At 40.6% G+C, this 72089-nt stretch overlaps 4 protein-coding genes across 4 annotated transcripts in view; all 4 read left to right on the top strand.

The window, feature by feature from the left end:
- The first annotated feature begins 2831 nt into the window (after positions 1 to 2831).
- Positions 2832 to 9643, top strand: pdia2 (protein disulfide isomerase family A, member 2). Its single transcript, XM_049012994.1, has 11 exons — positions 2832 to 3053; positions 4024 to 4230; positions 4728 to 4861; positions 7235 to 7372; positions 7453 to 7563; positions 7653 to 7778; positions 7871 to 8065; positions 8285 to 8405; positions 8929 to 9110; positions 9219 to 9341; positions 9562 to 9643. Exons 1-11 carry the CDS (start codon positions 2834 to 2836, stop codon positions 9625 to 9627), a joined length of 1623 nt encoding a protein of 540 aa, XP_048868951.1. The 5' UTR covers positions 2832 to 2833; the 3' UTR covers positions 9628 to 9643.
- Positions 9644 to 19966: 10323 nt separating this feature from the next.
- Positions 19967 to 41400, top strand: si:dkeyp-75b4.8 (lipopolysaccharide-induced tumor necrosis factor-alpha factor homolog). Its single transcript, XM_049013038.1, has 5 exons — positions 19967 to 19976; positions 37537 to 37632; positions 40206 to 40463; positions 40545 to 40692; positions 41042 to 41400. The coding sequence occupies exons 2-5, from the start codon at positions 37563 to 37565 to the stop codon at positions 41148 to 41150; spliced, it is 585 nt and encodes a 194-aa protein (XP_048868995.1). The 5' UTR covers positions 19967 to 19976; positions 37537 to 37562; the 3' UTR covers positions 41151 to 41400.
- Positions 41401 to 44311: 2911 nt separating this feature from the next.
- zgc:136472 (uncharacterized protein LOC678514 homolog) lies at positions 44312 to 53739 on the top strand. Its single transcript, XM_049014311.1, has 13 exons — positions 44312 to 44318; positions 44454 to 44557; positions 48055 to 48181; positions 49652 to 49858; positions 49972 to 50105; positions 50191 to 50328; positions 50684 to 50791; positions 50899 to 51024; positions 51570 to 51767; positions 51855 to 51975; positions 52486 to 52667; positions 52796 to 52885; positions 53313 to 53739. Exons 1-13 carry the CDS (start codon positions 44312 to 44314, stop codon positions 53379 to 53381), a joined length of 1611 nt encoding a protein of 536 aa, XP_048870268.1. The 3' UTR covers positions 53382 to 53739.
- Positions 53740 to 66163: 12424 nt separating this feature from the next.
- Positions 66164 to 72089, top strand: part of LOC125741738 (telomere attrition and p53 response 1 protein-like) — a 6645-nt gene continuing 719 nt past the window's right edge. The window contains exons 1-5 of the mRNA XM_049013023.1: positions 66164 to 66296; positions 66381 to 66602; positions 67475 to 67555; positions 69894 to 70169; positions 71797 to 72089. The exon at positions 71797 to 72089 is cut by the window's right edge and continues 719 nt beyond it. Coding sequence (XP_048868980.1) covers positions 66407 to 66602; positions 67475 to 67555; positions 69894 to 70169; positions 71797 to 72041 — 798 coding nt within the window. The 5' untranslated portion in view covers positions 66164 to 66296; positions 66381 to 66406 and the 3' untranslated portion in view covers positions 72042 to 72089. The remainder of the gene's footprint in view (positions 66297 to 66380; positions 66603 to 67474; positions 67556 to 69893; positions 70170 to 71796) is intronic.

Raw genomic sequence — 72089 nt, 5'->3', positions numbered from 1 at the left:
ACAGAAAAAAACGCCCAAGAAAATCCAAATATTGTGAAAAAACCATGAAATGTTTAAACTAAAATGATTATGACTCTCTACTCCCACCTGTTGGATTTAGGAAAGGTTTTACTGTGAAGCTATTCACAATATTGTTTTAATAAGCACGTTTGTGGTCTCTTGACAATTTCTATTTGGAAAAGTAACACAGGTAACCGTCCTTCTTCAATCTAATTTGTAACCTCTGTTCTTTTCTCCTATTGTCTATTTCTAATGAAGAGCCCTAAAGCCCGGATCCGTTACTTTATTTACATCTAACATGGTTCTGATAATTCACCATCAACCATGGGCGTCTCCGCAATTAAATCTGAGGGGGACGTCTCCCCCTCACATTTCATAATTATTCGTTTGGACCCCCCACAACTGTGTAATCAACTGTGTATTGATTATATACACTATGGAGAAAAGTATTGGGACACACCTCTTAATCATTGAATTCAAGTGTTTCATTTGGACCAATTACCATGGTTATATAAAATCAAGCACCTAGGCATGTAGTCAGGTTTATCAAAATAAAATATTAGTTTTATGCCAGTGTGTCCCCCCCACATTCAAAATGCTTCTGACGCCCCTGCCGTCAACTATATTCCAGAACAATAAAATTGTACATTGCTTAGTATAATTTTCTTTTCTTTATTGTCAAGTTACAAAATGCCCTGTTCATAGTCAAACTTGCGAGAAATTAGCTTTTTGTCTATAACTGGGATTATAGTTGGCAAGGTACAAGGTATTGTCATCTTTGCTATATACTGTACAGGTACATAGAGAGACGAGATGATGTGGCTCCAGTTTTTTTCAGTGCAGACGAGAGAAAGACATGTAACAAATAGGCACGTGGTAAACAAAGTAAATAAATATAAGGTATACAAAAATATATACTATACTTGGAGATAGAGGTAGAGGAGGTTACAATAGTTATATATGGAAAATGTGCAAATAAGTGGCAGAAGTGCAAAAATGCTTGTAGCAGAGTTTGTGTGTAAAGTGCAGATGTGCAGGAGTCAATTTGTTAGCAGTCCGGGTGTGTGTGGGGGGGTAAGTGTGTTCAGGAGTCTAATGGCTTGTGGGAAAAAGCTATCGAGTCCTGATGCTGCGATAGCGTCTGCCAGATGGGAGAAGTGTGAAGAGTCTGTGTGAAGGATGAGAGGAGTCAAGCACGATGCAGGAGGCCCTCCTGATGCAGCGCTTGTTGAAGATGTCTTGCAGCGATGGGAGAGACGCACCGATGATGTTCCCAGCTGCTTTGACGATCCTTTGAAGCCGTTGGTTATTGGAAACCGTGCTGTTTCCAAACCAGACGGACATGCAGCTGGTCAGGACGCTCTCTATGGTGCCCCTGTAGAACACGGTGAGGGTGGGAGGTGGGAGGTTGGCTCGCTTAAGCCGTCTCAGGAAGTGGAGACGTTGCTGGGCCTTTTTGGTGATGGAGGTGGTGTTGGTCGTCCAGGTGAGGTCGTCTGAGATGTGAACTCCCAGGAACTTGGTGTTTTTTACCATCTCAACCGCGGGACCGTGGATGCTGAGTGGTGTGTGGCTGGGGCGAGTTCTCCTGAAGTCGACAACCATTTCCTTGGTTTTGTCCACATTCAGCGACAGGTTGTTGTCACTGCACCAAGTGGACAGCTGCTGAACCTCGTCTCTATACGCCGACTCATCGTTGTTGCTGATGAGCCCCACCACCGTCGTGTCATCTGCAAATTTGATGATGTGGTTTGAGCTGTGATGGGTCATGGGTCAGGAGTGTGAAAAGAAGTGGACTGAGAGCGCAGCCCTGAGGAGCACCTGTGCTCAGTCTGATGGTGCTGGAGACGCTGTTGCCGATTCGGACAGACTGAGGCCTCTCTGAGAGAAAATCCAGAATCCAGTTGCAGAGTGAGGTGCTCAGTCCCAATCCGCTCAGTTTCACACACAGTCTTTGTGGAATGATGGTGTTGAAGGCTGAACTAAAGTCTATGAACAGTAGTCGCACGTACGAGTCTTTGTTGTCCAGATGAGAGAGGGAAAGGTGAAGTGCGGTGGATATGCTGTCCTCGGTTGACCTATTTGTGCGGCAAACTGTAGCGGGTCCAGTGATCGGGGGAGGTTGCTTTTCACCTGCGACATGACGAGTCTTTCGAAAGCACTTCATGGCGATGGGTGCCAGAGCGATGGGACGGTAGTCATTCAGGCAGGAGACTGAAGACTTCTTTGGCACTGGGATGATGGTGGTGGATTTGAAACATTTGGAACAATATCATGTAAAATAATTCACGTAAAACAGGACTTAAATTTCGTTCTTCATAATAATAATGCAGTAAGACTATTACTCAGTACACTGTACTGAATATCTTCATATTACAAAAAGTGTAACATGCTACTTGAGTAGTAACAATGATTTATAATACCTCTACTACAAATGAAACAATAAAGAAAAATACAATAACCAAAGTCACAAACATTTATTCTGTAACTATATTATTGCAACTATATTGAAAAAAAAATCTGTCTATCAACCTTCCCATGTTTTACCCAGCATGGGGACACAAAGTACACTATGTTTAAAGTAAATGTATTAAAACTATATTAAAATATCAAAAGATGCATTCATGTAGTAATATATTTTAGTAGAGTAAGACATAAGTTCCTTAGTAATTGTATAAGAGAGCTGGACATAATATAGAAAATGAATAAAGACGATAAATCCTTAAAAACCAGTAGAAATTGAACACGCAGAGAGCTGAGTGACTCGTCACAAACGAGGCCGTTTAGAATCCACCTCATCAGCAGCGTGTCACTTGGCTTTACATCTGACACCATGAAGTTGCAGTGGCTTCTCCTCTGCCTGGCTTTGAGCTCAGCAGCCAGCAGCAGCGCTGACGAGGCACAAGGCACAGAGGAAGACTCACCAAAAGACACAGAGGAAGAGAACAAAGAGAAGACGAATGACATTCTGGAGGAAATGGATGTCATGGTCCTTCATGTAAATAATTTTGCAAGAGCACTTAGTGAAAACAAATATCTCCTTGTTGAATTCTGTAAGTAGAAAGTCATGATATTTCAAAGACATTTAACAGAGCAAACTTGCATATCTATGTCTGTAAAGGGTTTTGTATTTGCTGATTTGTTATATAGCAGTATGAAACAAGTAGAGTGAATATGATCTTTTATTACAATATGCACTACAATACCCATTGCACAATACCTACAATACTGAACTTTACAGACATCATTTTATTTGCTTTTACATAATATTAGTAACAATATATAAAAATACATTTTAAAGTGCACGCTTAAAAGCAGGTGGAGTCTGACTGTTTTATCTGGCATACAATGTAAGTGACCTTCGAAGAGAGAACAGATGCAAATGTTCTCATGAGCAATGCCATCTGTATTTGAGAAAGCAATGTGACTGCGGCAGACTCAAAGTTCTGGCGTCACTTACCATACTGAAGCTACTGTAAGAGTCATAGACTATGGGAACCAGAGCCGGTCCTGGCTGTTCTGCTGCCCTGTGTGAGATTCTGCTGAACACTCCTCCCTCAGAGCAGCATAAAACAATGTCTGTCAATTCATTTATATTAAAAACATTCAGTATCAACGGGTAGCTGGCTGCTAACTGGCTAACAGGCGGCTGTTTCATGAGAAAAGTAGTGATATATTAAAACTAGTGTAAATAACTAATGTCATGGGATGCAACCAGATGTATTTCTTATTTTTTCAGGAGCTGTTTGTGCCCCCTAATTAAATGGCATCTTAGGCACCATATTTCTTATTACTTATTTTTATTAGTTTCATATAAACACAGTTATATAATTTATATCGACAAACATGTTTTGCATAGCAGAAAATTTATCCAGAACTAATAGCATAGTGTATTATTTAATAGATCAGGTGATACTTTTTACCTGGCTACATTTAGATTATAAGCTTTGGTGCCCAGCAGATTGGCTTTTAGCGCCGTGGTGATTTCGCTTTTGCTGAAGCTTCACTTTCTGCTCCCTTAAGATGCCCCGTGGTGCAGTCACTGCCGTGCTTTGGAGCCGGAATATTCCCAAGCAGCTAGAATCCTGAAGAATGAGACAAACGAGATTCGACTGGCCAAGGTGGACGCCACGGAGGAGAAGGAGCTGGCCGCGGAGTTTGGAGTCGACAGTTTCCCCATACTGAAACTCTTCGAAGATGGAAGACGGGAAAATGCCACAGACTTTACTGGTATGCCCTTTTGGTCAATGACATTTTCTACACTCTTCTTATTTAACCAAATTGTGGGTTCCTCATTAGTGCTATGATGATTGTTAAGCAGTGAGTTTTAGACATTGACTAACTATATTATATAGAGGTGGACAACTCCCATTCTGAATACTATACTGAAAAATACAATCATAATCATAATTGTATCATTTAAAGTATTGCATGCAAGGATCCAATGTGTGTTGTGTACTGAAAACTGCCTTATGTAGAATGATATATCAGTCACATTACTTTGCAACGTAAAGCGCCACCTTCTGAGGGGGTGCTGACATAGCAAGTCAATTACACTGTCATGGAAGGGGGTTGTGCTGGCGTTGAAGCCGTCCTAGGGCCCTACATGGGCTTTCACAGGTACTGCTTTTACGACAGGGCATCTCCACATTCAGTTGTTCATTGAGAATGATTTTACTTTTCACTTCCACACTTGACATACAGTACTTATTCTTATATCATTCCAGGGAAAAGGAATGCCAAAGGTATCGTTCAGTGGCTGAAGAGGCGAGCCGGCCCTGCGGCTACCTTTCTAGGAACAGAACAGGATGCTCAGGAGCTCATTGATGCACACAGTGTGGTCGTCATTGGCTTTTTCACAGTAAGTACATCCGAACAAGAATCCCGGTTTAAACTTTAAAAGGATATTACCTCTCAAATTAGGACTGCCAAATTTATTAAGAACTAGATTTCATTTGTTCCTTTGTCACATTTTTGTTGCCTGCCTATGTATATGATTAAACTTTGAAGAAATTCCATGACAGAAGATCAGGGGCCGTTCTAGAATATACAGCCAATAGGGGAATTTGAAATATTGAGTTGGTCTTATTTTTCTCAAGTAATATTGACTATGTACACCTCAAACAGTCAATCAGTCAAAGGCTAGGTGACACGAGGTTATCAAAGATATATAATAAAACACCAGGAATGAATACTACACTTTATTCATTTTTATTTTATCAGTGGAAATAAAATGTTTATTAACAAAATTAATCAGCTATACAGAAACTGAGTTAAGCTATAGAACATTTTAACTGTTTTTAAAATAAGCTTCTTGAACAGAATAATTCTCAAAATAATTTTAGAAATAAGACACAACAAATTTCTCTGTTAAAAACTGCATGTGCCTGGAAACACAAACCAGTTACATAAAAACTCAATGATTCTTCAACAGAATCATTCCCTGGAAATTTTCTCGTGAAACAATATATTTTCAGTACCACATGGCATCTGGCTGCTAGCTAACTAGCTTGCGTCTGTTTCACAAGTAAAGTAGTGACTTATAAAAAAATATATAATTTCCAAATTGCACGTGGAATCAAACAAACATTAAAAAAGTAATTCCCACATATTCAAACTATAGACATGTTTGCTATTTCCAGTGCAAAGTGGGGAAAACATCATATCATCAATCACCTGTTTCTTTGCCAATTGCAACAATGAATTTATCCATGTCCAAGGCTACAGATATTGCTTTCTCAGTAGCTAAAATGTCTAACCTGTGGTCCAGTGTGTGGCTCAATGGGCTGAGCCTCTGTGTCCCTGATCGGAAGGTTGTGGTTTTGAGTCCAGCTTCAGCAAATTATCACATTCCTAAGGCTTTTGACCAAGACCCTTAATCATCAGCTTGCTCTCACCACTATAGTGCGCAACATGGGGCAAAGCAAATAAAAGAATGTCCCCATAGGGCTTAATAAATTATTGCTATTCCACTCTAAATTAGTATTTCAGCTACTATATGTAGCACTGCAATCAAAATAAGTGAACATCCTGGACAGTGCTGAGAAGGAACTCTCTCATGATGCCATGGAAATTCCATTTACCTGTCCAGTAGCATTCAATTTATGTAACGCAAGAAATGCTATCTTGTGCTCCTGTAAGAATTTTTACACTGAGACCGGAGCATCACCAGGGAGGGTCTCCAGCAACATAGCTTAAGCAATAACTATGTCATTGATCAGGCTTTCACTGACAGCTCCAGCAAGCAACTGCAGAAGAATCAAACGTGTGTTGTTCAGAAATTCCTCGGAGTTAGAAAACGGGCAAGCTGTTGCCTTCATGCGGTTCATGTTCTTCTTATAAAATTGGTTTTTCCATTTTCACAATTGTCCTGTTAGAAATGTTCAGTCAGGGACTGACTGAGGGAAATGCTGGCACTGTCAGCATCTGTATGCCCCACTGAAGACTAAACAATCTATGAGCCGTCTGATTATGTACTGACCTCTTCCCTTTTGGGCGATTTGAAACCTCAGGACCCCCCAGTTCCTCTGCCCAGAAATGATCATTCTGGATTTCCCTGCACATATCAATGCAGCTCAAAAACTTCTAGCACATGGCTCTCCCTGAAAAGCATGAACTACTGCCAAGTGATTGGCACAGTGCATGAATGGAATTTCTCTGTCAAGTTTTTACTGCAAAAGAGCTTGTACACCACCTTCTAACCTACTCAAGACTATAGCGTCATTGGCTAACATCATTGACTAATAATATTTACCAGGCTGTACCCAAAGAGACTAAGATGTTGTAGAATGTTACATCTAATTTCTCCAAGTCAAGTAGACCAATCATCCATCCATTTCCCAAACCACTTATCTTTCTGGGTCGCGGGAGGTCCGGAGCCTATCCCAGAAGCAATGGGCACAAGACAGAGACCAATGCAGGATGGGGGGCCAGCCCATCGCAGGGCACACTCACACACTATTCACACACACATGCACTCCTACGGGCAATTTAGTAATTCCAATGACCCTTAGCATGTTTCTTTATCACTGGGAGGGGTAAACTTAGGGGAATACAGGGAATGACACTCACACATTGACCAAGCAGGGAAATGACAGACAAAATGGGACAAGGCAGCGATCGATCCTGACAATCTTAGATTTTTGGTTTATAAGAAGCATTTCTTTCAATTTAAATATATTAGAATTAAGGCCAATTTTGCTCATTTACTAATTATGTTGTATTATGTCCACAGCATCTCAGTAATGATGATGTCAAGGTCTTTTATGAAACTGCAATGGAAATAACAGACGTGACATTTGGAGTAACGATACTTCCTGAAGTTTTCAAAAAATACAGCGTGGCAAACACAGCTATTGTACTTTTTAAACAGGTACAGAAGCAAATCATGTGCAAAGCATTAATACATCGCTGGTTAGTGATCTGCAATGCTGACATCCCTCTACATTTCAGTTTGATGAAGGACGCGTAGAGTTTGAGATTTCAAAAAAGCTAGAGAAAGATGAGTTGACTGCTTTCATCATGAACAACAGTTTGGAACTTGTCATTCAGTTTAGCGAGGAGGTATGTACATTAATGGGAATGTTTTCATTTTTCCTAATAAAAATAGACAGCGTGCCAAACTTGCGATTCAAAATACTCTCCTCTATCAGAATGCAGACAAGATCTTTGGCTCAAAGATACACAACCACATCCTGCTGTTCATGAATTCAACTGAGGAGTCACATGCTCAGATCCTGAGCACATTTCGAGGGGGGGCACTGGATTTCAAAGGGAAGGTAAAGTGAAATTATTGACAACTCATGTAATTTATGTAATTCTTACATTTGCAGCAGGGGGCACCGAAACACCTTTTTTTTGTTTTTTTCAGATTCTCTTTGTTGTAATCAATGTGAATGCAGGCGTCTCGCATGTGTTGAAATACTTTGGCTTGACAGAGGATGATGCCCCCACATTTCGACTCATTAACACAGACACACTGAAGAAATATGCACTGGATGGAAAGGGCCTTACAGCAGAGCAGCTTCATGTTTTCTGTCAGGGTGTGCTGGATGGAACAGTTGAGGTAACTGATGGATTTTGGCAAGTTCTCCAACCATGAACATTGCCAGATCTGCGGGAGACAACCAGCTGCTAACCCCCAATTGCTAAACCCCCTTTTTATGGATCGGTCAAATATCATGTGCATCATCTGTATGGAAATGCAAGAATAATATTATGAATAATTGTATGAAGTTCCATATCAATTTATTTATATAATTGTTTTTTTTTTTTTTTTTTCAAGCCTCACATGATGAGCCAGGAGATTCCTGAGGACTGGGATAAAAATCCTGTCAAAGTACTAGTAGGCAAAAACTTTGAAAAAGTGGCCTTTGATGAAACCAGGAATGTCTTCATTGAATTCTGTAAGTTAGGCTCTGTCATGTTTTGCTGCCAGAGGTGCAAATAGAGACATCATAATGCTGTGTAGGTTAGCAAAATGTAAAGCAACTAGTTATATGTGTGTGTGTGTGTGTGTGCGTGTGTGTGTGTGTGTGTGTGTGTGTGTATACTGTATATATATACATACAGACGCCCCTCTACTTACAAATGAGATTTGTTCCGAACGGCCATTCGGAATTTGATTTTGTTCGTAAGTCTTTATTCAACATCATTTTAAGGGTATACGCAAGTTCAAAGAACTAGGATGCTGGGAGTACGCATGCTACACTGCTGTGTGGCGGGAGTAGCAGCCAGAAGTCGTACTAGGTGAAACTGCTGCGCAGAAAAAAAAGTTGATATTATGGACAGGAAACGGGAGCCCAACGAACATAATTTGGACTTAATGTACAATCCTCTTCGTTTGTATGTCTGAAAGTTCGTAAGTTGAAAGTTTGTAAGTAGAGGTGCGTCTATATATATATAATTTTTTTTCCTGTCCTGTGAAAGATGCTCCTTGGTGTGGACACTGTAAAGAACTGGAACCAATCTGGGAAAAACTGGGTGTGAAATATAAAGACCATGAGAGCATAATAATTGCTAAGATGGACTCCACTGCTAATGAAGTGGATTCTTTTGATGTCTCTGGATTTCCCACAATAAAGTACTTTCCAGCTGGATCAGAGAGAAAAGTAAGTATTATGACTGATAAGCAATCATACAAATCATTCTGCTACAGCAACATGAGAAGTTCCCACTTGTAGAAATTCATACAAATTGTGTTGAAACCCATTCTACAGATTGTTGATTATAATGGAAATAGAGATTTAGAAACATTTTCAAGATTCTTGGAGCATGGAGGACAGCTCCCTGAAGAGCCAGATGAAGAAATAGATGAAGAAGATGTAGAAGATGAAGAAAAGGTAAGTTTAATAAATAAAAACATTTAATGATTGTGAATATCGACCCCTATTTGTAAACTGTTATTATATACGTTTATAACATGTGGGTGTCTTACGTTATATAAAATGATATAAATTTTAAAGTTAGAAAAACATTAAGAAAGTTTGTTTGACTATGTTTGTTATTGATACACTGAAATGTTTAGATTTAAGCAAAATTAATTCATTTACTTTACTTTAGGTATCTGAGGAGTCAACTGTGGTAGATCTCCAACAAGATAATGGGACAACTAAGGATGAATTGTGATTTTAATCTGAATAGCTTTTTCTCTAAAAATCTGAAATGCAGATATATTTGCTGAAAATGGGAAAGAAAATGATGTTCGATATTAAAGTTTCGTACTGAAAAACAAAATATGGCATTCATTTTCAATGAAAAAATTGTAAATATTTCTCAGATGATACAGAACTTCAGTGTTCAAATACATTAATAGAAAATACATAAATCTATATGAAAATACAGTTGCAATGTTGTGCTTGTTAGAGTGTAACACTATAGCAGACTGATGCAGATCAAGACCACCCTAAGCATATATAATCCATAATATTTGAAAGAATCATGCATATGCAAATATTTACAGAAAATACAGTGGACTCTGTTCACTGATGGCAAGTGTGCAAACACTGCAACGGTGTCACAGGATCATTCGATTTTTCATTCATATACTCCAGACCCCCAGTCCTTGAGGTCCATAGTGTAGACCACTTTCATCAGTCCACCTGAGGTCTTAATTTGGCTTGATAGAGGATGTACTTGAATGCAACACTGTAATATGGTACAAAAGGACTGTAAATCTTTTTTTAATGTATTAATTAGAAAGAAGCACTTTTTAAATTAACTTATCTAGTATAACCAAAGATAAAAACCATAATTCCATTTTCCAAAAAAGTGATTTAAAAGTATAGAGTGATCTTCTAATTGCTCTGGAGAAATGAACAGCAAAAGACATCCATGTAATAGTGAACACATGTGAAATGCGAAACCTCTTTGACAAATAAAACGGTGAAAAAACATGGCTGCCTAAACCAGGTGTCTGAATCACATGCATCATCTGTGCAGCAAAAATGCACAGGAGTTAAAAGAGCCTAAATCACTCAAAGCTGGTCAGTGGTTAATGCTGAGATCTTAGGACTGCCGGGCAAGCTCTCAGAGGAAGCTGCTTAATGTGATATGCTGCACTACCTGAAACTTCAAGAGGGAAACACCTGAATATTTTATATTACCGACTCAAAGTAAAATCAGGTTCACATTACGGAATGCAGTCCTAGTGTGCCACCGGTGTCTCAGAGGGCTGCAGTTTAAGTAAACAGAACAGCCCTTTCCTGTTTCCTACAAGGACTCCTCCACAAAGAACGCAGCTAGTTTGCGAAATACTCAAATATTCAGCTGAACATTCAAGTCGTACACACCAGACATACAGTCAAACAGGCATGACAACCACTTACTGACATTGAAAGTAAATGTACGGTAACTCCATTGACATTCACGGTCCACGTCAAAACTCATGTGAGACCACAAACCCCACTGCATTCTTAATATTCCATGACCCATTCCTGAGCCTGCTAACATTCATCTCACTGCATGGTGCCAACTCAGATCCTTAAAACTAAGCTTGTCTTGCTTTGAACTTTTAATAAAATTTAACGTGAATATGTCACAGCACAGCCAAGCATGGTTGTAGGGAGACCAGGATGCATATGCGAGTCCATGGGGTATATTGGATACTACATAACGTTGATGGACACAGTTGATAGAACAGAATGGACTACTGCACTGACGCAACATCACCTACAGTACATTGGCAACCACAACACTGACCGCTAACTCGCACAGCTAATGCCTGACTCACCAGCTGACATGTATACCTTCACAAATAATGGGTACAACACAGGGGAAGCACATGAGGGGAGTCGGGGCAGAATAACTGGTAAATATGAGATGCACTACAGTAACACACTAGGTAAGCCTGACAGAATACATCATGCTAATTAAAGAAAAAATATAAAAGTGACAAGCATTTGCAGGTTTTCCTGTCGGGAATTAATTTAGGGGCACAGCATGACCTGAGCCATTCAAACTGTCGGTCTGTATGAAAAATAGCACGTCCATCTTCTATACCCACTTGTTCTATTCAGGATCACAGAGTCCAATGAGCCTCAGCAGGTACTGTACTTGGATTGTATGGGGAAACCCAGAGTACCTGGAGGAAAGCCCATGATGATACAGAGAGAGCATGCAAACTCCACACACGGAACCCTGGCACCAAAGGTGGGGGACAACGGCACTAACCACTAGGCCACCGTGCCCCCTCTGTAGAAATTATGTCTCTGATCATTTTAGGAAATTAAAAACACATCCTTTTCATATAAACAAATAACACCATTAAACTGTACCATGTCCAAAATATGAGCACCTGAAGAACTAGCTGATTGTATGTGCATAATTCACATATTTCTCTCTGAAATGCTCATGAAGTAGAAAAGGGCTGCGGCGTTATTGATCCCTCTTTAACGCTTGATGCTGCTGCTCTCTTTCCTTCATCGGTACTGATAGAGAGTGTTCAAAATCATCCTATCAGAAGGAATAGTCTGCAAGAGGCTGTACTGTAAATATCCACTACATTCTCAAAATGAGTTTTGCAAAAATGGCAGTAAGACTGTAGTTACTGTGTGAAAGAAATGCAGGCAGGCTGGTTTTGTTAGCTTCGTATAGCAAAAAGTCTCATGTATGTACAATTCCTGAACAATGCAAGTGCTGGGGGCAAAAAAAAAAACCGGTTGGTGTTCTTAACTAGAAAATTCTTTTTGTGGTTTGGTTTCTTCTTGTCCTGTACCTTGTGTTTGCCCAGTGGTTCTCAAATTTTTACTGTAATGCCATAATGTCGATGTCAATGCACTAAAGACAGACCTGAAATGTCTTTTTCAAAACCAATAGTTCCAGCCTTTTTGGCTAAAAAATGCGCTATGACAAGCTAAAAAATATTCAACATATCATATAAACCAGTCAGTTACATTTCTTTTAAGTATTTCAAATATTTTCTTGTCGTAAGACTTTAACAAAGCAGTGTACTGTTTATTATTTTTTATTATCTGAGGGTGGGTCCTATAGTGTATATGTTAATGTTTTACTTCATGTTTGTTTCACTGTCTGAAAGAAAAAAGAACCCAAAAGCCCTGCTTGCTATTGCTTCCAATCAACCGCGAAACAACTGTATACTGGGCCCTGGGGCAAAAATGCACCATAGCACCCCCTCCCCCCCTTTCCAAATTGAAACCTAGGATCTGCCTACACTTGTGGTAGGAGCTGCAGATGATGGAATTTAGCAGTGTTGGGGAAGCTACTTTAAAATGGTAGCTTACAAGTTACTAAGCTACAGCCAAGCTACTGTTTTAATAAAGTAGTTATCAGCATTACATGTAGCTAACTACATCGAAGCTATCTGTAATAATATTTCTGCTGTAGGACAATCTTAAAGGAAATTAATTAACAAAGATGTGAAACATGATGTTAAAAGATGTTAAATCACAATAAGGTTTCAAAAACGTTTCTGTATTTGGTGTAAACCAAGAGTATTTCACAATTGCTGGGTGAAAATTAATGTTCATTTGTCAAGAACTACAGTGCTCCTATGCATTTAAATGGAAGTGCCTGCAATTTTGCTTACTGTGAAGTATTTTTCATCCCTTAACATCCATCCCCGGAGTATTCATACAAAAAACACCAATCAGAAACACCTGGTCGCTGAAAATACCCATTTTTGTAAAGAGAGAAAAAAAATACAGGTCATTATTGAAGTATTAATCAGAAGGACATTATAGTTGACAAAAAATTGACTTATGACCGCGATCTTTTGGCCATTTGTTTTATATACAACAATTACCATATGTGTAGTATACTGTATAATAAAATTACATATTCCTGATATTGTTTGGTGTTTTTTTTTTTTACCACTGTCTTCTTAGTTCATTATTGCTACAAACTTTTTATCATTATATGTAAATGCCTTTAGGATTTAGATGCATTACATGGATTTAACATTTAGATACAATATTTAGCATTTATATTTATTTACTGTATATGATTTAGGTACAATGCTAAATGGTACATTTTTAGGTATAACATTTGGGGTGGTGTTGTAATACTATACAGTTAGGTCCATATATATTTGTACACTAACACAAGTTTTACTAATATAGAATTAAATGATTAACTGTCATTGTTGACACACCACAGCAAAATGTGTTCTCTGCATTTAACCCATATGTGACATAGCAGGGGGCAGGTAATTCAGCACCCAGGGAGCAGTGCTTGGGGGTGGTACCTTGCTCAGGGTACCTCAGTGATACCTTCCTGGTTAGGGATTTGAACGTCCAAGAATGACAACAGTGGTGGATGATTGCAGAATCATTTCCATGGAGAAGAGACACCCATTTGTAACAGCCAACCAAGTGAACAACACTCTCCAGGAGGTAGGCGTGTCAATATCCAAGTCTACCATAAAGAGAAGACTGCATGAAAGGATGCAAGCCACTCATAAGCCTTAAGAATAGAAAGGCTAGATTGGACTTTGCAAAAAAACATCTAAATCCAGCCCAGTTCTGGACCAGCATTCTTTGGACAGATGAAACCAAGATCAACCTGTATCAGAATGGAAAGAAAAAAGTGTGGAGAAGAGCTGGAACAGCTTATGATCCAAAGAACATCGTATCATCTGTAAAACATGGTGGAGGCAGTGTGATCGCTTGGGCGTGCATGGCTGCCAGTGGCTCTGGGTCTTTAGTGTTTCTTGATGATGTGACACAGGATGGAAGCAGCTGAATGAATGCTGAGGTGTTCAGAGACATCATGTCTGTAGTCAAATCCAGCTAATCTGACTGGGCGGCGTTTCATAATACAAATAGACAATGACCCAAAACACACAGCAAAAGCAACCCAGGACTTTATTAAAGCAAAGAAGTGGAATATTCTGAAATGGACAAGTCAGTCACCTGATCTCAACCCCATTGCACATGCATCTCACTTGCTAAAGACTAAACTACAGAAAGAAAGACCCTCAAACAAACAGCAACTGAAGGCTGCTGCAGTAAAGGCCTGGCAGAGCATTAAAAAGGAGGAAACCCAGCGTCTGCTCATGTCCATGAGTTCAAGACCTCAGGCAGTCATTGCCTGCAAAGGGTTTTCAACTAAGTATTAGAATTGAACATTTTATTTGCAGTTATATTAATTTGTCCAATTACCTACAAGCCCCTGAAAGGAGGGAATTATGTATAAAAATTACTTTAGTTCCCCACATTTTTATGCAATGTTTTTGTTCTACCTACTGAATTAAAGCTGAAAGTCTGCCATTTAACTACATCTGACTTTTCTGACTGATCTCTTTTAAAAATTATTGTGGTAATATACAGAACTTAAAAATTTAAAAACTTTGTCTCTGTTCAAATATTTATGGTCCTGACTGCAGTTAGCATTACTGCCTCACACCTCTAGGATTGGGGTTTGAGTCTCCATCCCAGCTCAGTGTCTTTGGACTTTACATGCTCTCCCCATATCATCACAGGGTTTCCTCCAGGGACCGTGGTGTCCCCTCCACAGTCCAAAAACATGCCAAGGTCAATTGAAGTTATCAAAATGTTCATAAGAGTGAATGGTTTGTCTGCCCTGTAATGGGGTTTGAGCCACATCCTGGGTTATTCCCTGCCTTGCACCCATAGCTTCCACGATAAGTTCTCTAACCTTGAATAGGATAAGCATGTACAGAAAATAGATAGGAAGCTGCAACATCAGGGAGCAGTGTGGACCTGGAGGAGTACACATCATATATCCTAGACTATATCAGGAAATGCATAGAGGATGTGGCCATTTCAATACAAATGAGCCACAAAGCATGTCGAAGGGCATCAGGTGCATCACTGACGACAGGAAGAGTGATGCACAGTGTCTGGTGGGTCCAGCACTCCCTCACACCTTCAATGCCTTCTACACTCGCTTTGAGGCCTCAGACACCACCACTCCCTCCCGGCTCACCCCTCCCCTAATGAGCCCCCAGTAATCAGCGTACCAACAGCGGAGGTGAGGAGACCGCTGCAGAGAGTCAACCCTAGGAAGGCCTCAGGCCCTGATGGGATCCCAGGCAAGGTTCTGAGGGACTGTGTATACCAGCTGTCTGAGGTCCTGACGGACATAGTCAACATCTCACTGTCCGAGGCCAGAGTCCCATCATGCCTCAAGTCATCCACCATCATCCCTGTGCCAAAGACCCTGCAGCTTTGTGCCTCAATGATTACCGCCCTGTTGCACTCACCCCTATAATCATGAAGTGCTTTGAAAGGCTGGTGATGCAGCACCTGCACCAGACCATCAATGTGGCTGAGGACTCCTACCAGTACTAATACAGGCGGAACTGGTCCACGGCAGACCCCATCTCTGCTGTGATACACCAGGTTCAAGAACAACCTCGTGGTGAAGTTTGCAGATGACACAGCAGTGATAGGATGCATCACCCACGGGTATGAAACAGCATACAGACTGGAGGTGGAGGACCTGATACAGTGGTGCAAGGACAACAACCTCATCCTCAACATCCAGAAGACCAAGGAGATGGTCGTGGATTTCCGCAGAACTGGCACCCGCCCTTCACATACATGGAGCCGCAGTGGAGATGGTCTCCTCCGTCAAGTACCTTGGGGTACAACTCACCAACACCCTCACCAGGTGCACCAACACCACAGCAGTCATTAAGAAGGTCCACCAGCACCTCTTTTTTTTGAGAAAGCTGAAGTGAGCAGGACTGGAGGCTAACATTCTCAGGTCCTTTCACAGCTCTGTGGTGAAGAGTGTCCTGACCTCCTGCCTACTTGTGTGCTATGGCATCTGCACTGTGGCAGGGAAGGAGGCACTACAGATCTGCCCAGAAGACCATTGGGCGCAGCTTCCCACCCATCGGGGATATTTACATCACTAGATGCGGGAAAAAGCCTCCTGCAGACTTCATGACCCCACCCACCCTGCACATGAACTGTTCACCCCCCTGCCGTCGGGAAGGAGGCTGCGCTGCATCCGAGCAAAAACATCCAGACTGAAAAACAGCTTCAATCCAGCTGCAGTCAGACTGTTGAACTGCTCCACCACCCAAGTACATTTTCCACTATAATTACTCGCCTTGCTGTCACTCTGTCACTTACTCTTGCAACTGCACTGATTACTTGAAGCCATATAATTGCCATATAATTGTGCGATATTGTACATTACTTTTTAATTTTTATTTCAGAGGGTCTATCTTAACTCATTTCATTTTCCAGTTCAGATATTTTATTCTAGCATTTTACTATTTATTTAATCTATTTATTTAGTAGCACGCTGCACGCACCGAGACCTGAGAAACTGTGTTTCGTTCTAATCATGTCAAGTGGTTTGAATGACAATAAAGCTGATTCTGATTTACTTCATTAATTAGTGTACAGTACCACGGTGCTAAGTCCAATAAATCATATCAGTGAAAAATTATTTACCCAACCCTCACTTCACAAGACAGTAAAGAGCATTAAACAAGAAAGAGGAGTACAGGACTCATTAATGTGTGTCTTTTAATCAAAACTACTATGGCTGCCTGAACTAAGTAGATATAAACCAAAGTTCTTTCACCATTTGTTGCAGTGATGGAACACTCCTGTGGGTTTCAATTTCCAAACAATATTAGACCCAATTCAAGACAAACGGACGATAGGGCCTGTACTCCAACACAGAAAGCCTGGAAATACACCATAACAGGGTAAATGGATTCAAGCACCCACAATATTCCATAATGCAAAGTGCCATCAGCATTCTTGTAGTATTATGGTGTGTCTATTTGCCAATCCCCTCTTAATACTGTTTTATGAGTATACCTGTACTTTCAGCATGGATGGTCACAAGACTGCCCGACAGAGAAGACTGCACCAGCAACCAGTCTTTATACTCATTTTCATTACATTTGCATTATGCTGGTAAGATTCCATAATATAGGAGCAGTATAGAGAAAATAAACAAGATTATTCTCTATTTGTCAATCCTATTGCCGCACAGCCTAGTCTATCAACTATTATCATCCCCGGAGGAGTAGAAACCACCAGAGAGCCTGTGGGGTCAGGCCTGTTGGGAATGAGACCTGGTGGATGAGTGTAAGGCCACAGGTCTTGCAGGCCCCGTTGGTCTGAGCTCTGACAAGCCTGCAATGTTCCACCCAGTGTTATAAGGCAAAGGTCCACCGGCTCCGACAAGACTGGACCCAAATCACCCGACCACTACATCAAAAAGGACACCTCACCCCTCTCAGGCTCAGAACCTCTCAGCCAAATTCAGGGACAAGGTCTGACTGCCTCAAGACACAGATGCATCCTACACTCGCTCACTCACTCTAACACAGGAGGTATCACCCTAGACTAACATTAGGGACACATACACCCATGTTTGGTCTCGTTTGAATGGTCACAGTACGACGGGCACAATACTCTCAACATTAACGCCGTATGTTCTCACTTAAGGAAATATAGAAAGTAAGAATAAATCCACCAAAGTGGGGGATCTTATCATCTGGTAGAACAAAGGAATTCTCACATTCCTCCTAAAGCGATTCGATTGGCTGAGGGTCTGAGAATTGATAAGATCAGCAGTTCTCCAGGACACACACACACAAGATCAAAACAGTCCCTAAAATAATCAATCACAATATTTGGTACATTCTGTCACTTGGTTTGGAATACTTAAGGAAGAGCTCCAGAGTAGCAAAATGAGACACTCTGTAATCAGACTCCCACATAGTGCTGCGTGAATCGCTAAACAGATATTTTCTGCAGTTACTCTGTGTCCATTCAGCTGAGGTATGTAATTGTTGTATTGTTTTTGATTGGATGGTATAGTTTAGGAATTGTGGCCACATGTTAGAATTATATTATATCCTTTTTCTGCTACTTATCCAGGATTCGGTCACAGTGGCAGCAGTCTAAGCTAGGATGCGTGGACCTCCCTTTCCTCGTCCACCTCCTTCAACTCCTCCAGGGGAATAACAAGGCATTCCCAGGCCAACCGAGTGATGTAATCTCTCCAGTATGCTCTGGGTCTGCCTCGGGGTCTCCTTCCAGTTGAACATGCCTGAAACACCTCCCCAGGGAGCTGTCCAGGAGGCATCGCACATGGATGCCCAGACAACCTCAACTGACTTTGAGGTCCTCGTGAATGTCCGAGCCCTCTAAGGCTGAGCCCAGACTCCCTGCGGCGGAAACTCATTTCTTCCACTTTAATCTGTGATCTCATTCTTTGGTCACTACCCAAATCTCATGACCATAGGTGAAGGTAGGAACAACTTACTGACTCAGCTATCTCCACCATGACAGAACGGCAAAGCATCCACATTACTACTGAGGCTGCACCAATCTGCCTGTCGATCTCCTGCTCTCTTCTTCCCTCACTTGTGAACAAGACCATGAGATACTTCAACTCCTCTGCTTGAGGCAGTAACTCATCCTCCCACCAGGACCGGGCAATCCACCCTTTTCTAGTTGAGAACCATGGCCTCAGACTAGTAATGTTGAAGAGGCGCTAAACAATAAAGCAATTTTTTGTAGACAAAAATAGATGAAGTTTACTTCTTGACCATTAAAGTAATTTAATAGGGTAAGTCTGTCTTTTGGTTTGATTTAACTAACAGGTGTTGCTACAAAATATTGCATTGTTACATGTTTAAGTAATTAATAGTGCATTACAGTGTTTGTGACATCACTCAAAGCCTATCCACTCTTCGTCCATATATAATGATAGTTGTAGTTGGCCTCTCTGCTGTTTACCAGCTCCAGTACCAGTATACAAATTAAGTACTGGTACAAATCAGCATTAAGAAGCAATAAAGCCACCTACTATGTTGGAGTGAATCAGATAGTTACTGGTGATATGTCTTACATTATCATATATGTATTATTAACACAATGTTGATATTTAAATTTTTAAATATCACTGTTTTTGTCAATAGCGGTATTTTCTAACACCCTTAGCTACAAATTGGAATTTATTGAATATTTTATAATCCTACATACAGTAGCTAATCATGGCTAGTGCTTCTGTACTTCATTGCCACATAATTAAATGCTGGTTCTGAACGCTCCACTCCCCCACCAAGAAATTCGTTTTCTGCCGATCGACCCACCCCCACTTCCCCGAGAGGACCCCCAGCCAGCGAAGTCACCTAACCTAAAAAAAACCCGCCACTGTCATCACTCTTCAGGAGAAAGGGGCAGAGGTGCCAAACCACCCCCCAGCCATCCCCTATCTGCAGGTGCTTGCTAAACATGATAACAGCTGTTTCAGACTCATTCATGACTATATATATTTTTAAATAGGTGATGTTCTGCCTTCCAGGCTGATGCTACATACCTGAAATTGCAAAAGAATTAGACAGCTGAAGAAAATCTGACCAAATCCTGTTTACTGTTGGTACGAGAAAACAAAATTATGATCAGCTTGTTATCTATAAAATGTGGTTCAGCTGGATTTTTGCAGGGACAAGAACAGGGTTTGGTGAACGTCTTTCCATTTGTCACTCAGTGTCTTTCACTCCTCCTTAGCAGGTAAGGGTTGTGCCATTACTGTAGCTATAACATTTCAAATTTAGCATTTAAATTCTAAAAAGTAGCATTATCATAAAACAACTGAATTGTTAAACTGAAATACATCTGACTTTGTTAATAAATTTATTATTAAGTTATGATCTATACATTTATTTAATTTCTTTTTTTTACTTATTGAATTTTTTAACAGAAACCTCAAAATCTACACAGGCTTAGTTATGACTAATACTATGAAGTTTGGTATTATTTATGAGTCATGTAGACAGTCATATTCTACCCTGTTGTTCGATACATATTTCTGCAAATAGTCATTTTTGCTTGTTTTAGTAATTTTGCCTATTGACTATTCAGAACTAATACCTGTTAGTATGCTGTCTGGACGTCACTCAGACTATAGTTCAGGGCTCCCATATTATTTTATCATCAATTATTTTTGCTTTTTACAATGCTTTTTCATTTTAAGATGGATTATGAGATTCCAGATACTCCTATGAGTGATGAATATTATACTGAATAACAATAATGTGTCAGCTGAAGTTCTTGCTTTTTGACCTCTCCAAATAAAGGGAACTTCTTACTTTTAACTCTGAAGATGGATATTCCTCCCAGCACATTATCACCATCACCACCACCTTACACAGAGTCAGCTGGCATGCAACCAGGTACGCAGTGTTACCCTTTATGCTATTTCCCAGTCTTCATTATGTCTCTCTGACCAAGTGAACAGTCCCGATACTGTACAAATCCTCAGGAGTTAGTCGTCACAGCAGCAGGTACGTCAAGAGGCTGCACTGAAATTCTGTTCTGGTGGGCAGTATCAGCCAAATATCAATACCAAAAAAAGCATGCATACACATCTCGGAAAACACCAAAGTCAAAGGAAACAGAATAATACAAATCCGGAAGAAAAGGTGGCATGACAAAAAGTGAAATTTAACAAAAAGAGAAAAGAGGCATTGAAGTTAAATACAAAGGACAGAAACAATAGCAATTAGACTGTGAAAACAAAATGTTCACAAAGTCAGATAAATTCCTAAGTAATCTAATCTGGAGCAGGAAATAATGCTATGTAACCATTTAGAGTGACACAAAAGCAGGTGGGTAGGTTACTCAGACTACACTTTAATTAATAAGTTTAATGAGCTACAGGTTTGCCTAGATTTCAGATTAGATGGAGCAGGGACTGACTGCGTGTGGCTGGATGGATGCTCTGCTCAAGGCGGGCAGGACCACACCTGTGGGTGGATTTCATGTTTTTCACATTGAATGTTATCAGATGGGTCAGGCTTAGGCATGAGGAATTTTATCTTCTTGTCATCTTAATTCTGTGCAGATGGTGAAGTCCTTCCGTCTTATGCCTTAATAACTGGGCAGCTCTTATTTACGCAACAGTCAGAGCTTAGTTGAACAGATTACCTTTTTAAAAATATTTGACAAACCGTCATTTTAGAAAAGTATAAAATGATAACAACAAAAAAATACGTAAAATCTTAAATATCACTGTAGGCTTATGACACATTAGACAACAGATCCAGTGAAATTAAATCAGTGTTTATTGAATATGCCTTTACTAATAGCACATGCATTCTGTTTTTGCACATTTCTCCAAGACAGTGCACATTGAGCACTTTTTGGCCACTAGAAGATTTAGTGAAGCAATGGTTTGAGAGCTTTATAGGACCAAAATTGTTACCAACTTGGTTGTTTCAATTTTCTTTCTTTCTCTGAAGCCCCATTTTTGTCATCACTATATTCACCAATAGGTTTCACTAGTGAAAACTGTGATGAATGAGGCTTTGAGTAATGAATCGTTTGGCTGGAAAGCCTTAGTGCTTCACAAAGCTTCATTGTGACATCACTAAGAGCTACTTTATGTAGCAAAAGTACATTATATGGACAAAAGTACTGGGACACACCTCTTAATCATTGAATTCAGGTGTTTCATTCAGACCTATTTCCACAGGTGTATAAATTGAAGCACCTATCCATGCAGTCAGCTTTACAAACATTTCTGAAAGAATGTGTTGTTCTGAAGAGCGTAGTACTATCATAGGATGCCACCTTTGCAATAAATCAGTTTGTGAAATTTCTCTGCTAGATACTGCCAGTGGTATAAAGTGAAAGCACTTAAGAACAACAGAAACTCAGCCAGGAAGTGACAGACCACATAAAGTGACAGAACAGGGTCACCGAGTGCTGAGGCACATGGTGCATAAAAGTCAACAATGCTCTGTTGACTCAATAACTGCAGAGTTTCAATTTACGTCTGGCATTAACCTCAGCACATACACTGTGTGCCGAGAGCTTCATGGAATGAGCTTCCATGTCTGAGCAGCTGCATGCAAGCCTCACTTCACCAAGTGCAATGAAAGGATCAGTTGGAGTGGTGTAAAGCACGCCAGCACTGGAGTCTATAGGAGTAGAAACGTGTTATGTAGAGTGACAAATCACACTTCCTAGATGGATAGACTAGTCTGGGTTTGGCGGATGCCAGGAAAACTGTAAATTTGGCAGAGGAGGGATAATGGTATGGGGTTGTTTTTCAGGGGCTGGGCTAGGCCCCTTAGTTCCATTGAAGGGAACTCTTAATGCTTTAGCATACCAAGACCTTTTGGACAATTCTATGATTCAAGCTTTGAGGAAACAATTTGGGGAGGGTTCTTTCCAGTTACGTCATGATTGTGCCCCAGGTCCTTAAAGTCATGGTTAGATGAATTTGGTGTGGAAGAACTTGCCTGGCCCACACAGTCCTGACCTCAACCCCATTGAACACCTTTGGGATGAATTAGAATGAAGATTGCCTTCATGTGCAATATCAGTGCCTAACCTCACAAATACTCTTTTGGATGAATGGGCAAATATTCCCAGAGGCACTCCAAAATCAAGTGGAACAGTGGCAGCTGTTATAAGGTTCCTGTAGGTGTAAAGGCCAGGTGTCCCAATACTTTTGTCCATACAGTGTATGCAGACACCCATATTACTTAGGAGAATTGCCTGCTTATACCACACCCATTGCAAACACAGGTAAATAATTAAGCACACAGTCATACAATCACTTAGAGTACATTAATTTTATTGATCCCAGAGGAAAATCTCCTGCAATTAAACATTAGTAGCAGAATGGGTGGTTTTACAGAAGAGGTTAGTGACCATCATAGGACACTTTTATGAACACTTCATATTTCAGAACTAAACTACTGATAAAGGTAAATTGGCATAAATTGAGTATTTTGCCATTTTTTGTATATATTATGGCTATTTTCAGATTTTCTTTGGTAAAAATTAAGCTCATCTTGCCCAGATTGCTCTGCCCCCTTCTGCCCTGTGCAGTGGTGGGCACTACTAACCGAAAAGTTAGCTTCAATAGCCACTAATCTGCTAACCCCAAATTTAATTAGATAATGCTAAACTGATAAACCACTGAAAGGTTTAGTGGAAGCTAATGATAACCGCTAACTTTTATCATATGAATTTAATTTCAGTTTGGTGTTATGGGTTCCACTGAAATAAAGGTAGCTGATTATGAGAAAAGCCTCGGTGTGTATGTTTATGCTTCCATGTCCCACTCTCGCCAGTGTGGGGAAGCAATAAAAAGGCCAATAGGATGTTGGGTTACATCTCTAGGTGTGTGGAGTTTAAGACAAGGGAAGTGACTGCACTGTTGCCTCACACCTCTGGGATGTGTGTGGAGTTTGCATGTTCTCCCAATGTTGTCGAGGGGTTTCCTCCGGGTACTCCGGTTTCCCCCCACAGTCCATAGACATGATGAGGCTAATTTGATTTGCTAAATTGTCCATAGGTGTGCATGTCTGAGTGAATGGTGTGTGAGTGTGCCCTGCGGTGGACTGGCCCCCCATCCTGGGTTGTTCCCTGCCTCATGCCTGTAGCTTCCAGGATAGGCTCCGGTTAGAAGCAATGCATTCCAAGTTGTATCTGGTGTGCACTTTTTAAATCAGGGTAATTATATAAAACTTTTATGCCAGTGCACCAAAGCAAGTTCAAACATACCAGTCACATGTGTTGCAGTCTGCATCGTCGGAACATGTAGTTAAATTTTTGGGAAGGTGCACATTAGGCTACAACATAGGGTACGCGGTTATTCCATACCTATGGTGTCGATTTGACGCAGAAGTATAAATCAGCCTTTATGACTGTGATATCATAAGTTAGCTAAACTGCAGAGGGACAGCTGCTAATGCGACTACCAAGCACATTTTGGGTTGACACTTAGTCAGCCAACAGCATGTCAGAGAGAGTGTGGCAGATATGGTCACAACAGACAGGAACAAATATGTATGATTTTAGGATTTACAATACTTTCTGACTATTAAAATATCAGCTGATTTACCGTTAGTGGAACTAAATTTGGCGGAGGCTAATTGCCTCAGTAATAGTTTTCAAAAGTAGAGGAAATGCTAATCTGCTAAATAGCTATTAGCAGAATCCTGCCCACCACTGACCCTGTGCTTCCTGGGACTCCATGCTCGCACCGCCCTGTCAAATAAATGATTGGATGCAGGAAATATTAAGCTTTCATTCCTTTAATGCTGCCCTTTTTCTTGGTACAGATGTGCCTTCACAACAGAACACAGGAAACATCTCTATAAATGTAAACTGTATTCCGAGTCAACAAGAACCTAAGCTCAAATCTGAAAACTTCTCTCAGCCTCAATATATGCCGCAAGTTCAAACCTTCCCTCAAGCTCAAATAAACCAGGTTCCATTCCAACAGCCTCAGTTCCAACAGGTCCAAGTCCAACAGCCTCAATACGTTGTCAGTAAGTTGCTTAATTTTATTAAAAAAATCTATTTTTTTCAGGTGAAATTATTCGATGTATTATTTAAATTCTTTGCTTCCTTCACAGCTCAGCAAGCTGTCATATACAGTGGGAATCTGGGTCCAAATCCATCCATAACAATCTGCACCAATTGTGGGCAGAGAATCACAACGAACGTCGTTTATAAGGCAGGGGCTTTTGCGTGGGTGATATGTTTTGTCTTCATCATATTTGGGTAAGTTATACAAGTTTGCATTTTTTTGCTTGAATCAAAGCTCAGTATATGGAACTTCTATAGTGTGATTAACCTTGTAAAAAATGTACTAAAGTATATATTTAAAAAATACACTTACCACAAAAAATATACTAAAAAGTGCTATTTCTGGGTACTTTTTATGGACATCCCAATTTGTATTTTAGAATTACTGTAATATAATGAATAAAAAATGTACGATACACTCGAAATGTATTTTAAGTCTACTCATAAGTGCATTTTCAATTATGTGTACTTTAGTGCTGTTTTATTTTAGTTAGAGTTGAACTACATTTTCACTTAAATATGTTTGAATTGTAATAAGTACAAAAATATTAAATTGCCAAATTAATGTGCTTCAAGTATACTTATGTATAAAGTTATCTTAATGCAACTTGTGTTTTATTACTATTTAATTGAAAATTCAACTTAAGTTTATTACTATTGAGCACTTTTTAACCAATTAAGTTAGTAATGCTGTTGACTAATGTTTAATATTCTTGAAATATATTAGAATTAGGTGACCAGTGATGACACACCACAACAAAATGTATTTAACCCATATGTAACATAGCAGGGGGCAGCTAATTCAGTGCCCTGGGAGCGATACCTTGTTGGTTGGGGAGTCCATTTAAATGTAAAATATACTTTCTGAATGTACTCTATTGTACACTTAAAGTATATTTGTCCAACGTATACTTTTTAAAAATATACTAAAGTGTATTTGACTACAGATATACTTTTATTCAAGTGTGCTTTAACGTACTTAATTATGTTTAAATGCAAAATATATTTTTTGAAAGCACACAAAAGTATAATGTCAGCGTATTTAAAGAATTTAAAAGAGAATGCATTTTTATTGCACTTCTAGTGATCAAAGCACACTGTTAATACACGCTAGTACACAATTTTTTTCACAAGGGTAAAGCTCAGAACAACAAAGCTTCCAACATTATTAAGAGGTCAGTTTGTGTTTGTTTTCATTCTTGGTTTCTGAGAGTCTAACAAACCAGACTGACTGAAAGATGATACGAAAGAATATTAGGATAGCATATTCACATGCAACAATAAATCCATAGCTAAAACTTTTAAAACACTGAAACTTTGCATCACATACTGAATAGGTCTACAGGGTAAATAATGAAATTTTATTGAGATATGTCTGCTTGCTATGAGTGTTCCAGTCAAATTTGTTTGTACCTTTTATTTGTCAGCCTCATTTGTGGATGCTGCCTGATCCCGTTCTGTATGGACTCCTTCCAGGATGCTTACCACAGCTGCCCACTGTGCCGCGCCAACCTGCATGTTCACAAACAGCTTTAAACTGCCTGTCCAACTGGATATTCCATGCATTTATATGACCACATGGTGTTGATCTAAAGAAACGCACTATTCTGCAATTATAATTCATTTAGTAACCATAATTAATTCAGTGTAAAGTGTAACTGAGAATCATATATGAATATGGAAAAAAAATCCATTTAAATACCAACCATGAACAACAAATGAATTTTCTGTTTTCTTCATTAAGATATTTAGAGCATTTAATGTCCTAGAAACTTAAGGTGCATGGGTAAATATTTTTAGTGAGCTTATTCTGATAAGATAATGCTTCAGACCTAAAAATTCTGCCATATTCAACTAAAAAATGAACTAATCAATCATACAATTTTCTGTAATTAATTGCAATTAATCACACCTAATACTACAATGTATAAACATAAATGTTTATAGAATGTTTATACATTGAATCCCCAAATGTAGAAGGAGAGGAGTATATGGGTCATCCTCACAAACTCATTACTGTATCATATCAGTTTTCTACAATTTTTTTTTTAATTAGAAATTCTCAAATTGTACAACTTCATTATCTAAGTTGTTCATTTTACTTCTGAAGTTTATGAGAACTGCACAAACTTTAATATTTGTTTAATGGTTTAACTTACCCCTGCTTAGACTGCTGCCCCCACGACCCAACCCAAGATTAGTCGCAGAAAATGGATGGATGGATTTACCTTAAACCTCATCTCTAACAAAGATAGTACTTGCAAGCTGAATTTCAATGCTTTTTTTTTTTTAAATGAACACTACATGTTATATGTAGTTTTGTTTTTAGTTAGTTTTTGAATAAGAGTAAAGTTAATCCTTTGAACCCTATCCATTTTGAACCCTATCCATTAGAGTTTCTATGATGTGGGATTGCAAGGTTTTCATTCATTGATTTTGCATCCATTTGGTAACTTTTTGAAATTATCTGACAGATAGCAATGAAGCAATGCACACACTCTCTCTCTCACACACACACATATATATGACATTTTTGGTAACACTTAAAGAAATAGGAATATTAAAGCATTGTTTAGTTTATGGTCCAATCCTAAATCCAATTACACAATTTTGCATTAATATCAAGTACTGTAATTGTCTTCCTAATAAATTGATTGCTGTGTTTTGTTGTTATTTCTAGTGGAACTTCAGCCCATGTTTGAGTGCTTTTCTATCCATTTATTTATAGGCTTATTATAAATAAATGATAAAATAAATAATTGCAGTGCATGGATCATTGCAGAAGTGAATATGCGTCTTGTTTTCCATCTAATTTGAATGTGTTAAGGATTATTAGGGGTGCATTTTGGTGGAAAATGTTTGAAATATATGCCTCATTAAAAACAGGATTACTCTGGAATACTTTAGCGCACAACGTTGCAGCTTGACTTTGGAGGCTGCTAATGGCAGCAGTATTATGACATATGGCACTAGTGTCGAGGTAGTCTGATTTGGTGGCCAGCGGTTCCGGTGGCGTTTTGTGGTGGCGAAGGTGTCCACCCCCCTCCTGGGCGCTGACTTTTTATGTGCTAACAACCTGCTGGTGGACATAAAACACCAGCGTCTGGTTGATGCCAGGACTTTCCATTCGGTGCTGTGCCAGCGGAGCAGGGCTGGTTCATCTCAGCTGTTTAGCACCTTGGGGACAAATGACACTTTCGCCCGCCTGCTGGTGGAGTTCCCAGAGCTCACCCAGCCCAACTTTACATTATTCACGGCCAAGCACGGTGTTGAACAACACATTGTCACGACAAGGCCGCCCGTTCATGCCCGAGCCCGACACCTCGATGCGGGTAAATTGGCCATTGCTAGGGCAGAGTTTGCTGCATAGGAGAGTCTCGGTATTGAAGGACCTCCCCTCTGCATATGGTACCCAAGCCAGGTGGGGGTTGGCGCCCATGTGGCGATTACTGCCGGCTTAATGATGCCACAACCCCAGATTGCTACCCGATCCCACACATCCAGGACTTTTCTTCCCGGTTGGTGCGGGCATCCATTTTTTTGAAGGTTGACCTGGTGCATGGCTACCATCAGGTCCCAGTACATCCAGGGGACATAGCAAAGACTGCAGTCATCATCCCATTTGGGCTTTTCGAGTTTTTTCAGATGCCTTTTGGGCTTAAAATCGCTGCCCAGTCTTTCCAGCGGCTCATGGACAGTGTCCTGAAGGATCTTCCATTCCTGTTCGTCTATCTGGATGACATTTTGGTGACCAGTGACTCCAGGGCTGACCACATACCTCACCTTTGGACCCTGTATGAGCATCTTTGCAGTCATGAGTTAATTATCAACCCACAAAAGTGCCACTTTGGTTTGTCCTCCATTGATTTCCTCAGCCACTGCATCACAGGCAATGGGGCAGTTCCTCTCCCTGCCAAAGTGGAGGCCATCTCTGCATTTCCGCAGCCTGCTACACCCAGGGCCCTGCAGGAGTTCCTGGCCATGGTTACCTTCTATCATCACTTTATCCCACGGGTCGCCCAGCTGATGTGGCCGCTGTATGAGGCTCTCAGGGGTTGGATGGCCAAGCAGGTTCTTGAGTGGACTGCTTAGCAGACCATAGGACATCGGAGACTTGGTCTGCTCATCAGCAGCGGCAACTCTCCTTTTCATTACAGTTCATGACTGAAATCCAACATGTGGCAGGGCAGCATAAGCAAGTTGCAGACTATCTCTCCCATTCGGTGGCACTTGGGAGTGGATTATGCTCGATTGGCAGCCGAACAGCGGGTCGATCCGGAGGGGATTTCCTGCCCAGCACCACAGCCCCTTGGTGTGCTGGACGTCAGCATTCCGCACTGCAGGACTAGGCTGGGGCTTTCATTCCAGTGCCCAAGACTCAACATGGGGTGCCCCAGACACATGTTCCAGAGGGTTTGGCCAAGGCCGCATATGTCTTTGTCCGCCATGATGCTCGCTGTGGCCGCCTTACAATGGGCCCTTTCATGTGCTACAATTTGGGGACAAGTTTTTCACACTGGACATTAGGGGCAAGCCGGACCGGGTTTCGGTGGACTGTCTGAAGCCTGCCCATTTGGACGTGGACACCCCGGCAGCCCCCCCTCCCCCCCCACTGCTGTGCATGTGCAGGAAATGGCTCCGGCGGCGGCTGGGTGCCCAACCTCCCCAGCCTCCCAGCCCATTGTGACTCGTTCCGGTCCAGTGGCCCAGTCTCTCCGCAAGTTCATTCCCCCTTACCTATGCTCATGCATGCAGGGTGTGGTGAAGACGGGTTTTTTCGGGTGTTTAGACACGCTGAAATAAACATACTTTTTTTGTGGCACTCTGCTTGCATTGACTGCCTCTTTCCCTTTTTCTGTTGCACCGCAGCTCCGCAACTTATCCATCATGAATTGTGTTTCATGAACTGGAGGATGACATCAAGTGACATTCAAAAGGAATGGGAATCATTAAGTGGTGTAAAGTACACTGCTAGGACAGTCTGTAATAGGCTCCAAGAAGCAGGATGAAAGCTGCATAAATCAAGGAAGAAGCCCTTCATACATGAGAAACAGAGAGGAGACAGGCTAGAGTTTGCAAAAAATATTTATTTTACACAGATGCATATCCATAAACTGAGAAATGAGTGAAACTGAATGTTCTGGTGTTTCTAGGTTTTTTAATTGTTTAGGCACATGCCTATCTAAATTTATTGGCATAAAACCACTGATTGCATGGCTCGGTAAACTCTTGCCAGAAGTTCAAATTTGTTGAACTTTTATGCACTGTGATCTAATGTATTGTTTGAAAAATTACATTTATTTCCATTGATGTTGCCACCTGCTTGTGCTCCTGATTGTGTCATCTCATCTCATCTTGCCTGCTCCTTGTTTTCCCATTTTGACCCCTTATCTCATCTGTCCTTGCCTGAAACATGCCATACGCCTAACCAAAAGATATAGTGTAAATATTAGTAGCATGAACTGAAAGTTTAGCAGTAAGTTACAGGCAAATTGAGCCCCTAGTAAATTATTTGCAATTTTAGTAAAAGCATAATAGCCTGAATCCATAATCTCTTCATATATGTGACCCATCACCACGAAATAAGTCTTATGGGTGCAGTTCTACCAGTGCAACTTAAGACTCATTTCGTGGCGACGGGTCACATATACACATAGTGATTATTGTGTATGCTTGAAAAAAAACATTCCCATGAATTTATAGCATAGCCTATCACTCCTCATCTGATCTAACTTCTTGCAGGAGCACACTCTCAGAATTTCTCACCCACGATATCACACAATGTATGAAAGTAAGAACGTTTCTCATGCAAAAATTTAGAATGGGTAATGGGGTGTCTTTTATATTTCTGTAAAAGGTGCTGCAGATGTCAGGACCCCGACTGCTCTCTTTGTGAAGCCATGAGTGCCTGGTACAATGTCCAACAGGTCCTTGATCTGCCGGCTTCAGAAGATGGTGCAGTAGGAACAAGAGCACAATGAAATAAAGGAGGAAGAGATTATTAAAGAAGAGGCTGTGGAGGAGTACAACCCAGATCATGAGTTAGTGTTAGATGAGGAAGACCATCAAGCTGAGAGAGAGAAGTTTTTATTGAAGAATAAGCTTGAATGCTCCTTGTCTCCCTGTGATGATCAGGGCAGGATGGCATCGCATAATGTGATAAAAAATTACCCCTACAGAACTAGCCATGCACAATGCAAAAACATTGCCTCAATCTTACACCTCTTCATTAAAACAGCTCAGCATAATTTACCGAACCCCCCCCCCCCCCCCCACCCCACTCAAAATAAGTACTGAACGCGTCAAAATTTATCTCAGTAAATATATTTCTAATGGGGTTATTGTCAGGTATTGCGGGTGAGGACGGGCAGGTAGGCGGGCAGGAGGCAGGGAAGGACGAGGCAGGCAGGCAAAAGATGGGAAAAACTGGGGATTTATTTAGGGGTTATGGCGAGAAGAGTACATTGCAACAATACACAACGTTAGATAACATCAATGACGGACCACAAGCAGGGCAAGACGTGGACTGATATCGACAAGACTGGGCAAAACAACAGGATACAGCTGGGCATGATTAGGGAAGCACACGTGGATAATCGGGGGGCGTGGCACACACGAGGATCGGACGAGCCGAGCGTGACAGTTATTGACATGAAATGAAATTTACACCAGATGTTGGTAACAACCTAAGTAATCCACACATGCAAAGAAATAAAAACAAATAAGTGCACAAATTAAGTTATGGGTAATAAAGTGAAATGACACAGGGAAGAGAGTATTGAACACGAAAGGACGACAAGGAGGTGCAAAAAGGCATGAAACCAAGAAACCAGCTGAAAACTGGCAGTATTTAGAAAGCAATCCTGGTCTCGTTATTAAGAAACATAATACCCTTTATGGAATTATTTAAAAATAAAAGGACACATTGATTATTAAAATATTTATTCATTCATTTATTAATATATTTACTTAATTTTGACTACTACAGTGTTCATTACAGACATCTTTGACAGTTTGCTGAACCTGACATTCGCCAATAGCTTTTGATTTCTTCTTCTCCTATTTTAATGTTCGGCATACATTTTTTTTCTGGATAAAGCACATTTGTTCCAAACAAAAAAAAACCAAAACATTATTTAACATTAGAACATATGAGAATTAAGAGTACCACAATAAAAACTAGCTAAAATTTCTCCTGCTCTCCAAAAAGGGTAATGATATCTAGATGGGTGAACAGATGAACACGATTCAGTCCCCAAACCGCACCTCATCCATGCCATGTATTTATTAAATTTCAGCAGGAGCTCACTTAATTCATTAGTTTAAAAAGTCAATGAGAAATTGATTACCTATGCAAAATGTGTTAGTGGTCCAGTCAAAAATACATGTCTGTATTTTATGATTGCTGAAAATAATGGTGTGATTTTAGTAGAGGTTGGACAAGCATAACAGCATAGTTTTACACCAATATAAAATTCATCTTAGCATCATCTTCTGTGGCTGCCTAAGACTTTTGAGCAGTACTGTATGTGTACAAATGACGTCTCGTATTGGCTCAAAGCTGAGCATTTCATGATCCACCCAGAAACATGCAATGCATTCAGTGTCGGTCAGTTGAAGTACAACTGATGGGCAGGCTGGTTTCGTAGTTGGGGTCGTGGTCCCACAAAGGTCGACAGCTGGGAGGATCAGTCCTACATAGGTACAATCGATGGGAGAGAAACACACGGGGAAAGTACGAGGGCAGCAGAGACAAAGGAGGGCAGGAGCAGAGTACAGTAGGTGAACAGGGAACTGGAGAGACTGAAGACTGAGGAGAATCGCTCAATAAGCACCATGGAAGGAAGCAATACCTCTCAGTGAGTGTGACGGCAGGTGGGAGTATAAAGGGAGAACAGGTGCAGGTGCAAATTAGGGCCATCGGGAGAGTCTATCCTGCAGAGCGTGTCAGCATCCAAAGTAGGCAACTAGTGTGAAATGCACCATGCAAGTTGTTTTAGGGTGTGGCTGTTTCAGTACGAGAGGGGGTTATAGGGTTTTCGAAGGAACAAACAGGCACGCTTAGGTTCGCTCAGAAATATATTATTAAAAGTGATACAAAGTTATGAAATATAATAAGCAATACTAAGTATTCCCAATAATCAATGAAATGCACAAGCAGCTGCAAAACTATTCACACTCGGACGTTCCATCATCATCCACCTTTACACATGGACTGGGGAGCCCCTTTCAGTCCTGGCAGGAGACAAACACGTGAGTCCAGGGAAAATGCCGGGCGACGTGCACTCTATCCCATGACTGAGCTCCGGTCCGTGCTGAGTTCTCCCCCTTCCTTTATACTAAATTGGGAGCGGTACACGTGCGGGCAGGGGGCGAGCTGGCCAGGCTCACCCCTCCCCTCAGGCGATGCATACTTCATTGTCAAATTCCTGTCCAGGTGAGGCTGCTTGCGCTTGCGGTCACAAAGCATTTGGAGTAGTGCTTTCCCCTTCCCCTCTGGGAGACACAAGATAAACGTCCTTTTCCCCAGAGAAAGACAAGACTGGTGTCCTAGCTCTCAAGTTATTCTTGAGAAACAAGTTATATAAGTGGTCAATGAAAAATATGTTTGTAATGGTTATTGTTTTTTCCTGGATTACGCAGCAGATGCTGACAGGTGTTTACTTGCTTCTTCAATGGACTAAAGACAGGCAGACCCAGGAGCCACAGGTAGTGGGAGCAATGGGGGGAATGATAGCATCACAACCCCATTGTCTTTGGCATAGTTCAGCTCGTCAGCCAACAGGTGGGAACTGAGCTTGTCAGGGAACAGGGAACATCGTCTGTCTTTGCTGCACCTTTCTTCGTCTGACACAAAATGCTCCCCCTTTATGCTCCTCTTGGATTTGCCCCTCCGCCACTTCATGTTGGGGCAGAAATTAGAAAATGGTCTTGAAAATTGACCCGGGTGAAAATACAGAAGGGAGGAGTACTGTTCATGGTGGCAGAGAGAGCACAGAAGAGGGTGACCAGGGCTCTGTAGCTCTGCAGACCTGCCTGTAGCCTCCCCTGGCCACCACCTCGTTTGGTTTGTGGACAGTTGTAATACTAGTTTCATCCATATTTCAAATGGACTGCGGCTCAAACTGGTGCCTTGCCATCACTTCCTCCAAGTTGTTGAAGAATAAGCACACTGTGCTTATTAAAGCACTGGCATGTGCAAAGCTAGTGGCTTCCAGGGTCCGGGGACATCATTGTGGACTGAGGAGAGGAGAGAGGGTAAAATAAATGTCGGAGGCAGTGATGATGTATTCCACCAGTTGACTTTCCTGCTCCTCACTGAAAACCAAATGATATGGATAGGGTATGAATATACCCTACTGGTAGGGATGGGAAAATTCCTTCTCCAGCGACCTCTAATGGACTTATTTTATCATAATATCTTGCTAGTGTTCAATAGTTAATCTGAAAGTCTTTAGTAGTTCTTATGACTGATTTGTTGTGTAGCTTCATCCCTCTGACTGCCCTGAGCATACTATCAGAGTATTTTGTCTTGTTTGTCTTCCTGACAAAATTACTGTCCATTTTTCTATCTAAAAAGAAAGGACTAGATGTATCACACCACGCATGTATATGCCAACAAAGGGGTTGGTTGTCATAACAACCAACCCCGAAGAGAATGTGACAAGCATCCCCAGACAAGATCGCTTTTCAGCAGAAGAAACTGACATGCTTGTGCGCAAAGTAAAAAGGCATGAATAAGTCATCTACGGGAGCAACACTGCTCCACCTAAGCTTTTTGGAGTGAAGCAGGCATGGGATGAGGTAGCAGCGACTGTGTCATTTTCTGGCATCACCAGATCATCTGCACAATACCGAAAGAGGCATAGTGATGTCAGACGATGGAGAAAACAGATGCCCACTGCTAAACAAGAGCAGTGGCTGGGAACGGGGACTTAATTATGCTTGTGTGATTTAAATTTTAATTTTGGGTCTGCAGCTTGCAAAATATAAATAAAAGTGCGGCATCTGTACAAACAAAACACAACCAAGAGTTTTTAAGGTGTTTTAAAATGTGGAAATAAAAGGAATTAGTGCTGTTATTTTTCTGTTCTCACAGTTTAGTTTCTTAGCAGGCTACAGACGATTGAGCTCTTCTGCCAGCTGATCCCTCCTCCTTTTGGTTGGTGCACACTCCTTTGTTGGCATCGGCACATGCAATTCAGCATCACACCTTCTAAAGTCTTCTAATGTGTCCTCATTTATGTTCAACAGACGTCACGCAGGGTTATGATACGCAACATACAACATGCCACAAAGAAAGCAGTACCCTTCTGATGACTGTATTGTAATGTTCCACCTGACGTATCTAAATATTTTAAACACATTTTCAGCAATCCAAATGTCCTTTCAATTAAAGTACGTGCTTAATTTTGAGGATGAACTAAAAAGTTTTTTTTTTTATTAAACTGTTTGTTCTATACTTATTGTCAAATAAGCAAAACCAATTTTATGAAAAATACTGCTATGTCATGGCAGATGACCCTAATTCTGAATGTTTCAGTGCCAACAGTTTTTAACAGCTCCCTCTAGGGAGCGAATTCTAAAGAATGTGACAACCAACCCATGTGACATCCAACCCCGTTCTCCCCTACACATCACTCAGTAATACAACTTCGTCACATTGGAAGCTGGACAAAAGCGAATGAAAAGAGCAATTGCACTACATGGATAATGAAAAGACAACCAGGGCCAAAGCCATAATTGCATGCCTTTTCCAAGTCCTAGACTGGTTAAGCAAACTCCCATGAACCCTCCAGTATCCTTGTCAGGGTGAAGAGCTGGTCTAGCTACAGTATCACACCGGCAGCTACGAGCAGTCAAAGACACACCCCTTTTGCCACTTAAACCTCGCACGACGATCACTCCGTGCGAGGTAGTGTTGGTAAAGTACAGCTCCGATCCACCCGACTCTCCCGCTTCCTGAACCTCCGGACCCTTCCTGCTCCCATCTGCCCCAGCCCTGATCTTCCCTTGTGTTTGCTCCCCGCGTGTCCTATCGGACAGACCTCCTAGCTCTTCAATCTCCCGGCACCCGACCTGACTACGATTACGGTTTCCCTCATGGCTTTGGTATCACGGACTGGACGAATTTTGGCTGTGTCTCAGTTTGTTGTCTAGACTTTGCTCTGGTTTGCCCCAATAAAGGCCAGTTGGACCTTTCCCGACTGTTCTGTCATTACACTAGCATTCCACAGCCAGCACGAAAACTGCATTGTTCCTCGTGCATCTGAGGTTGGGCCAATGGCCGGACCCTCCTCTCTGGCACCACGGCATAGACCTTCCCAGGGAGGCTGTGGAGTGTGATCCCCCAAAAGAACACATCCTCTAATCCCTTAAGTATTGAGACCACCACCAATTTGCCAACCCAAAGGTACTGCCCCCATCCTCCACACAATACTGAAGAGGCATAAACAATATGGTTCACTGTTAAACAGCAGATTTTTTAACAGTATGTTTTGCTTATCTTACACACACAGAAGAACCATTTTTTTGGCTACGAAAATAGACGAAGTTTACTTTTTACCATTAAAATTATTTAATAGGGTAAATCTGTCTTTCGGTGGATGGAAAATATTGTGTTGTTACGTGTTTAAATCCACCTACTACGTTGGAGTGTGTTGGAGGTTGCTGGTACTGGATCATTTACGATATTATCATATGTGTATTATTATCACAATATTGATATATGTATGTTTTAAATATCAAGGTTATCGTCAACACTGGTATATTTTGACACCCCTAGACAGAAGTTAGAATCTGTTTAATATCCCTACATAGTTTATCATAGCTTGTGCTTCTGTGCTACATAGCCACGTAATCAACTGATGGTTCTGATTGCACCCTCTCCCCCACTATAGAGGAATCAAGCCACCCCCAGCCATCACAACCACCCCCCACCCCCACCTGCACATGCTTGCTAAGCATGTTACCTGCTGTTCCAGAGCCACTCGTTTGTCATGTTCTGTACTTCATGAAAATTGGACAGCTGAAGAAAATCCGGCCAAATCCTGTTTACTGTAAGTACGAGGAAGTAAAATAATCATCTGGTTATTATCTCTATTATGTGGTTTAGCTGGATTTCTACAGAGACCATTTAGTGAACGTCTTTCCATTTGTCACTTGGTGTCTGTCACTCCTCCTTAGCAGGTAAGAGTTGTGCCGTTACTGTAGACAGAACATTTCAAATTTAGAATTTAAATTCTAAAATGTAGCATTTTGTACATTATAAAACAACTGAACTGTTAAACTGAAATGCATCTGACGTTGTTAATAAATTAACATGTTATGATCTGTACAGTTATTTTTAGAATTATTTTTATACTTATTGAGATTTTTATACCATAAATCTCAAAAAATATGTAGACTTAGTTATGATTATGTTTGGTATTATTTGTGACTATCATGTGCTACCCTGTTGTTAGATACATATTTCTGAAAATGGTCACATTTGCTTGTTTTAGCAATTTTGCCTATTGACTATGCAGAACTAAAACCTGTAAGTATGCTGTCTGGACATCACTCAGACTATAGTTCAGGGCTCCCATAATCTTTTATCATCAATTATTATTGCTTTTTGTAATGCTTTTTCATTTTAACATGTTTGATGAGATTCCAGATACTCCTATGAGTGATGAATATTATACTGAATAACAATAATGTCTCAGCTGAAGTTCTTGCTTTTTGACCTCTCCAAATAAAGGGAACTTCTTACTTTTAACTTTGAAGATGGATATTCCTGCTAGCACATTATCACCATCACCACCGCCTTACACACAGTCAGCTGCCATACAACCAGGTACGCAGTGTTACCCTTTATGCTATTTCCCAGTCTTCATTATGACTCTCTGACCAAGTGAACAGTCCCGATACTGTACAAATCCTCAGGAGTTAATCGTCACAGCAGCAGGTACATCAAGAGGCTGCACTGAAATTCAAATGAAGACAATTTGTATATTTATTCAATGGCTGTTCTGGTGGGCAGAAACAGAAACAGAAACGAAAGCATTTAAACTACGAAAACAAAATGTTCACAAAGCTGTTTAAATTCCTCAGTAATCTAATCTGGAAATCTGATGCTCTGAAAATATTTACAGTGACGCAAAGGCAGGTAGGGATCTTACTCACTGATTATGGTTTAATTAACCTGTTTAATGAGGTTTGCCTAGTATTGAGATTAAATGGAGTAGGGACTGAATGGGCATGGCTGGATGGATACTCTGCTTGGGGCGGGCAGGAACACATCTGTGGGTGGATTTCTGCACATTTGCATATTTTTTTACATCGAATGTTACCTGGTTGGCCAGGCTTAGGTATGAGGGATCATGAAAGTCATGAAGAATTTTGTCTTCCTGTAATCTTATTTCTGTGCAGATGGTAAAGTACTTTAAGTCTTATGCTCTAATAAATGGACAGCACTAGTGGTGGCCAAATGAAGCCTCATGAACCATTTGCTATATCTTCTGACCCCACTAGTTGGCGCTCTTGGTTTACTTTAGGATGTGCTTTGAGCCCTTTTATAAACAGAGAGCACCATCTAGTGAGGTCAGAAAATACAGGAGATGGTTCATGAAGCTTCATTTGGCCACCACTAGACAATGCATATTTATATAAATGTCAGAGTATAGTTAAACAAATTGTTTTTATTAAAAAATATTTGACACACCATCATTTCATAAAAGTATAAAATTATAACAACAATAAAAAATTATGTTGTCAGTGTCACCATAGGCTTATGACATGAGACAATTAAATAACTCAGTGGCATTAAATCTGTGGTTGTTGGATATGCCTTTACTAATAGTACATGCATTCTCTTTTTTATGTTTATCCAAGACAGTGCACATGGAGCACTATTTGGCCACTAGAAGTTTATGTGAAGCAATGTTTTTAAAGATCTGTAGGACCAAATTTTTTTTCAGAGTTGTTGAATTTTCTCTGCAGATAGCAAAGCATAGTACCCTGGAACACAAATGTATTTCGTTCTAGTAGGCTGGTCCAGTTGCGATTTCGTTGAGGTCCAAGTCGAATTTCTCCCAAAAAAATAATGTGAATTAATTTTATTCGGACCAACCCATTCAAGGTATGAATTGGTAGAGTTGAACGGGCCTCAACCCATACAAGTGTTCACAGGAATACATACCATTTATCTACTGTAAACTTGTAGACTCAGTAAACCGATGAAAATATACTTACAATAACATACACTGCCGCTGATACTGTTAAGGCTGATTTAAACTACTGCTGCGAGCCTACACAGAACTTACGATATAGCCTATGAATGACCTACACTGTTGCGAGCATTTATACATGTGCAGTGATTCACCCCAATTGTGAAGCAGTGTGATTTGACACAATGCGATTCAATGCAATATGATTCAATGTAATATGTTGCAATGCTAATTAATAGGATGCTAAAGAATTCAATATGGTACACATAGTTTGATTTTATTTGTTTCTCATCAGACAGCTAAAAAAATTTAATAAAAAGTGCTATTTTTAGTTTAATTATACAGTAAGTTCCTGTAGTTCTGCAAATCAGTATTTTGTTTGTATGTTATATAGTCATAATACTGTAATTTTATATATATATATATATATATATATATATATATATATATATATATATATATATATATATATTAATAAATTGGATTTTACCAATGCAAAGATCTTAGAAACAATGCATCCTGAGATCATACCAAGTTGTTTCCGGTGCACACATTTTAAAATGGGGTAACTGTATAAAACTTTTATGCTAGTGCACCAATGCAAATACAAACAGTCCAATCAGAGGTGTTGCAGTCTGCATGACTGCAACGTGTAGTTACATTTTTGGGAAGGTGCACATTAGGCTACGACATAGGGTACGTGGTTATGCCGTACCTATGGTGTCAATTCGACACAGAAATATAAATCAGCCTTCACGACTGCAACATCAAAAATCAACTAAACTGCAGAGGGACAGCTGCTAATGCGACTACCAAGCACATTTCTGGTTTATACTTAGTCAGCCAACAGCATGTTAGAGAGAGTGTGGCAGATATGGTCACAACATACAGGAACAAATATGTATGATTTTAGGATTTACACGCATTTTTGACTGTTAAAATATTAGCTAATTTAACGTTAGCAAAACTAAATTTAACAGAAGCTAACTGGTCCAATAACGATTTTCAAAAGTAGAGTAAATGCTCATCTGTTAATGAAAAAATTAGCTTAGCTAACTAGCTATTAGCACAATCCTGCCCACCACTGGCCCTGTGCTTCCTGGGACTCCATGCTCGCACTGCCCTGTCAGGTAAATGATTGGATTCAGGAAATATTAAGCTTCTCATTCCTTTTATGCTCTTTTTCTTTTTCTTGGTATAGCAGTTTCCAAAGGTGGTCCCGTGGTTTCACAACAGAACACAGGAAACATCTCTGTAAATGTCAGCTGTGCTCCGAGTCAACAAGAACCTAAGCTCAAATCTGAAAGCATCTCCCAGCCTCAATATGTGCCACAGGTTCAAACCTTCCCTCAACCTCAAATGAACCAGGTTCCATTCCAACAGCCTCAGTTCCAACAGGTTCAAGTCCAACAGCCTCAGTTCCAACAGGTTCAATTCCAACAGCCTCAATACGTTGTCAGTAAGTTGTCTAATTTTATTTTTTAAATTTTTCAGGTGAAATTATTCAATGTATTATTTAAATTTATTGTTTCCTTCACAGATCAGCAACCTGTCATATGCAGTGGGAATCTGGGTCCAGAACCTTGCTTAACAACCTGCACCAATTGTAGGGAGAGAATCACAACTAATGTGATCTATAAGCCTGGGGCTCTTACATGGGTGGTATGTTTGACGCTCATCCTATTTGGGTAAGTTATACAGATCTACGTTTTTTGCTTGGAATTTCGAACTTCTATAGTGCAATTAACCCTCAGATCAACAAAGCTTAAAACATTATCAGCAGGTTAATTTGCATTTGTTTTGGTTTCTTGCTTTCTGATTGTCTAACAAACCAGACTTTGATATTTGGTGAGAAAGAATGAGGAAAGCATATTCACATTAACCAATGAATGCATAACTGAAACTTTTAAAACACTGAAATCAGATATTGGCATACAGATATAGGGTAAATAATAAAAATATCAAACATTTTATTGAGATACAGTATATCTGCTTGCTGGGAGTATTCCAGTCAAGTACGTTTCTATCTTTTGTCAGCTTTGTGTTTGGATGCTGCCTGATCCCGTTCTGTATGGACATCTGCCAGGATGCTTATCACAGCTGCCCAAAATGCCACACCAGCCTGCATGTTCACAAACGGCTTTAAACTGCCTGTCCTGCTGGATACTCCACACATTTACAGTGTGTATATGATCACTACACTGGTGCTGGTCTAATGAAACTCACTGTTCCACAATTATAATGTATTAAGTAACCATAATTAATCCAGTGTTCCACAATTAAAATGCATTTACTAATCATTATTAATCCAGTACAATGTGCAATTGAAAATAATATATGTATTGAAAAATTCCATTCAAATAACAATTGTGACCAATAAATGAACTTTGAATTTTCTTGAGAGTATTTATTTTCCTAGAAACTTTAGGTAAACATGTAAAAACAGCCTAGCTTTAAATTTTTGGAGAGAGGGAAGGAAGTGTTACGATTCGCTGGGAAGCCGGTGAGCGAACGGGCAGGCAAGCGAGCAGGAAGCAGGCAAAGTACGGGGGAAACTGGGGATTTATTGAAGGATCAGGACAGAGCACTAGCACGGACATAAACCAACATAAATGACGGACTAAGAACTAAGGCAAGACAACAGGGTACAGCTGGGTACAGTCAGGGAAGCACACGTGGATAATCAGGGGGGTGTGGCAAACACGAGGGTCGTACGAGCTGGGCATGACAGAACCCCCCCCAAAAGGCGCGGTCTCTGGGCGCGCCTCAGGGGAGGCGACGGCTGAGACGAGGGATACGGGACCTGGAAAACAAAAACCATTAACGGGGCACTGGGAACAGAATGGACAGACAAAACTGACACAAGGGAAGAAACCAGGACAGGACCTGACATAGGACAGTGAAGGCAGACAAACAGATGAACGGGGACACGGAGGGAACAGGCGGGATGAAAGGGCCAGGAGTGAACGGAGGGAACACTGGGGGACGAGGAGCAAACAAAGGAGGGACAAAGACCGGAGACCAGGGAGAGAAGGAGGGGGAATAAAGGGGAGCCCGAGGGAGCCCCAGCGGGCGACGGGCAGCGGCCGGAGGTGCCGCAGGTGGCCGGGAGGCCAGAGCAGGAGGGGACGAGGAGGCAGGGCGAGGGACAGATGGAGGGGCCGAGGAAAGAGAGTCGGAGGGAGCACCAGGGACGAGGGAGCTGGAGGGGACACCGGCGAAGGTAAGGAGAGAAGGGGAGCCGCAGCAGGTGGCGATGTCCCCTGACGCACTGGGGTGGGGGGAACCACAGGCGACCGAGGAGCCGCAGGCAACCAACGAGGAGTCAGAGGCAGGAGTGAGGCCGTGCGACGAGGCTTCAGAGGGGGAGCCGTAGGCGACAGCTGACCCGGAGGCCCAGGACCCGCAGGCGCTTTCCAAGCCCCAGCACAGGAAAGGGAGAGCGAGCCAGGGGGCAGGGCCCCCAGCCCTGCACCTATGTCCTCTCTTCTTTTTGGACACAGATATAGGGACCCTCGGCCGGGGTTGAGCTTGCCGGGGTGAGGGCGGAGGAGTCACTAGGAGGACCCCCGAGGGGTCCCACTCAAGCTCCTCTACCTCCAAGGAGGGAGGAGCGGTGGTGGGGGCATCTGGGACCTCCTCGGGCACTGGAGCTGGAGAGACTGGAGTCACAGGGGTTAAAGTCACGGGTGCGGACGGAGCCTCGGGTGTAGTTGCAGCAGGTGGCAGGACAGACAAAAGCGTCTCGGGCAGATCTGCAGCAGTGGGCGGAGGCGGCTGCTCGGGCGCAGGAGCTGCAGGCAGGGGTGTAGCGGCCGGAGGAGTGGCGCTGAGATGATTTAGGATATTATCTGGAAAAGGAGACTAATGGGACGGAGAGACTGTCATCCTCACTCTTGGGCCCCCATTGACATCATTTGGTCCCAGGTCAAGAAATTATGCACTTCGGCCCAAGACCTATAATTAATTCATCAAGCAAGAAAAGGGGGCCTACATCCTCAGTGATTTTTACAAGCAAAACGTGGAACATTTTTAAATTTGTGTTGTGTAAAATCATATCCACAAAAATATGGAGCTACTTGTACACATGAAATGTGTTTTTCACATTTGTGGATCACATTACGTTTGTGACTTTGATCCTATTTATTTGTGTATTTTTCTGTAGAAAAAAATTGATTTGTAGAAAAATATTCACAAATGCATCAGTATCTGCAAATATGTATTTTTATTCATGTTGTATAAAGTGAAAGAGTGATTTGTATACCTGAAACAGGTTTTGCGCATTTGTGGGTCACTTCCTTTGTATTTGTGGATCATACGACATTTGTGACTCTGCTTCTATTTATTTGTGGATTGTTGTCCAATTCGGACCACGGCTGATCTCCAGAAAAAATCCACAAATATGAGGTACAGTTATTAGCTCCACCAGCAGGTGGCGACATATTGGGAGAAGGCTAAATAAGAGTGGCTAATTAAGCTCCGTGAAACTGGCCCCACTACCATCCATCCATTCATTTTCCAAACTACTTATCCTACTGGGTCGCGGGGGGTCCGGAGCCTATCCCGGAAGCAATGGGCACGAGGCAGGGAACAACCCTGGATAGGGGGCCAGCCCATCGCAGGGCACATTCACACACCATTCACACACACATGCACCCCTACGGGTAATTTAACAACTCCAATTATCCTCAGCAAGCCTTTGGACTGTGGGGGGAAACCGGAGTACCCGGAGGAAACCCCATGACGACATTGGGAGAACATGCAAACTCCGCACACATGTGACCCAGGCGGAGACTCGAACCTGGGTCCCAGAGGTGTGAGGCAACAGTGCTAATCACTGCACCACCATGCTGCCCACCATAAACTAAAAGCACAAATTAAAAATCTGGTGGTTGGTTAGTGCTACATTTGTCCTGTTTTGTGCCACAAAAATTAGGATTTGTGCTCCTTTCCTTTTTAAGAAAATAGTGATTATTTTTCCCAGACGTTGTCACGCAGCTCCTCTACAACAATACACAGCCATACCTGGTAGACCCAAATGCACAGTGACGGGGTGTTGGGAGCATCTGATGGAGGCCTCTGTCAGGGAGAGCTGTAATTCACACCTCCGGCAGAATTTCTCATAAATCCTGACGGAGTCAGGGGACATTGATTGGTGCCTGTCGCAGTGGCAATCCCTGATCCCTGTGTTGGAAACCAGCAGTAAAGGGAGCTGTCAGGCTGAAGAAGTAGGGGTGGAGGAGATTTGCCTTGAGTTTTAGAAAACTTGATGTTGTTGGGCTGTCTTGACTGACACACCTCTTCAACATGGAAGGTGCTAGACTCCAGCAGGGCTGCCTTTTGTCAAGCATTCTGTTCATAGCTTTTATGGACAGAATTTCTTAGCAGAGCCAAGGGGCAGAGGGGATCCAGATCGGGGTCATCAGGATTGCGTCTTTGCTTTTTGCAGATGATGTGGTTCTGTTGGTGTCATCTATCTGTAACCTGCAGCATGCACTGGGGCAGTTTGCAGCTGAGCGTGGGCTGGCCGGGATGAGAGTCAATACCTCCAAAGTTGGGTCTATGGTTCTCAACCAGAAAAGGATGGATGGCCCTCTCCTGGTGGGGGATGAGTTGCCACCTAAGCCGAGGATTTTTAAGTATCTCGGGAATAAAATATCTCGGAAAGAATAAAATAGCAGATGCAAGCAGGGGAAATGAGTTTCCTCTACAGGGCTTCTGGGCTCAATCTTAGAAATAGGGTGAGAAGCTTGGACATTCGGGAGGGGCTCAAAGTAGAGCCGATGCACCTTGGACAAAAGGAGTCAGTTGAGGAGTTTCAGGCATCTATCTATCTGATCGGCAGCAAGCAGCAAAGAGGTGATGGGAGGAGCGGCAGGCACTGGCCACAGAAACCTGGCAGGCAAGTCAGATACTGCCTGGTGCTGGCATCCTGCCCTTCTCCTCCAGCTCTTTCTCTGATTCCTAGTAATGGTCCTCTCTAAAGGAGTAAAAAGGTCAAACTCTGGGGGTAGCAGTTCGGGCAGAAGGTCCTTGAAGTTTTCCGGATCCACAAGACCCAGCCTTCCTGCTATCGAACCAGACTGATTGTAGCTCGGGGCGGGGGGAGTCCCAGGTATCGTCCACCTCATGCAGGTTGCTGTTGCTCAGTGGATTGGTGAGTGAAGGAGCAGTGAGAATCCTCAGAAGAACCCAGGTGTGGACTCCAAGGAGCAGACGGACAAGTAAAGTCTGAGCAGCTTATGGGAAAAGCTGCTGGATCACTTGCAGAGCTCAGTTACTCTGTTGTGTGTGTTGGGTCAGGAAAGATATGACCCTAATGCAGTAGCTTTGGAACAGAGGAGAACTTTATCTGGGGAATACAGCACACCTTACATATGACGACAATGACCAAGCCGGGGAACAACGTGCAAACCGGTACATTTATACAGTTATCAGTGATGAGGGAGAGGTGTATGAGGTTAAAACATTAGGTTGGAGAACTCAAGGAGAACATCAACAATGAGACATAGCTGGGGAGAATTAGTAGGGTTACGTCGGGCCAGCAGCGACCTCTGCTGGCCTGATTAGGAGATGCGACAGATCATGACAGGTGCAATGAAAATTAGACTTTTATGATATTAGTCACCACCAGCTGAAGTTTCCACACCAAGTTAGCATAGATTTATGGGCGTGGAAAAATAAACTAAAATGAACCATAGATTGTGATCAGCGTAAGCACAGAACCTCTTGGTAACATATTCCTATAGGCAACTATACTCTAGGCATGTTTCCTCAGAACACCAGTACTGACACACAAATGTTGATATGTCATTATATGCATTTTTACACATCAAACAGGCAAAAAATGCAAGCAATGACAAAATTCATTGCCACCCATTTTTATTATCGATGATTATCAACATGATCGATTAGTTGTCGCAACCAAATTGTATTTTTACAATTTTATGGTAATCAGGCAATACTGAAAGTTCCATTCTTGGAAGGACTTAAGGTCATGATACACAGGGCAACTTTAATATAACTAAACACATCGGGGAGAATATACCAAAAGAAACCGACCAATAATGTCAAAACAAAAAACAGGAAAAAAAGACATTAACAAACTAAACAACTTAACAACACAACTATGGAGCAGAACCAGGGAAACCAAACAGAGCAACGTTAGCATAGGCACATAATACAATGACTGACTAAAGAACAAAAAAAGACAACAACTAAAATACAGTGATGACTGGAACAAACGAAGATGGACAGGTGCAGAACATGCGAGGGGTGTTTAATAATTTACCTACCTGACTAAGAAAGAAAGTAGCAAGTGTGTTGAAACAAAGTTGGGACAATGAAATCCATCCATCCATGAATCCATTTTCCAAACCGCTTATCCTACTGGGTCGCGGGGGGTCTGGAACCTAGCAATGGGCACGAGGCAGGGAACAACCCAGGATGGGGGGCCAGCCCATCGCAGGGCACACTCACACACCATGCACTCACACATGCACACCTACAGGCAATTTAGCAACTCCAATCAGCCTCAGCATGTTTTTGGACTGTGGGGGGAAACTGGAGTACCTGGAGGAAACCCCACGATGACATGGGGAGAACATGCAAACTCCGCACACATATGACCCAGGCAGAGACTCGAACGCGGGTCCCAGAGGTGTGAGGCAACAGTGCTAACCACTGCACCACCATGCCACCCCCCACCTAGACTTATGTTCAAAATAAAAAATAAATTTTCAAAACAATGTTTTGTCTCAGTTTGTGTTAAAATTAAAACAATAATAAATAATAAAAAATAATAAATAATAATAATAAACCCGGGGACATGCAAATCAAGTAAGAAAATGCCATATTTGGAGAAACATACAGTGATAAAATTCCTCATAAAAGAAGGGAAAAAACCAAAGGAGATCCATGAACTCGTGACTGCAGTTTATGGTGAGTCTGCCCCATCATCCTACAAAGTAAAATTTTGGAGCAAGCAACTTAAGTGGGGTAGAGAGTCTATTGAAGATGATCGTCACACGGAAGCAACTTCCACAGAAATATGCAAGAAAGTTTTACTTTCTTGCATATTTAATTTTGTCAGACAGATGAATTAAGGTTTCCTAAATAGCTGAACAACTGGGCTTTTCTTCAGCAGGGACAGGGAAGCTGGTCAGAGTTAATGGGAAGATGAATGCAGCTAAATATAGGGCAATTCAGGAAGAAAACCTGCTAGAGGCTGCAAAAGACTTGAGACTGTGACAGAGGTTCACCTTCCAGCAGGACAATGACCCTAAATATACAGCCAGAGCTACAGTGGAATGGTTTAGATCAAAGCATATTCATGTGTCAGAATGGTCCAGTCAAAGTCCAGTCCTAAATCCCATTGAGAATCTGTGGCAAAAATTGCTGTTCACAGACACTCCCCGTCCAATCTTATGGAGCTTGAGGTATTTTGCAAACAATAATGGGCAAAAATTGCAGTCTCTAGATGTGCAAAGCTGGTAGAGACATAATCCAAAAGACTCGCAGCTGTAATTGCAGCGAAAGGTGGTTCTACTAAGTACTGAGTCAGTGGGGCTGAATACAAATGCATGCTACAATTTTCAGGTTTTTATTTGACAAACATTTTGGAAAGCATGTATAATTCTCTTTCTACTTCACAAATTCTTAACATTTTTCTTTCCACTTCACAATTATGTGCTGCTTTATGCTGGACGATAACAAGCCCCCCCCCCCCCCCCCCCCCCCCCATGTTTGAACAAATATTAATTAATGAACATGTTTTATACATCTTAAAGTCATCTACAGTCACCTTGTTCAGTTCAAACACCTAAGTGATAAGACAAGTCCATTACCAAAGTACATACCATTATCAGTTATAACCTCGGCGTTCCCACGTGGTAACTGAACAATCACAGAGGAACACGTTCTTTCATTTCGTTATAACCATCGCCACTGAGAACGTCGGTCTTTTTCCTTCCTGATTCTCCATTGCAATGAAGGCACTACATGCCTGCCTACTTATTGTGGCTGCAGTCTGTGTCACTTCTGAAAATCAGACAGAAGATGCCAAACACAAAAGAACCGCTAAAAGCCCCATAAATGAGGAAAAGGGTGTTCTCATTCTGAAGAAAGGCAACTTTGACCAGGCGCTCAAACAATATAAGCAATTGCTCGTCAGTTTCCGTGAGTACATGGGACATCCTTAAGTCTTATCTTTTTCATATGCTTTCTGTAAACGTTATTGCTTCTTGAACTTGCACAAATTTAGGGATGTCTTTTTTTCTGATTGCATGATTAATAAAATGGCTTATTATATATATATATATATATATATATATATATATATATATATATATATGTGTGTGTGTGTGTGTGTGTGTGTGTGTGTGTTATATATATATATATGTGTGTTTTATATATACATATGTGTTTTATATATATATATATATATATATATATATATATATATATATATATATATATATATATGTATGTGTGTGTGTGTGTGTTTAAAAAATGCACACTCAGTAAATGATTAATGGAGGTGTGGCCATTTATATTTTACATCTGATAAGCTCAGGCAGAAGGACATAGATAAATGCTAGCATGCTACTACAGTATGTCACTATTTATTCTAATGAATGAAAATATAGAAACAGATACATGAGTCGTTATCCTCTACTAGTCAAAAGTTTTGCACACACTGAGATTTTCTACATTTGCATGTTATTCACTTACTGTAACATTTACTAAAAATACACTCAATATTCTTGGCCAATAAATAAACTTACGGCATATTCACCATTTGAGTACCTTGATTAGCAAGAAAATGTCATATCTTTGGTTCATCAAAGTAACCTCCTATAACAATCATAACAGCAGAGAAAATATAAGGCATTCCTTCTACAAGGGACATCAAATTCTGCTCTGTTTCATGAAATGAAACACTCAACTAGTGCATTTCAAGGGCAACCTAGAATTTGACTGTCATCACCAAACACCCAGTCAATAGGATGTTAGGCATGCACTGTTACATACTCTTTCCGTGTTATAAAGGAAACTTGTTTATTTTACTTTCATTTATAGTTGTTCACTCAACTTTCCAGTGCTTAGCAAGAATAAAAAATCTGCTGTTTATGAAATACATGGAAAAGTGGTAAACACTTTGGTGTGCAAAAACTTTGCGCAAATACATCAGTTCTAAAAGGCAAATGAAATACAACATTTCAAATGTAAAATGATGGACAGGCTGATTATTTTACATACAACAGAAATATACACTTATTGATCCCAAGCAGCAAATTCTGGATCAACGAGACCTGTGTTGATATCACATACATTCAACTATGAAGTGATTAGTTGATGGCAGCAATATATGCCCAAGGTAATTAGGTGTATCTGATTGGCCTGATAATTGTTCCTTTCTTAAAATTATACTGATATGCCTCAAAAACATGATGACTTGTCCCATCATACAACAGCACCGCTGCACGTCAAAATGTCCTCATTGGGCTGAGCTTGCCGGACAGATTACATATTACGAAATTTCTGTTTGCTGGCCCTCTCTACATCTAAACATATCATGGCCTATAATGTGGTCATTAAGAAGATTCTGTAAGGTACATTACTGAAATATCCCTGTGTACCTTTCAGAAGCTCCGCTAACTCCGGATTTTCATCGCCTGACGATGGATTTCACCAAGGCTGCAGCTCAACTCAAGACAGAGGCATCAAAAATACGCTTAGGAAGCGTTGACGTCTCACAGGAGAAAGAGCTTGCCAAAGAGCTTAACGTGACTGCCTCTCCGTTCCTGAGATTTTATGTCTCAGGTGACAAACAAAATCCAATTATCTGCCCAGGTAAATGAATGGAAAATGCTATACAGTACCTCACCATCGCAGACATTCTTATTGTCACATGGGCAGCTATAAGCTATAATGTAGTAACCTGTCATCTCCTGCCCCCATCTTAGTTTTAAGAAGTGCTGATCATATTATCACATGGCTAAAGAGGAGGACAGGCCGCAGTGCTGAGGTGATCAAAAACACCACGCAGTCAGAGACTTTCCTTCTGGCCGATGATCTGGTGATAATCGGGTTTTTCAAGGTACTTTTTCTACTTAAAGCACCACTACATACCAAGAAATGGCTTCAAACTCATTTACATTTGTATGACTTGTTTATCATGACAGGAACTTGATAAAGGGACAGTGGAGGTGTTTTATGACGCTGCTACTGATATCCCTGATCTGCCTTTTGGAGTGACTAAAAATAAAAACATATTCTCTAAGTATGAAATTGTTAAGGAAACAATAGTGCTGTTTAAAAAGGTAAGTTCAAACAGCTGTCCTGTGTCCTGGAGCACTTTTTTTAGTTGTAGTAAAAATAAATTGCAAATATTATTTCTTGTTTTGTATGTCATAGTGTTTAAGAATTGGTTCTCAGGCTTCAGTACAATTTATGGATGGATTTTACATGTAATTGCATAATACTGAACATAATTCTACTTTATGGTAGTTTAGTTGTCATGTGGAATTTCTGAAAATTCCTCATGGGGGAATATTCCTGGATCCCCCTTACAAGTTGTCTTACATATTTACATTTTACATTTAGGTATAATTTTAGTGTTAGATTGAATACTTTCATAATGTAATATTATTTTTAATATCCCTGTTTTTACTCCAGTCTACAAAATCAGAAGAGTATGAAATTTCCAGCCACACATCCAAGGAGGATCTTGTGCAGTTCATTAGAATGCATGAAATGGATCTAGTGACTGAATATAATGGGACGGTATGTATGTCACGCAAACCATCACAGAAACCGAAGCATGACTTTTCAAGACACTGTTCACATATGAATATGGTTTTATATTCCCTTTTTGATGGTGTCAATGCAAGACATCCGCAAGAATACTGAACTCTGTGATCAACAGCCATGCCATACTTTTTGCAAACAAAAGTGAAAAACACTATGAAGAAACCTATATGGCTTTTGAAAGAACCGCAGCTGAATTCAAGGGCAAGGTATTTGTATGTTTGTTTGATTGACTGATTGTTTGCTTGTTTCCTCGTTTAAATCACATTATTATTAAAAATGCAGCTGTGAAAATGGAAACCATGTGAAATTAAAACTAACTAAAATTCTAAAAAGTAATAATGGCAATCATAAAAGTAACAAGAACAATGTCTGTTTTCACACGCTATGTGTGATGCCCGGCCCGACCGCTCCTCGTGTGTGCCACGCCCCCTAATTACCCACGTGTGATTTCCTGATCGTGCCCAGTCGTGTCTTGTTTTCTGCCTTGTTCCGTGTATTTAAGTCCCTGTTTTGCATTAACCCCTTGTCTGTCATTGAAAGTGTTGCGTGATACCTGTACCTTGTTTCCTGTCCCGATCGCTCCATTAAACCCTGTTCGTCCCGCATCTTGCCTGCAACTTGCTTTTACTGCTCTTCGAGCCGCCCCAACCACGCTCGCTCAGCGCACCCGTCATTCCGAGCGTGACACTATGTTTCTATAAAGATACATAGAGATTTTAATTTGGTCTGGTGAAATACTCCACTTTTCCAGGTCTTATTCGTGTTGATGAATACAAACGAGAACAGGAACGGACGCATGCTGGAGTATTTCCGAGTCCGTTCCGTGGAAACGCCCATGGTCAGAATAGTGAACATGACGGACAGCGTACAGTACCAAATGCAATCAGGGGACATAACTACAGAAAATGTACGAGCCCACTGCCTGCACTACTTGGCTGGGAAAGCAAAGGTATTTTATGGTTTTTCTCAAGCCTTTGCTTTAATTAGTTGAATTACTTTTCGGAATTCTTGATGTTTTTTCTTTTATTACCTTTAGCCCAAGTTACAAAGTGAACCAGTTCCTAAAAACTGGGACAAGAAGCCTGTTAAGGAACTTGTGGGCATGAACTTTGAGAAGGTTGCCTTCAACGAGAAGAAGAATGTATTCATAATGTTTTGTATGTATGACCAATTAATTCTCCATTCTAATTAAGCTTTCATGTATATTATAGAACTGCAAAGCCTAGAATTATATATTATTGCACCTATTGCTGCATATGCAGGTAAACATAATGGCACATTTGCCACTGAATATTGAATTCTATAAAGATATACATCCATCCAACCAGTACTGATAGAGGCTGGGCATTGAAGGGTATTTGCCCCTGTGCCTCCCCTCCCCCCCAGCCAGCAAAATTATAACGAGAGGCAATCATACAAAATTCACAACAATTTATAAAGCCCCCCTCTCTGAGTCGACAAATATTACCTAGGGGGTCCCCCAGCCGGCTGTGAGACCCTTTCTCCAGCCCTGCATCCAACTACTACCCCGTACAGGATTGCATGTCTACAAAGTAGTATATGTTAGTATAGTATTGAACAGAATAGTGCAAAAGGTGATGTCTGTATGTTAATTTTGAGATTTCTCTGTCATTATTCTTTTGTCCATATACACTGCATGTGTACAGATACTCCTTGGTGTAAAGAAAGCCAGGCTTTTTTTCCTCTGTGGGAAAAGCTTGGGAAGGTGTATGAGAATCATGAGAGTGTGGTCGTGGCCAGAATAGACACCACAGCCAATGACATCAACATCATCTTCCTTGAGCGTAACCCTTCCTTCAAATTTTTCCCTGCTGTCCTTTCAGAGAAGGTTGGTGCAGTCCATAGAGATGTGCCTATTGTTTATTAAAGGATAATATGATGCTGCAAATGATTTATTTAAAATTAATAGATTTTTCAAAAGAGTGATCTATTAATTTTCTGTCACAAATTGCACAGGTGATTCCCTATTCCGGAGAGAGGACCTTGGAAGAATTTATTACGTTTGTAGAGGAACAAGTAGAATTAGCCAAAGATGTGAAGGCAAGGGTAGGTGTGTGTGTGTGTGTGTGTGTGTGTGTGTGTGTGTGTGTGTGTGGATAAGGTTTGTACTACATTGTGATGACAATGTTCCCCACAATGTAATAAAAACCTGTTATTTTGATGTTGTAAGGACCATTTTTCAGGTCCACATAAACATCTGTGAATGCAATCAAAAAACTAAAAATGCCACAAGTCTCATATTTTATTTGATTACTTATGGCTATGGTTAGGGCTGGGTAGGGGTGAAGGTCGTCATGTTGGAGTTAGAGTTTTCCTCTTAGAAATAAATGGAGTCTCCACAAAAACATAATTACAAAACTGTGTGTGTGTGTGTGGGTGTGTATATATCCTAGGTTGTTCCCTGTCTTTTGTCCATAACCTTTTTAAGCTACATGTACTAATATATATCTGCATATCTTTGTTTTTCTTGCAGGAAGAAACAGATTGGGACAAATTTATTGAAGAGCAAAAACTAAAAGAAACTGTAAAAGTGGAACTTTAGCTTGAATATGCTAAAAGAGTACAATCTTTTAAAACTGACCTGAAGACTTCAAAACCCATACTGAAGTGTCAGAAAGTGTCCGAATGAAAGCATGACCTGCTAAAAATGCAGTTTGGCGGCTCCACCACAGATTCTATGCGTTTTTACACAGAGAGATAAGTTTAGTTATGTGTGATAGAATTCAGCTCCCTTGATACCATCATCTCCTCCCTAGTCTTCGCTTCCTGTTTCCTGCTTTGCTTCATAATAACCTTAAGTGCAAAACATGTTAGTAATACCTACATGATAATAACTGTAGACTGCAGTAACAATCAAATGTTCAAATGCACTAATTAAAAAATAATTAATTTGGTTTAAATTAGTTTCATATTTTCTTTCACTGTCTTGATGATTGACTTAAATGTCTTTGAAATTAAATGATAATTGACTCAAAGGCACATATAACTTTCTATTATTATGTTGCCAATATGTGTCCTTTTGTTGTTAATTATTTTAAGCAAGTGCTAATTGACTTTGCTTTGCAATTTTCTAAGCAGGCTAAGAATAAAATGATCTTGTATGAATGAGAGCAACTGAACTTTATTTAAAATATGTTTATGTAGAATGTGTGAAGTGAGGTATCTGAGGTGTACCTGACATTTACTGTTAAGTGGACAGGTCTGGATCAGTGTAATGCTGATTGACATGAGGGTCAAATCTCAAGATATATAGCTTGGACTCAGTGTTATAGTTTGAGGAATTCTAAATGGAAATTGTGTACCTGTAGAAGCTGAATTTAATGTGCATTAGTGTAACATAAAGGCAATCGTAATGGTTGATGACGCAAATCTTTCAAATAAATCATTTTTATAAGCAAATCTATCACCAGATGATGACATCGTACATAGTAAATGGATGGAGAGACATTGAGATGTTAGCTGAGGTATAAACACTCCGTGCTGAAAAAGGATGGAAATCATCATGGTATAGAGTTACATTTTCATGATTGCTAATTGAAATTCATACTAAGGCATATCCAAACCTCTTCTGGCCCTGTTAGTGTATTGTAGTGTATTGCAAGGGTAGGGAACCTGATCCATGAAGTGCTGGTGTGGGTTCTTGGGATGACCTCTTAGTCATGCCAATAATAAAGCGGAGGTTCTCAACTCCAGTCCTGGGAACCCACTGTTACTGGCTGATTGAGAGGTCATCCTGAAAACCTGCACCCACACCGGCCCTCCATGGAACAGGTTCCCTACCCCTGGTGTATTGGTTGTCTCAAGCAATATTATCTGACAATCAAAAAATGTCCACCGGATATTCACATGAACTTGGGTGAAGGGGCGGAGTTCTAAAATGAATGATATCAGTGCTTCACTGAGCACTGACATGCCGTGGAATTGTGACTTCAGACAAGCAAGGTAAGAACTTTTTTAACTTAGAGCCTGTCATCATTAAAACTAACAGATTTTGACTAAAGTTACATTTCTAGCCAGTATTTAGCCATTCTATACATAATTTAGTGATGTTGCTATGAATGTTGACATGTTAAGTATTTATTTTATGTTTCATAATCTTCTAAGCATACATTATAATTTCTAAAATAGCTACATTAATTGGGTTATCAGTAACAACTGTTTCCAAATTTAAATAAGTAGTATTATCTTTGTCTTAGTAGAGCATCATTACCTGCCGACTTTGCCTGTTTTTTTTTATTATATGTTAGTATTGTATTTTCTAGCAGTAGATAGCATAAGGATACAGAAAGTTATATATTCCTTCACTACCCTGAATAAAACAAGTGGTTTCAGAAAATATATGTACATATATCTCAACAAGTACAATCATTTGTTGTGTGTATGTGTGTGTGTTGGGTGTATATGACAATCAAAATGAAATGCGTGATTTTATATATACAAAGTTATCAAATTTATCGCAGACAGACAGCCCTCTCAAAAGAGATTCCCATTTAATATGCCCTAATAAAACAGTGAATACGGTAATCCCAGAAATGGCAGTTTTGGTATGAAATACAGCACCGATGCCTTGCATGACTACAGCCCTATAGGTCTCTTTATGTAAGTATCTAAAATATGTGTTAGGGAGACTACCTGTTCCATGACAATCTTTCAGTCTGACTGTAACTGATACATGAGGCTTTGTAAAACCCATTGATTTCTGATGCAGATACAATGATGACTAATAGCTGAGGCACTTAGCTGAACTCTGTCTGGTATCCTTTTCACCGGTGGTCCTCATACGTAGTTCTGCTTCCAGGCAGAAGGAAGCAGCTGTGAGTAATTTCAGCCACTTTGCAAGCTATTAAATGCTGTTGCATCACTAAAGTGAACCAAAAAGTGTGTGAAAAGGTGAAATGGGACACAGGATCTGAAACTGTCCATTCACTGAAAAAAGTAATATTTCTAAAAATAACACACTTTTACAAAAAGACTGTATGCTATTCATTATTAAACATATAATTCAGTGCTATACTGTAGGTTCAGCACCACAGATATCGGAGACAAACCATTGTGATGTCTTACATTTATATTCAGTATTGAGTACACGTAAGCTGTATTTGTACTGTAGTTAGTAGTGAAATATGTATTACCTTTTATTTAAAGCATATTACAATGGTGGAAGCAGATTAATCAAGAATGTATGTGAACAGTCAAAGAGTCAATTACCAGATTTATATTCACCTGGTCACATCCCTTCTCTTTTGTGTGGTATATAAAGGGGAAATAAAAAGAATGGGTATGGAGGGAGAAGGTACAGTATGGGTTCAAAGCCACAAATGAGGTGTATAGATTATATTTTACATTACTGAATATTTGCAATAAGGCCATACTGTAAATGTACACTCTGATATTTAATCCATATTATTGAAAGTGTTTTTCTTCCTTAAAACGCTGTGTTCTATATTTAAGTACTAGTGATGATAATGTGTTTATAGTTAGAACCTGTTTAACTCGTCTGGAGTCTATCTAATTCCTTATCTTTTTCATGTAAATATGCAACTTTGACCTGGAAGTGAGCAGCAGATTCATGAAGAAAATATGCTTTGAAATCAGCAGTTGTTTAAAAATTATATTCAGTTAAATCATCCATCCTTCTTTTTCTTTAGAGGATGAGTGACTTTTCAGAAACCGGGGATCACACTGACTTTCCTCCACCATATACTATACCAGGTACAGCATTATACATGTGTGTGAATTTATTTTCTGATCATCGTCTCTTTCTTTGTGTTCCATCAAATTAAATGGATAAGCACTTATCCGTCTAAAGGTCTCGCCTGTAGATTTATGTGGGTCAGGGCCAAACTAGTGTTTGTTTCCTTAATGGCCTTTAACGTGTTGTCCCTACATTGAAAGGTGTTTTGAAATCTGTCAGCTATGCCTGTTTTAGGGTGTGGTCTTCATCTTTTTTTGTATTTCAAGTGGACATAAATGCAGATGATGTGAGGATTTACAACCTGCATACACCTTTCAAACCACCCCCAACAACTAGAGTACATTCTGTTTACAAAACTCATTTCCCCACAGCTGGTAAGCCACTGCTTCATTGATCTAACATATACAATGTAACTACTTTCACTTGCTCTTAACCCCAATCACGTAACAATTCTTGATAGAAGTATAACAAACCAACCTTAAGTAACATTAACTTAATATTGGAAGTTTAATGTATGCTTATTATTATTGATACAAAATTCCCAAAGTTAAATGCTGTGGTCTTTGTGTACGTGGATTACGATAACCAGCTGAGGTAAGCTTCTCTGTGTTTTAGCCAAGTCAAATTCTCCAAACTTAAAAAGGTTTGTCAGCTATGAAACTGAACTTGGACGTTCGCCGGAACAAACTACTTGCCCTTACTGTCAGCAGCAGGTCACAACTGACGTCAGCTACAAAATTGGTACCTTTGCGTGGCTCATGTTCTTGCTCTTCATCCTGTGTGGGTAAGGATGGTATCGTTAATCTTTTATTCAACTAAACAGAAGACTTGTCTTTTTCCTGATATGGACAAAAACCTTTCTTTTCAATCTGAATTACAGATTGGTGATTGGCTGCTGCTTGATCCCCTTTTTTGTCAAATACTTCAAAGATGTGTATCACTGCTGTCCAACATGTCAGCGGATTCTTCATGTTAACAAAAAGTCTTGCTGCTAAACCAGCTCTTCAGATGTGCAAAGATAGCCTTTGGTAGCCATTATCACTTGCTGCCCTTTTGAAGGCCCCCTATATTTATTACTTGTTTGTTTATATGCATTTGTTCAAGAGAAAAATGTAAAATGGCTGTGCTCCACTAGCTCTTTTTTGCCTTTTAAGCTACCTTTACTATGCCAAGTAGTCTATCCAAGAACAAGACTCGCAGTTTAATTTTTATATTTATACATGTGATCACTATGGACATATCCAACAATCTGCTTGCTAATATTTTAAGATGTGTGATATTTAGATAACAAGCTAGTAATAATTATTCTTCTAATCTTGTAAGTTTTTTGTTGTAACTGTATTTTCCTCAGTCAGTTGCCTCCAAGGAAGATAAATGACAGTAACTAAGAAAAAAGGAAAATCTACAGCTGCGGTTTCCCAGTCTGTTTTTTTCTTATATTATTTTTTAAAGCTTGTATCACATTTTTTAAACTGTTTTTACTGTATTTCTTTCATCCTTTCATGGATCATGCAATTCAAGCTGACGGTTCTCTTAATACATTAAGAATTTTCTTTAGTGACTAAGTGACTAAATTTGCAAATGTAATGTTTGTGACACTTAGGACTCACAAACAAACAAAAACAGTAAGGAGTATTTCATTCCTAATATTGCCTTGACAAGTTGAGGATGTGGATAATGAAGAAATGATTAATATACTTGCTAATAGCTGCATTTGTATGGCATTACAAAAGAGTGTTTTTCCCTAATATCTTGTAAGACAGTTGTTCCCACCCTGGTCCTCGGGACCCTCAGACCCACATTTTTGCTCCCTCTCAGATCCCTGTCAGACAGCCCATGTTTTTGCTCCCTCCCAGCTCCCTGTCAGACAGTCCATGTTTTTGCTCCCTCCCAGCTCCCTGTCAGACAGTCCATGTTTTTGCTCCCTCCCAGCTCCCTGTCAGACAGCCCATGTTTTTGCTCCCTCCCAGCTCCCTGCCAGACAATTCACATTTTTGCTCCCTCCCAGCTCTCAGAGCAAAAACACGTCTATCGTTCTCCAAAAACTTTGGAGTTTGGGAAACAATGCTGTAGGATAATAACCCTATAGAGCTGTGGTCACAATATTCACTTAATATTTTAGAAATGTGTTACAAATAGGATAAGGAATATAGTCTTAGTTGCGGCCATGTTTCTGCTGGAGACTCATGTCACTCAGATGCCTTGGAACAACAAAGTGAAATGTGCTTCACCTCAAATATGCATGGGCATACCGTTAAGGACAAATACATGAGGAATGCTAGCAGACACCAAGCTGAAACCAGTTAACTGATTCATAACAAATACTTTCAGAAAAGACAGCGGCATGATCAAGCATGAATAGAAAATGGGTGCAGTACTGAAATGTAGTCACTGTACAGCAAACAGATATGGGTAGAGGTAGGAATTTGGCCTAATAATATTGCAACATAGAATCCTATATGTGAGTAGAATATAGACAGGTTAACTGGAACTAGCACAAGAAAATGTGCATGACTCAGGTCAAACATACTCTCCACACACAGAGTCAACGGTATGAATCAATTTTTAACCCAATAATTGAACCTGAATCCTTATGGAGCTCAAAAAGGGAAAGGGTTGGAAAATATTATTATTATTATTATTATTATTATTATTATTATTATTAATCAACATTGTGTTTCCTTGCAATTGTTAAATAGCGTGACCACACAGCCGCTCCTCTACTTACGAATGAGTCATGTTCCAAATGGCCATTTGTAACTTTAAATGTCCGTAAGTCATTATTCAACATCATTTTAAGGGTATATGCAAGTACAAAGAACTAGGATGCTGGGAGTACACACGCTATGTTGCCGCGTGGAGGGAGTAGCGACCAGACTAACAAGCAGGGATCGGGAAATCAGGAGCAGGCCACAGACAATCAGGAATATGGGCTTTATTAAGGACAAACGGGGACTCCCATGATACAAACATCAATGACGGATCTGGGGAAACGGACTAGCACACGGACTAAAAACACAAAGCTTAGAGAGGGAAAACCAGAACGACCGAAAACAATCAGGAATTCACAGGAGGTTGATGAGGGGGGGTGGCACACAGGAGGATCGTACGAGCAGGTCATGACACTAGGCGGAATTGGTGCACAGAAAAAAAAAATGATGTTGCGGACAGGAATCGGGAGCCCATCAGACACAATTTGGACTTACAGTCCTCTTTGTTCGTATGTCTGAAAGTTCGTAAGTTGAAAGTTCTTAAGTAGAGGAGCATCTATATTTTGCTTTGCCAAAAAAGAGGACATGCTGGGGACAGTATGCAAAGGGAGGTGTCAAAGCAACGAAAATATACACATAGAAAGTATTCTGCCCATAGAAAGCATATGTCAGCATAAAACAAATAAAAATTCTGACATTTCACTCCTTTTTAAGTTCTAAAAAAGAGGACATATGGTCACTCTATTGTTAAAACATATTAGCAAGGGGATGCTAAAGTTTAACGAAGGAAACATAAAACTGATTAAAGAAATATTTTCCAGCCCATTATGGACTCCATAAATCCCTGTTCAAGAGTACTAGAGCAGTGATATGGCTCAGCAAACTTCAGACTGCGAATCCATCTACTTATGTTTTGACTGCTAGCTTATCGTCCAATAAGAAAATAATCAAATATATGCATAGATTATCCAGCTACATTTTAAATGAACACCACACCTGTAGAATGAACTAGCATAATTATGAACTAAGGCCAATGATCCTTTGCCCATGGGATAAATACGAATTTTACTTTAAAAGCACTCAACCCAAAGTCTTTCCACTGCATTCACTATTGCCACCTTGGGGAAAGATTCAGAATGACACCTGGGACCTGTTTCAGAAAGGAGGATTTATATTTTTTGTATTTTTATGCATTTTAATAAATGTAAAATACCAAATGGAAAGTAAATTGCAATTGTTTTTACAATAAAAAAATATTTAAACACATGGTTTAAACAGTTTTGTTCTTTAAAAAAAATGCCAGAGCTGAAGGATATTGTTATGTCCTGTCTCCCTCGGTCCTGTCCTCAGAGGCGTAGGAACAGGACAGGCAAGGCAGGCGATTGCCTGGGGCCCCAGTGTCCGTAGAATCGCCCTTGCCTGTCCTGTTCCTGTATGGCCAGCAGAGGTCTCCCCTGCTGGACATCCATACCCATAGTCATTCACACCTGTCCCTCCTGTAGCCCTCCATGACTGATGATGATGATTGATGATTACACATACCTGTGTCTGGTTATCCCTAGCCCACTGTGGTAATGTCTTGCACCTGTCTGTAGTCAGTCTTTAGTCCTTGGTGTATATACAGTTTGTGCCCTGCCATCCTGTGCCCCCCAGATCTGTCATTGTTTACCTGTTGCTTGTCCAAGTTCTCGGTAGGTCCAGGTTTGAGCATCTCTGAGGTTGCCGTTAGGGTTTCTTTGTGCCTCCTAGGTCTTTAGGACATGACAGATATCATATGGCTATCATCTGGACAATGAAATCCATCCATCCATTTTCCAAAACGCTTATCCTACTGGGTAGCGGGGGATCCAGAGCCTATCCCGGAAGCAATGGGCACGAGGCAGGGAACAACCCAGGATGGGGGGCCAGCCCATCGCAGAGCTGGACAATGAAATATTTCAAGTAAAATTACAGTAAAATTCCATTATAGTGGACTCGCTTATAATAGAATATCGTCTATAACGGACGAGGTCCACTGGTCCCAGTCATACTCCTTACGAACATGCAGAAAAAGCATTGGACATAGTGAACTCGCATATAATGGAATTTCGCTTATAACAAACAAACAATTTGGTCACTTTTAACGAGTGGGTAATGATGGCTTAATGGTTAGGGAAGCGTACTCGTAAATGAAAAATTGCAGGTTCGAATCCCCAATTAGCAAGGCACCACTGAGGTACCCAAAGCAAGGTACCGCCCCCCGGGTGCTGAATTAGCTGCCTGCTATGTCACATATGAGTTAAATGCAGAGAACACATTTCATCGTTGTGCACTGGGTGCTGTGGTGTGTCAACAATGAGAACTAATCACTAAATTCTCTCTCCTATGCACTACATTACTGCGCATGCACGAGGAGAAGGGAGGGGCACAGCATTTTTTTTTTTATATATATATGTAAATGTTTTCACGTGTAAATTAGACTATTTTACAAATCTTTGTTTTATGTCTTATCTTATAGTTAATTATTTACTAACTATTTATTTTATTATTTACAATATTTGTAACCTGGGTTACAGACGTGATGAATGTCTGTCAGTAAGCTGACGAACACTTTCAACAGGATCAAGTTTATTTATTAGACATGCCTTGATAATAGCAATATAATTAAGTGTCTAAATAATCCTTTGAGAGTTTGCATGTTCACCTATGATGAACTCTTTAATTGGCAATTGAGCGTTGGCACAACGTGTATTTTACGTTAGCTGCAGACGTTGAGTTGACGTAACCCAGACATTGAAAGTAGGTTGGCACATGGCCCCATAATGTCCGTGGGACGTTGGTTTTACGTTGGCCACAGGGAATTGCACACATTTGCTTATCACTACTTGGTTTACTGCACGTTGGGACAATGTGCATTTGACGTTCGCTGCAGACGTTGAGTTGACGTAAACCCGATGTGCAGAAGCACGTCCGGCCAACGTCTGCTAATGACGTTGGGCCGACGTTATGTCCGACGTTCTAACAACGTTGGGCCAACGTTAAATGTTAGCTGGGATGCTGTCATGGTTGTGGTATACTGTACATTCTGGACGTTGGCTGCACGTCTGGACAACGTCCGGGACTGACCATGAGTTAGTCAATACCCGACGTTGTCAGGACATGAAGCCAACGAAGAAAAGGGATTGTTATGGAATCCTTTAAACTTTTTCTGTGGAGGTATAGGTTGTACAGTTCATCTTGATCTGAAAAGAAATCTGTATAAATTCGATCTTGGACATAGAGTAAAGGTCTATGAGACGTCTGCCAGACGTTACGCCGACAAAAAATTTGGACGACATCAAGTGTATTTCATCAATTCAGAAAGAAAGGAAATTAGCCTATTAACAGGCAGTTAGTGTATCTAACAAACAATAATATCCAAAAATCTTATTTTCATTATGTAGACCATTATGTTGGCCAAACGTTGTGTCGACGTCTGCTTTTGACCATCGACATAATGACCAACAGCCGACGCCGGCCCAACAAACCAATGCTAGCTGGGTTACAACGAACGAAAATCGGGCTTGCTTTAGGCATTATATAGCCATCAAATTTATCATAATACGTTTTTAAAATCTCCGGTTGTTCTTCCGCTAGCAACCATTTATTAAAAACCACTTCTTTTCTCTCCAATCCATAGCATTAAATAAGCTACATCACTCCTCCTCAGATTTTGCACAGAGAGGACTGCTGAACATTAATTTGACATGTTGTCGAAACTTTTGCCATGCGTCAGAGAGGTTAGAAGAGTCCCAGTCCATTCATGGTGTAGGTACTCCTATGGATTCCATCCTCACACTCCAAATGCCGGTCTGTACCTTTTTATGAGCCAAGTATAACTGACACCATGTAGTGTTTCGTGTTGCTGTCACTCACAGTGTCTGGCACAAATTATTTCATCCACAAGCAGCAGCTCAAGCTAACGTCTTTATTATTCCGCCATCCATATCCCATCAGCCCATGGGAATGGTGTGAATGGGTGCGTTCGACTTGGGCGTAGGTCTCTCTGCAGCTGACGTGACGTGGAGCAAGATCTGCCGGCGGCTGCAGGACTGGAGTATAAACTGACTGCAGCCAAGTTGGACAACTTCTACTCCTCATAGTGCAAGACCTGACTGCAATGGCAGCACTGCCAGAAGGGTGTATAGATACATCTATACAAATATCACCTGCATGCACATTAAATTTAAACAAAAAATTTAAACAACAAACTCTTGATCCAAACAATTAGCTGTGAAAAAAAAAAACTATTATGTATAGTGGCCCTGTGTAAAAATACAGCTTCCAGGAAAAGATCAAATACATTTATTTCAAGGATTCAAAGTTTTTATTGTCATGTACAGAGTACAATGCAATTCTTACTTGAACATCTTCTTCACAGACTAGCAGCGCAACATTACAGTAACTAACAATAAATAAACAACTAACTCACTTGTTCTATTAGAGCATTTATGTCCATCCATCCATTTTCCAAACCGCTTATCCTATTGGGTCGCGGGGGGTCCGGAGCCTATCCCGGAAGCAATGGGCATGAGGCAGGGAACAACCCAGGATGGGGGGCCAGCCCATCACAGGGCACACTCACACACCATTCACTCACACATGCACACCTATGGGCAATTTAGCGACTCCAATTAGCCTCAGCATGTTTTTGGACTGTAGGGGGAAACCGGAGTACCCGGAGGAAACCCCACGACGACATGGGGAGAACATGCAAACTCCGCACACATGTGACCCAGGTGGAGACTCGAACCCGGGTCCCAGAGGTGTGAGGCAACAGTGCTAACCACCGCACCACCATGCCGCCCCCTTATGTCATTTATTTAAATTTTATTTTACCAGGTAAATTAACTGATAATCAGTTCTCACTGCTTTACGTGCTTTTCTGGAGAAATAGCAGATAACGCATGGGAACTACCTGGGACACAAACGTCATGCGTGTGACTAATATTTTCAGCCAATAAGGGCGAAGGTGTGTCATCACAGAGATGGCTCCAGTTTCTGCAGCGAGCTGAGAGTTGCTGTGCGATCTGTTGTCGTGCTTTTGCGAGGTTTTGTGCCATGTGACATTGTGATGCGTGGTGATGTTGCTGATGCTGCTGAAGTCGGACAAAAAAATCTCCTGCGTTCAATTATTTCTGTCCGAGTTGGAACTCAGATGAAAATGTCACGAAACCCTGTGACGTCATTTCAACATGGCAGCTTACACCGTCAACAGTAATTCTATTTTATAAATCTTTAAAAATGTTTGTTTTGTTAAATGTAATAGCAGTTATAAATGTATAATTGCATGTGTTCCATTTAGAGAATACCATATCATGACCGTGAACAGTATCCTAGCAGCAAAACCAGATTTTTACCAAACTTGTTAGTGTCTTTTGTTTGTTTGTAGTTTGTTTGCCTCTTAAAAAAAAGAATATTGCTATGAATGTACCAAAATATTTTAAAAAGCTTTTAATGTGGTTTGACTAGTTCATGTTTCTTGTTTGTATGTCTCTTGGAAAAAAGAATCTCACTCCAAATCTGCTAAAATATAAAGCAAAAACACACAATCCCAAGAAAGGTTATTCAGTGGCAACTGGACTTGTTTAGTTCCTTGAAAAGTTTTACCCTTCATTCCAATTCTGACTGACTGGTTAGAGTAGCCCTCCATGTAAACACAACAGCGTGTTCATGGAAGCAGCCATGTTTGTTCTGAGATGTGGTAGCTCAAATGGGAGATTTTCAGACGTGATGTCACTCACTTCGGAATTTCCGAGTTCCAGGAGATAATCGAATGCACAAACTGCGATAATCGATAATCAAGCAGCTGCATGAAGTTGAACGCACCCAATGTTTGTATGATATGTATGACGCATATCGCGATATGCGCAAGGTTTTAGAAGTCTGTCATTTACTTTTCGTATGAACATCGAGTTTTGCTACCAACGTTACCTCTCCAGCAAGAATGTATGAACATTTTTTTTATAAATGAGCTCCAGGCCCCTGTCATACCACGACAGTAAACAACCTGTATTTTACTCTTACCTGCTGTAAGCACTTGCATTAATCTCTTTGGTGAATAGGTACATGTGATACATTTTAAGTGAGATGTTTCTAAAGCTATCCTGGGCTAAAAGTAATGGATATAAGGCATTTTTCTTCAAGGTCTACATAATACATTGTTTGTGGCTATATAATGCATCAAGTTCCTCACGTGATGTCCAAGTAACTGTTTAACTAATTTTAACTGTTAAATATTTGTATAGGAAGGATTTATACCTTACATCCCCAATGACATACTGTAAATGAACATTATGATCCAGGTCAAAGTTATAACTAAAGTTTTAAACACATCATGTGCTGACAAAGCTTTAAAATGTCCGACGCTGACAATAATCGAATAAGGTTGACTATGGAAATGGTTAAGTTTCATGAAGATTTATTTAACATGCTATTTCATGTGTTTAACGTGTTAGGTTTCAGTATCTGATAGCAATATCACGTATACGGCAAGAAACGGTTTATAGTTTTATACTAATGTTGGGAATATATTTTGTTTTGCGTGCACATACGTCAGTTGTAGATGGAGAAAATATATGCCCCTAATGTTAAAGACGAATTTTGCCATTATTTGCGTCACTGTCTTTTGTTTTGAAAACTCTTTTGGTCGGAATGGCGTGTTGATAAAGTCGTACACGTGACTGGTTTGTTTTCGATCTTCGTGTGGCGTGTCTTTGGCGCAAACGTCATCAGATCACAGCTGTCACGTGTTTTTGAAAAGGCCCTGTGCGGCACTGCGCTGACTTCACAGTTATGTGTAGGGAGGGTCTTTTGACACGTGATGATATACGTCTCATCTATCCAATGAAACATCTCGGATACAGTACTGACACGCCCTAGAATAATTCTCTGCCCAATCGCAATTGTGCTTGACCGAAAAGGCGGAGCGTTTCAATATGCTCTCGGGGCTCTTGTGGGGTTAGACTCGTTTTGGAATTTGCCGGAAAAGTTCGGGGGCTGCGAAAGCGGAGTTTCAGCAGATCATGCATCGGTGACTATTCTTTCTGTCATCAAAGTTGTTTTTTAATGTATAATAGCGTCTAGAGAACAGTTATTTAGCTAGTTACGTTGGTAGGTAATAAAAAAAGCTAAACCAGTGTAATGGAGGACAAGAAGGAGGAAGGGGAAGCGGAGATCCAGGAGCATGGCCCTGAACACTGGTTTTCGAATTGGGAGCGGCAGTGTATGGCCGAGGCCGAGCAGGAGGAGCCGATCGAGGAGGAGGCTGATCAGAGCCACCAGAAACTATGGCATCTCTTCCAGAACTCCGCCACGGCGGTCGCACAGCTCTACAAAGGTCCGGGTAGACGCATATCCCGGAATAAGAGCCGATACTAACCAACACTGCTCACACTGACGTGCAGACTTACTGGTTAATGTGCATGTAAGAATGGCTTCCCGCAGTTATGACTAGAAGGACGTACATTCACGGATAACAGTACCAAGACGTCTGTAAACACAAGTTTTTAAAAGAGCATTACTGTGTGCTGTCTAAGCAAATAACTTCGCAGCCGGTGTGAAGCACGGCATACCTAGTTGTGCAAGGGGACAGGAACAAGATGGCGAAGTCTGAAGTCCTGGGAGGAGTTCCTTAGTTTAAATTAAAAAAAAAATCGTTCAGATCAGTACTTTTTACTGCACAGCATAGGCTACTCCTCGCTGCCTTTCTTACTGGCTCGTTCGGATCAAACAACTTTATATATTTGATAAAGGGTTTTTATCTATTGTTGTAGTGACTGCATTTTAAACCTCCTTAGAAATCAGAACGGTGAAATTAATTACATGCGTTCTACCGATATCTTGCATGTACTTTGGATTATCTAGTTGTGTGTGTGCAAAAAAGGCTGCTTAATTTACAGTATCACGCTTCGGTTATTATGTTTATGCTGTGTAGTTTATGGTAAAGTCAGCTAAACAAAATGGCGCAGATATTTGGCTGGCTGAATCTGAAATGGGTAGCAGTGGGTTTTTGTTTCTTTTTTGGGGGGTTATTATAAGTGTTTTCGATGATGCAGTGTGTAATGCAGTAAGTAAATGGTGTAATCACTGTTATCGGTTTTACTGTAAATGTTGCAGGAAGTGACTTGAGAGCGTGAGACGGATCTTTATGTAATTGATGGTGATCTCTGACATGACGGCTGTTGTCCCCCCCCCCCTTCCCTTTTCCAGACCCGGTGTGTCAGCAGCAGGGTCTCTCTATGTGGGCACCTTTCCAGGGCGCCGCCACAGCCGTTACCAACCTCTACAAAGGTACCCCCTGTCTTTCTGCAACTCTGAACATGTTCCATCATGCATGCATGCATGTACTTCATAGCTGGTACATCTTGGGTTTGATGCAGCACTTTTGGGTTTGATGTAGTGTGTTTGAGTGCAACAGTAGAGATCATTATTTGCAGAAAATATACCCTTGTCGAAATATTGCGGGCACAGTAACATCGGGACTCCTGTGTATAATAGCGACAGGGTACTTCATACTTGGCATACTGAGGCTTTATCAAACATCAGGATCCATTCTCCCTTTTTAACCCTCAGATTCCATAAACCGGTTGTAGCGCTGTTGCCTCAGCTGGTAGGGGGGTTGAATCCCACATCTTTATAGCCTTTGCTTATTCCCCCTGTATTGTGTGGGTTTCCTGCGGGTGCTCCGATTTCCTCCCGCAGCCCAGTGACATGCAGTCAGGCTAATTGGCATCCCTAAATAGCGAGTGTGTATGTGTCCTGCAGTCCCGTCCAGGGTGTCCTACACTGCCTGGGAGAGACTTCAGGCTCCCGGGATCCAGGCCAAGATAAGTGACTGGAAAACAGATGGAATACTCCACGAAGCAGGGACCCAGTATTTGGAAAAAGACTTGATTTCCTGAAGTGTTATCATGGCATATCAGGAACTGGTGGGATCAGAGAGCAGAGTATGACGAAAGGTTGCTAAACCGGGACACTTAATTAGCCTACTGAAGTCCCCGATCAAAGCAAAGAAGCCACACTCTAGATTCTGACTTTTTTTTTTTTTTTTTTTTTTTTACAGTGTTTGCTTTCTTGGTTTATTAGTGTTTTTCTTATCACACCACCTGTGGGAGACTCCATACACCCCCCTCCCCCATGCATCCTGGCCACACAGTCTCTCTCAGCCATTTCTTCCTGGCAAAACCTGATCATTTTAATACTTAACTGTGGATTTCTATGTGTGGGGAATTGCGATTGTAGCTGAAAATGGAACAATGCTTACGATCGTTTTTGTTAAAAAAAAAAAAAAGTCTGACCATTATCTTGTTTAAAGAGTAGGTTATAATTGTTTTCTCTTTAATAGTGCAATTTAGATCCAAACCTGTTTTGTGTAAATAGGTGCTCATGTCATCTTACATTGAAACAGCACTAATGTTTAGAGTTTTTTTTTTCTGTCATATTATTTGGAAAAAAGAACAGATATAGGCTGAAAAAGCATGTGTCTGCATATTTAAGTGTGCATTTATCTTAGTAAATTAGTTGCGTTTTTATCTGCGATTTTCTTAAATAACTAGGCAGTTAGCTTAGACCAGATAATATTACTCTTCCTTAATATCATTGGTTAGTAATGGAAGTACACTTGAATGTTGTTGGATGTTGCAAATTGTTGTTAAGGTGTGTGTTTTTCCATCGTCCTTTGCCATATTATATCTCATAAGTAAGACTGTACATATCTTAACATGGAAAAAAAATATCCACACTATCTTTGTCTGACTTGTCTGCATTTTTGATAGTTCCCAGGTTCTTGTGAATTCTGGGTTAAAGACAACACTAATGTTTAGTCGTCCTTTATTTAGTATGCAGTGTGCAGTGCCCCTGGTTCCCCCCGTTACTCTCAGCAATTGATTGTGCCTCAATTGGGAACAATGGCCACAAACAAACCCCCTCTTACCACTTTCAGAACTCCTGAATGCATTCACTACTATCCCAAAAAAAAATTCTCAATTTAGACAATATGTTTCCGGCTGTGCAGCTTTTTAAAAAAAACGCAGGCATCTTTGGGAATTGCTTCTGATGTGCTTCTGTTGGCAGCGGCGCTGATGACAATGACAGCAGATTAATATTGGCCCACTTTGGGTTTGATTGTTTACCACAGTATTTTAAGCAGCTGACCCAGTTTGTGTTTCCAGTGGGAAATTCTCTTGATAACTGAATATTGCATTTCTAATTGCCTCGCACATCAAATGAAAGAAGCACAGCAGCAGCAATAATAATACTAACATTCCATGGCACCCTGTATGTACAGAGCTGAAAGAAAGAGCTGTCCAACTTTCATTTGGTGAAAAACTCTGCGAAGTAGTAATACTTTTTCCACTGCACTGTCACTGGCAACTGCAAGTCACAAAGTTAAAAAAACTGTTGTATTAGCTGTCATCCGAAATGCGTTCAGGCCAAAGATCAGAATGCTTTTCCTGACTTTGGAATAATTTTGGACCACCGTTCATAAACTGCAGGAGTCAGTCTTAAAATCCCAATGTAAAGACATCTAATCATCTGATTCCCTTCTGCGGGACATTTCTGACATGCACTGCACTGCACTGCACTTGCTGATATGTGTTTTTTTTTTCCCTGCTTCCCCTCTCTGCAGAAAGCATGGATGCACATGAGAGGAGCTACGATCTAGGAATCCAGATTGGATACCAGCGGCGCAATAAGGATGTTTTAGCATGGGTTAAGAAGCGACGGAGGACAATTCGCAGGGAGGACTTGATCGGTTTCCTGTGTGGCAAAGCACCTCCATCGAGGACTTCTAGGACGGCGCCGAAGCTAAACATTGTGCCTCCAAATCGTCCGGCGTCCACAGAAAGTAGCTCTTCTGTAGAGGCTGACTTGCAGCCCTTCAGAGAAGCCATTGCCTTGCATGGTAAATCTTAAGCTTCGGCTGTTACGTTTTGCCAGATATAATTTATTATTAATTACATTTGGTTACTGATGGTGTATGGCAAGTAATAAATTCATTTTTATTGACATTAATATTAGATGGAAGTTAGTTTCTGCTCTTCGGTTTGGTGGTTGGGTAACCCAAAAACTAATCATTCAGCCCCCCCCCGCGTCCCCCTCCTCCCAACCAATTAAAAATGATAAAATTAAATTATTGAATATTGCTGGCTGTTAGTCTCGGGGAGGGGTGGAGTGCAGATCTGTACAACACCAGATCATTTTTAGCATTAGCAAGCATTATTAAAATTAGTGAACTATTGATCATGTACGAAAAGGTGTGCTTTAAAAACGGGGTTAAAGACAGGTAAAATGAGTCATTTATGTTTTAATGCTTCATTGTCTAGAAAATTCAAAAATTCAGTTAATATCAACTCACACTAGAACATTTTGGTCTTTTTTTGGTTTTACACACATTCTTTGGAAAAATCATGTGTACCTATCACTGCATTTTAAGTGTGAGAGCGAGTGGTAATACTGTATTAATTTGACTTAATTAGCTGTCCCATGGCTCTGTGAAGAGATCTGTGTGCCTCATGCAAATTAAAAACTTGGATCCTTATGGTGGTAATTATGGTAGAGCACACTAGCAAAATGTCAGCTATATGCTACTCTTATTTTCTGAAACATTGGTGTAGAACCAGTAGCTAACGTTAATTTTCTTGAGACTTATTTGTTGGAATACTGCAGACAGTAAATGTAATCACCTTACATGGCTATGTATTGCAGTAACAGCGCAATTTACGGGGTGAAAATGAATTGACTCACCATCCTGTTAGCTGGAAAGGTTTACCAGTGAGCCATGTATTTAATATTTACTGCGACATAGTTACATGTATTGTACTTTCAGCTTGTTCATATAACAGTAAAACAATTTCAGCTTTATTAAAAAAATATATTAAACCTTAAATATCCATCCATTAATCTTCTAACCGGTCACCTCTGGAAATGTTAAATATTTATAATATATTTTACTATGTAATATCAAAGATAAAACTGAATGAAACTAGTTATTTATGCATTTTGGAAGATTTTTGAGCCATTTTTTTCCCAATTTGTATTTTTTAGTCGGTTTTTATGAAGTTATTCCTCCACTTTCTCTGAAAAAGTGCAAATTCCATTCTATACTACTTTGATTAGAGCCAGATTAACTTAATTGACATTGATAGTATATCTGACACAGGGATCCTGTGAGTGCTAATGTACTTTTTCAGTTACATCATTATACATAATTGTTTCTGCCAAATAATTGTAGAAGTTTCATATTGTAGCATAAAATTATTTTGTGAATCGTACGACCTCACCATGAATGCACTTCAGGATAGACTATCTTCTATTTCTATCACACTAGTTATGTAGCCTATACTAACAATTTCTTTTATGTTAGGAATACAGGAATAAGTACATGTTTATCACTGTTAGGATCAGGGCAAAATGTAAGATTCCAAAATTAGATCTTTGATCACATGTAATTGTAAACTTAATGCTAAATTTGGTTCCTGTATGTTGGCTGTAAGACTAATGCCCCCCCCCCCCCCCCCCAAATCTTTTAGGTCTGAGTGGTGCAATGGCAAGTATTAGTGTACGTTCTGGTACCCCGGGCTCCCCCACTCACGTCAGCAGCAGCTCTGGTACCAGCCGCAGAAGAAATGGACTTCACGACGTGGACTTAAACACTTTCATAGCGGAGGAAATGGCCCTCCACTTAGACAACGGGGGCACCAGGAAGCGGACCTCTGCCCAGTGCAGTGACGTTATTGCAGACTCCCCCACCCATAAACGCAATCGAATGATCTGAACGAATTCTCTCGTAACTTTGTTGCTTAAAATAAAAAGCCACTTAATC

The sequence above is a fragment of the Brienomyrus brachyistius genome, chromosome 5, assembly GCF_023856365.1.
Source record: "Brienomyrus brachyistius isolate T26 chromosome 5, BBRACH_0.4, whole genome shotgun sequence".
In the NCBI taxonomy this organism is placed as follows: Eukaryota; Metazoa; Chordata; class Actinopteri; order Osteoglossiformes; family Mormyridae; genus Brienomyrus; species Brienomyrus brachyistius.
This window is presented reverse-complemented; position numbering and strand designations above follow the sequence as displayed.

Coding starts and splice junctions, on each gene's coding strand:
- zgc:136472 (XM_049014311.1), top strand. Junction 44,558..48,054: donor TGAGAGTCAATACCTCCAAA/GTTGGGTCTATG, acceptor TCTGAAAATCAG/ACAGAAGATGCCAAACACAA. Junction 50,106..50,190: donor TGATAATCGGGTTTTTCAAG/GTACTTTTTCTA, acceptor TTATCATGACAG/GAACTTGATAAAGGGACAGT.
- si:dkeyp-75b4.8 (XM_049013038.1), top strand. CDS start 37,563: ATGGATATTCCTGCTAGCACATTATCACCATCACCACCGCCTTACACA. Junction 37,633..40,205: donor GTCAGCTGCCATACAACCAG/GTACGCAGTGTT, acceptor TTCTTGGTATAG/CAGTTTCCAAAGGTGGTCCC. Junction 40,464..40,544: donor ACAGCCTCAATACGTTGTCA/GTAAGTTGTCTA, acceptor TTTCCTTCACAG/ATCAGCAACCTGTCATATGC.
- pdia2 (XM_049012994.1), top strand. CDS start 2,834: ATGAAGTTGCAGTGGCTTCTCCTCTGCCTGGCTTTGAGCTCAGCAGCC. Junction 7,564..7,652: donor TCATTCAGTTTAGCGAGGAG/GTATGTACATTA, acceptor CTCCTCTATCAG/AATGCAGACAAGATCTTTGG. Junction 8,066..8,284: donor TGCTGGATGGAACAGTTGAG/GTAACTGATGGA, acceptor TTTTTTTTCAAG/CCTCACATGATGAGCCAGGA.